Source organism: Durio zibethinus, chromosome 17, assembly GCF_047325235.1.
Source record: "Durio zibethinus cultivar Kanyao isolate XHJ-2024 chromosome 17, ASM4732523v1, whole genome shotgun sequence".
In the NCBI taxonomy this organism is placed as follows: Eukaryota; Viridiplantae; Streptophyta; class Magnoliopsida; order Malvales; family Malvaceae; genus Durio; species Durio zibethinus.
The window spans coordinates 15,769,404-15,841,492 of NC_143178.1; the positions used below are offsets into that span (position 1 = coordinate 15,769,404).

Below are 72,089 nucleotides of genomic sequence, written 5' to 3' on the forward strand. Positions count from 1 at the left end.
TAATGTATAAAAATAAGTTAGCACACGGTTAATCACATCAAGCACCGATAACAATTTCACAAATGACATCCAAATATCAACAGCATCAGACAAATTCCATGGAGCACACATGACTCATCCTAAAAATGTATCTAAAACAAATAAGTATGAAAAATAAAAATCGTGCAAATGGTTTTTATATCACAATTTGAAATTTTGCAGATCATTTTTATGCCAATAATTGCTCACAAATGGAATTTTTATATTTTAAGCCCCAAAATCCTTCATAACTTAAACTTAACACTATCAAAAATGAAAACCAATGCAAGTTATCATGTTGCTCTATTTAAGCGAGTTTAAAACATTGGATTGAGGATGTTCATTCCATTTAAAGAAATGCTAAAACAATACTTCGCACTTTTAAAGCTCGACTCTAGCAGAAATGGTTTTCAAAGCAAAGCATAAAAGCTTCAAAGACATTGTGCTTTGAGTTTGTATATAATATATGAAAACAAGTTAGCATACAGTTAATCACATTAAGCGCCAATAACGATTTCAGAAGTGATATCCAAATATCAACAGCATCAGAGAAATTCCCTGGAGCACTCCTGAATCCTCCAAAAAATGCATCTAAAGCAAATAAGTATGGAAAATTAAAATCGTGCAAATGGTTTTTATATCACAATTGGAAATTGTGCAAATGATTTTTATGCCAATAATTGTTCACAAACGGAATTTTCATATTTTAAGCCCCAAAATCTTTCATAACTTACATGTAACATTGTGAAAAATGAAAACCAATGCAAGTCATCATGTTGCTCTGTTTAAGCGAGTTTCAAACATTGGATTGAAGATTTTCATTTCACTTAAAGACTTGCTAAAACAATATCTCACACTTTTACAGCTCGACTCCAGCAGAAATGGTTTTCAAAGCAAAGCACAAAAAGCTTTGAAAACATTGAGCTTTGAGTTTGTGCATAATATATGAAAACAAGTTAGCACATAGTTAATCTCATCAAGCATCAATAACAATTTTACAAATGAAATCCAAATATCAACAGCATCCCACAAATTCCATGGAGCCTTCATGAATCGTCCTAAAAATGCATCTAAAGCAGATAAGTATGAAAAATTAAAATCATGTAAATGGTGTTTATATCACAATTTTGAAATTGTGCAGATGATTTTTATGCCCATAATTGTGCAGAAACGAAAATTTGATATTTTAAGCTCCCAAATCCTCCAAAACTTACACTTAACACTGTGAAAAATTAAAACCAATGCAAGTTATCATATGCCTATGTTTAAGCAAGTTTAAAACATTGGATTCAAGATATTCATTCCCATTTAAAAACTTGCTAAAATGATATTTCATACTTTTAAAGCTTGACTCCAGTAGAAATGGTTTTCAAAGCAAAACATAAAAGCTTCAAAAGCATGGATCTTTTAAGTTTCTGCATAACGTATAAAAACAAGTTAGCACACAGTTAATCGCATCAAGGGCCAATAACGATTTCACAAATGACATCCAAATATTAACAGCATCCCACTAATTCCTTGCAGCACTCATGAATTCAACTAAAAATGCATCTAAAGCAAAAAAGTATGAAAAATTAAAATTGTGCAAATGGTTTTTATATCATAATTTGAAATTGTCCAGATGATTTTTATGCCCATAATTGTTCAGAAACGAAATTTTGATATTTTAAGCTTCAAAATCCTTCATAACTTACACCTAACACTGAGAAAAACTAAAACCAATGCGAGTTATCAAGTTCCTCTATTTGAGCAAGTTTAAAACATTAGATTCAAGATATTCATTTCCTTTTCAAAACATGCTAAAACAATATTTCATACTTTTACAAGTCGACCCCAATAGGAATGGTTTTCAAAGCAAAACATAAAGGCTTCAAAAACATGGAGCTTTGAGTTTGTGCATAATGCATAAAAACAAGTTAGCACACAGTTAATCGCACCAAGCACCAATATCGATTTCACAAATGATTTCCAAATATCAACAGCATGCCACAAATTACCTGGAGCACTCATGAATCCTCCTAAAAATGCATCTAAAGCAAATAAGTATGAAAAATAAAAATCGGGCAAATGTTTTTTATGTGCATAATTGTTCAGAAACGAAAATTTGATATTTTAAGCTCCAAAATGCTTCATAACTTACACCTAACACTGTGAAAAAATAAAACCAATGCAAGTTATCATGTTCTTGTGTTTAAGCAAATTTAAAACATTGGATTCAAGCTATTCATTTCCACTTAAAAACTTGCTAAAACAATATTTCAAAATTTTAAAGCTCAACTCCATCAGAAATGGTTTTCAAAGCAAAACATAAATGCTTCAAAACCATCGAGCTTTGAGTTTGTGCATAATATATGAAAACTTGTTAGCACACAATTAATACCATCAACCATCGATAACAATTTCATAACTGACATCCGAATATCAACAGCATCCCACAAACTCCCTGCAACGTTCATGAATCCCCCTAAAAATGTATCTAAAGCAAATTAGGGTGAAAAATTAAAATCGTGCAAATGGTTTTTATTGCACATTTTTCAAATTGCGCAGATGGTTTTTTTGCCCATAATTGTTTAGAAATCAAAATTTTGATAACTTACACTTAATACTAAGAAAAATGAAAACCAATGCAAGTTATCATGTTTCTGTGTTTGAGCGAGTTTAAAACATTGGATTCAAGACATTCATTTCCATTTAAAGACTTTCTAAAACATTATTTCATACGTTTAAAGCTCGACTCCAGCAGAATTGGTTTTCAAAGCAAAGCATAAAAGCTTTAAAAACATTGAGCTTTGAGTTTGTGCATAATATATGAAAACTTGTTAGCACATAGTTAATCTCATCAAGCGCCGATAACGATTTCACAAATGACATCCAAATATCAAAAGTATCCCACAAATTCCATGGAGCGTTAATGAATCCTCCTAAAAATGCATCTAAAGTAGATAAGTATAAAAATTTAAATCGTTCAAATGGTTTTTATGTCACATTTTTTAAATTGTGCAGATGGTTTTTATGCTCATAATTGTCTAGAAACAAAATTTTGATATTTTAAGCTCTCAAATCCTTCATAACTTACACTTGACACTGTAAAAAATTAAAACCAAAGCAAGTTATTATGTTCTTGTGTTTGAGCAAGTGTAGAAAATTGGATTCAAGATATCAATTTCCTTCAAAAACTTGCTAAAAATATATTTCGTACTTTTAAAAGCTCGACTCCTGCAGGAATGGTTTTTAAAGCAAAACATAAAAGCTACAAAAAACATGAAGCTTTGAGTTTGTGCATAATGTATAAACAAGTTACCACATGGTTAATCGCATCAAGCGTCGGTAACGATTTCACAAATGGCATCCAAATATCAATAGCATCCCACAAATTCGTTGGAGCACTTCTGAATTCTCCAAATAATGCAAATGGTTTTATTAATCACAATTTGAAATTGTGCAGATGGGTTTTATGGCCATAATTGTTCAGAAACCAAATTTTGATAATTTAACCTCCAAAATCCTTCACAACTTACACTTAAAACTGTGAAAAATGAAAAGCAATGCAAGTTATCATGTTGCTGTGTTTGTGCGACTTTAAAACATTGGATTCAAGATATTCATTTCCATTTAAAGACATTCCAAAACAATATTTCGTACTTTTAAAGCTCGACCCCAGCAGAAATTGTTTACAAAGCAAAGCATAAAAAGCTTCGAAAACATTGAGCTTTGAGTTTGCGAATAATATATGAAACAAGTTAGCACACAGTTAATTGTATCAAGCACCGATAATGATCTCACAAATGATTTCCAATTATCAACAGCATGCCAGAAATTACCTGGAGCACTATTGAATCCTCCTAAAAATGCATCTAAAGCAAATAAGTATAAAAAATTAGAATCGTGCAAATGGTTTTTATATCACAATTTGAAATTTAGCAAATGGTTTTTATATCACAATTTGAAATTTAGCAAATGGTTTTTGTGCTAATAATTGTTTAGAAACGAAAATTTGATATTTTAAGCTGCAAAATACTTCAAACTTACACCTAACACTGTGAAAAATTAAAACCAATGCAAGTTATCATGTTCCTCTGTTTGAGCAAGTTTAAAACATTGGATTCAAAATATTCATTTTCATTTAAAAACTTGCTAAAACAATATTTCAAAATTTTAAAGCTCAACTCCAGTAGAAATGGTTTTCAAAGCACAACATAAAACCTTCAAAAACATTGAGCTTTGAGTTTGCGCATAATATATGAAAACTTGCTAGCACACAGTTAATCTCATCAGGCGTTGAAAACAATTTCACAACTGACATCTAAATATCAACAGCATCTCACAAATTCCCTACAACGTTCATGAATCCTTCTAAAAATGCATCTAAAAGAGATAAGTATGAAAAATTAAAATCGTGCAAATGGTTTTTATAGCACATTTTCGAAATCGCGCAAATGGGTTTTATGCCCATAATTGTTTAGAAATCAAATTTTTGATATTTTAAGCTCCAAAATCCTTCATAACTTACACTTAATACTGAGAAAAATGAAAACCGAAGCAAGTTATCATGTTTCTATGTTTGAGCGAGTTTAAAACACTGAATTCAAGATATTCATTTCCATTTAAAGACTTTCTAAAACATTATTTCATACTTTTAAAGCTTGACTCCAGCAGAATTGGTTTTCGACACAAAGCATAAAAGCTTCAAAAACATGGAGCTTTGAGTTTGTACACGATTAATCTCATCAAACGCTGATAAAGATTTCACAAATGACATCCAAATTTCAAAAGCATCACACAAATTCCATGGAGCGTTAATGAATCCTCCTAAAAACGCATCTAAAGTAGATAAGTATTAAAAATTAAAATCGTGCAAATGGCTTTTATGTCACATTGTTGAAATTGTGTAGATGGTTTTTATGCCCATAATTGTTCAAAAACGAAATTTTGATATTTTAAGCTCCAAATCCGTCATAAGTTACACTTAACACTGTAAAAAATTAAAACCAAAGCAAGTTTAAAACATTGGATTCAAGATATCCATTTCCTTCTAAAACATTGAGCTTTGAGTTTGCGCATAATATACGAAAACAAGTTAGCATACAGTTAATCGCATCAAGCACCGATATTGATTTCACAAATGATTTCCAAATATTAATAGCATCCACAAATTACCTGGAGCACTCATGAATCCTCATAAAAATGCATCTAAAGCAAATAAGTATGAAAAATTAAAATCGTGCAAATGGTTTTTATATCGCAATTTGAAATTTAGCAAATAGTTTTTATGCCCATAATTGTTTAGAAACGAAATTTTAATATTTTAAGCTCCAAAATACTTCATAACTTACACCAAACACTATGAAAAATTAGAAGTTATCATGTTCCTCTGTTTGAGTAAGTTTAAAACATTGGATTCAAGATATTCATTTCCGTTTAAAAACTTGCTAAAACAATATTTCAAAATTTTAAAGCTCAGCTCCAGCAAAAATAGTTTTCAAACCAAAACATAAAAGCTTTGAAAACCTGGAGGTTTGAGTTTGTGGATAATATATGAAAACTTGTTAGCACACAGTTAATGTCATCAAGCACCGATAACAATTTCACAAATGACATCCAAGGATCATAAACATCCCACAAATTCCATGGAGTGTTAATGAATGTCTTAAAAATGCATCTAAAGTAGATAAGTATGAAAAATTAAAATCGGGCGAATAGTTTTTATGTCACATTTTTTAAATTATGCAGATGGTTTTTATGACCATAATTGTTCAGAAATAAATTTTGATATTTTAATCTCCCCAATCCTTAATAACTTACACTTAACACTGCAAAAAATTAAAACCAAAGCAAGTTATCGTGTTCTTGTGCTTGAACAGGTTTAAAACATTGGATTCAGATATCCATTTCCTTCTAAAAACTTGCTAAAAATATATTTTATACTTTTAAAGCTCGACTCTTGGAGGAATGTTTTTCAAAGCAATACATAAAAGTGACAAAAACATGGAGCTTTGAGTTTGTGCATAATGTATAAACAAGTTAGCATACAGTTAATCACATCAAGCGCTGGTAACGATTTCACAAATGGCATCCAAATATCAAAATCATCCCACAAATTCCCTGGAGCACTAAGGAATTCTCCTAAAAATGCATCTAAAGTAAATAAGTATGAAAAATTAAAATCATGCAAATGGTTTTTATATCACAATTTGAAATTGTGCAGATGGGTTTTATGCCCATAATTGTTCATAAACGAAAATTTGATATTTTAGGCTCCAAAATCTTTATTACTTACACTTAAAACTCTGAAAAATGAAAACCAATGCAAGTTATCATGTTGCTGTGTTTGTGCGAGTTTAAAACATTGGATTCAAGATATTGATTTCCATTTAAAGGCTTGCCAAAATAATATTTCATACTTTTAAAGCTTAACTCTAGCAGAAATTGTTTTCAAAGTGAAGCATAAAAGCTTCGAAAACGCTGAGTTTTGAGTTTGCGCATAATATATGAAAACAAGTTAGCACACAGTTAATGTCATCAAGCGCCGATTACGATTTCACAAATGATTTCCAAATATCAACAGCATGCCACAAATTACCTGGAGCACTCATGAATCCTCCTAAAAATGCATCTAAAGCAAATAAGTATGAAAAATTAAAATCGTGCAAATGGTTTTTATGCCCATAGTTGTTTAGAAACGAAATTTTGATATTTTAAGCTCCAAAATACTTCATATTACACCTAACACTATGAATAATTAGAACCAACGCAAGTTATCATGTTCCACTGTTTGAGCAAGTTTAAAACATTGGATTCAAGATATTCATTTCCATTTAAAAACTTGCTAAAACAATATTTCAAAATTTTAAAGCTCAACTCCAGTGGAAATGGTTTTTAAAGCAAAACCTAAAAGCTTCAAAAACATGGAGCTTTGAGTTTGTGCATGATATATGAAAACTTGTTAGCACACAGTTAATCTCATCAAGCACCAATAACGATTTCACAAATGACATTCAAAAATCAAAAGTATCCCACAAATTCCATGGAGCATTAATGCATCCTCTTAAAAATGCATCTAAAGTAGATAAGTATGAAAAATTAAAATCGGGTGAATGGTTTTTATGTCACATTTTTTAAATTGGGCAGATGGTTTTTGTGCCCATAATTGTTGAGAAACAAAATTTGATATTTTAAGCTCCCAAATCCTTCATAACTTACACTTAACACTGTAAAAAATTAAAACCAAAGCAAGTTATCATGTTCTTGTGTTTGAACAAGTTTAAAAATTGGATTCAAGATATCCATTTCTTTCTAAAAACTTGCTAAAAATATATTTCATACTTTTAAAACTTGACTTCTGTAGGAATGATTTTCAAAACAATACATAAAAGCGACAAAAACATGGAGCTTTGAGTTTGTGCATAATGTATAAACAAGTTAGCACACAGTTAATCACATCAAGTGCTGGTAACGATTTCACAAATGGCATCCAAATATCAACAGCATCACACAAATTACCTGGAGCACTCATGAATTCTTCTAAAAATGCATCTAAAGTAAAAATAAGTATGAAAAATTAAAATCATGCAAATGGTTTTTATATCACAATTTGAAATTGGGCAGATGGTTTTATGCCCATAATTGTTCATAAACGAAATTTTGATATTTTAAGCTCCAAAATCCTTCATAACTTACACTTAAAACTGTGAAAAATGAAAACTAATGCAAGTTATCATGTTGCTGTGTTTGTGCAAGTTTAAAACATTGGATTCAAGATATTCATTTCCATTTAAAGACTTTGCCAAAACAATATTTCATACTTTTAAAACTCGACTCCAGCAGAAATGGTTTTCAAAAGCAAAGCATAAAAAGCTTCGAAAACATTGAGCTTTGAGTTTGCGCATAATATATGAAAACAAGTTAGCACATTGTTAATCACATCAGGTGCGGATAACGATTTCACAAATGATTTCCAAATATCAACAGCATGCCACAAATTACATGGAGCACTCATGAATCCTTCTAAAAATGCATCTAAACCAAATAAGTATGAAAAATTAAAATCGTGCAAATGTTTTTTATATCACAATTTGAAATTTAGCAAATGGTTTTTATGCCCACAATTGTTCAGAATCGACATTTTGATATTTTAAGCTCCAAAATACTTCATAACTTACACCCAACACTGTGAAAAATTAAAACCAATGCAAGTTATCATGTTCCTGTATTTGAGCAAGTTTAAAACATTGGATTCAAGATATTTTTATTTCCATTTAAAAACTTGCTAAAAGAATATTTGAAAATTTTAAAGCTCAACTCCAGAAGAAATGGTTTTCAAAGCAAAACATAAATGCGTCAAAAACATGGAGCTTTGAGTTTGTGCATAATATATGAAAACTTGTTAGCACACAGTTAATCTCATCAAGTGTCAATAACAATTTCACAATTGACATCCAAATACAAACAGCAACCCACAAATTCCCTGCAACGTTCATGAATCCCCCTAAAAATGCATCTAAATCAGATAAGTATGAAAATTAAAATCATGCAAATGGTTTTTATAGCGTATTTTTTAAATTACGCATATGGTTTTTTTTTCCCATAATTGTTCAGAAAATGAAATTTTGATAGTTTAAGCCCAAACTCCTTCATAACTTACACTTAACACTGAGAAAAATGAAAACCAATGCAAGTTATCATGTTTCTGTGTTTAAGCGAGTTTAAAACATTGGATTCAACATATACATTTCCATTTAAAGAATTTGCCAAAACAATATTTCATACTTTTAAAGCTCGACTCCAGCAGAATTGGTTTTCAAAGCAAAGCATAAAAGCTTCAAAAGCATGGAGCTTTGAGTTTGTACATAATATATGAAAACTTGTTAGCACAAAGTTAATCTCATCAAGCGCCAATAACGATTTCACAAATGACATCCAAATATCAAAAGCATCCCACAAATTCCATGGACCATTAATAAATCCTCCTAATAATGCATCTAAAGTAGATAAGTAAGGAAAATTAAAATCATGCGAATGGCTTTTATGTCACATTTTTGAAATTGTGTAGATGGTTTTAATGCCCATAAGTGTTCAGAAACAAAATTTTGATATTTTAAGCGCCCAAATCCTTCATAACTTACACTTAACAGTGTAAAAAATTAAAACCAAAGCAAGTTATCATGTTCTTGTGTTTGAACAAGTTTAAAACATTGGATTCATGATATCCATTTCCTTCTAAAAACTTGCTAAAAATATATTTTATACTTTTAAAGCTCGACTCCTGCAGGAATGGTTTTCAAAGCAAATCATAAAAGCTACAAAAACATGGAGCTTTGAGTTTGTGCATAATGTATAAACAAGTTAGCACACAGTTAATCGCATCAAATGTCAGCAATGATTTCATAAATGGCATCCAAATATTAACAGCATCCCACAAGTTTCCTGGAGCACTCATGAATTCTTCTAAAAATGCATCTAAAGTAAGTAAGTATGAAAAATTAAAATCATGCAAATGGTTTTCATATCACAATTTGAAATTGTGCAGATGGGTTTTATGCCCATAATTGTTCAGAAACGAAATATTGATATTTTAAGCTCCAAAATCCTTCATAACTTACACTTAAAACTTTGAAAAATGAAAACTAATGCAAGTTATCATGTTGTTGTGTTTGTGCAAGTTTAAAACATTTGATTCAAGATATTCATTTCCATTTAAAGACTAGCCAAAACAATATTTCATACTTTTAAAGCTCGACTCCAGCAGAATTGGTTTTCAAAGCAAAGCATAAAAGGTTCAAAAAGATGGAGCTTTGAGTTTGTGCATAATATATGAAAACTTGTTAGCACAAAGTTAATCTCATCAAGCGCTGATAACAATTTCACAAATGGCATCCAAATATCAACAGCATCCCACAAATTCCATGGAGCATTAATGAATCCTCTTAAAAACGCATCTAAAGTAGATAGGTATGAAAAATTAAAATCGGGCGAATGGTTTTTATGTCACATTTTTGAAATTGTGCAGATGGTTTTTATGCTTATATGTTCAGAAACAAATTTTGATATTTTAAGCTCCCAAATCCTTCATAACTTACACTTAACACTGTAAAAAATTAAAACCAAAGCAAGTTATCATGTTCTTGTGTTTGAACAAGTTTAAAACATTGTATTCAAGATATCCATTTTCCTTCTAAAAACTTGCTAAAAATATATTTCATCTTTTAAAGCTCGACTCCTGCAGGAATGGTTTTCAAAGAAATACATAAAAGTGACAAAAACATGGAGCTTTGAGTTTGTGCATAATGTATAAACAAGTTAGTACACAGTTAATTGCATCAAGCGCTGGTAACGATTTCACAAATGGCATCCAAATATCAACAGCATCTCACAAATTCCCTGGAGCACTCATGAATTCTCCTAAAAGCACATCTAAAGTAAATAAGTATGAAAAATTAAAATTACGCAAATGGTTTTTATATCACAATCTGAAATTGTGCAGATGGTTTTATGCCCATAATTATTCATAAACGAAAATTTGATGTTTTAAGCTCCAAAATCCTTCATAACTTACACTTAAAACTGTGAAAAATGAAAACCAATGCAAGTTATCATGTTGCTGTGTTTGTGCGAATTTAAAACATTGGATTCAAGATATTCATTTCCATTTAAAGACTTGCCAAAACAATATTTCATACTTTTAAAACTCGACTCCAGCAGAAATGGTTTTCAAAGCAAAGCATAAAAGCTTCGAAAACATTGAGCTTTGAGTTTGCGCATAATATATGAAAACAAGTTAGCACACAGTTAATCGCATCAAACGCCAATAACAATTTCACAAATGATTTCCAAATATTAACAGCATGCCATAAATTACCTAGAGCACTCATGAATCCTCCTAAAAATGCATCTAAAGTAAATAAGTACGAAAAATTAAAATCATGCAAATGGTTTTTGTATCACAATTTGAAATTTAGCAAATCGTTTTTATGCCCATAATTGTTTAGAAACGAATTTTTGATATTTTAAGCTCCAAAATACTTCATAACTTATACCCAACACTGTGAAAAATTAAAACCAATGCAAGTTATCATGTTCCTTTGAGCAAATTTAAAACATTGGATTCAAGATATTCATTTCCATTTAAAGACTTGCTAAAACAATATTTGATACTTTTAAATCTCGACTCCAGTAGAAATGATTTTCAAAGCAAAGCATAAAAGCTTTGAAAACATTGAGCTTTGAGTTTGTGCATAATATATTAAAACAGGTTTGCACACGTTTAATCTAATCAAGTGCCCATAACGATTTCACAAATGACATCCAAATATCAACAGCATCCCACAAATTCCCCTAAGCTTTCATGAATCCTCCTCATAATGCATCTAAAGCAGATAAGTATGAAAAATTAAAATCGTGCAAATGGTTTTTACATCACATTTTTGAAATTGTGCAGATGGTTTTTATGCTGATAATTGTTCAGAAGCGAAATTTTGATGTTTTAAGCTCCAAAATCCTTCACAACTTACACTTAAAACATTAGATTCAAGATATTCATTTCCATTTAAAGACTTGCTAAAACAATATTTCATATTTTTAAATCTCGACTGCAGCAGAAATGATTTCAAAGCAAAGCATAAAAGCTTCAAAAACGATGAGCTTTGAGTTTGTGGATAAAATATGAAAACAAGATAGCACACAGTTAACCGCATCAAGCGCTGATAACAATTTCACAAATGACATCCAAATATCAACAGTATTTCACAAATTCCCCTAAGCATTCATGAATCCTCCTAATAATGCATCTAAAGCAGATAAATATGAAAAATTAAAATCGTGCAAATGTTTTTTACATCACATTTTTTTAATTGTGCACATGGTTTTTATGCCCATAATTGTTCAGAAATGAAATTTTGATATTTTAAGCTCCAAAATCCTTCATAACTTACACTTAACAATGTGAAAAATGAAAATCAATGCAAGTTATCACGTTGCTGTGTTTGAGTGAGCTTAAAACATTGGATTCAAGATATTCATTTCCATTTAAAGACTTGCTAAAACAATATTTCATACTTTTAAATCTCGACTCCAACAGAAATGATTTTCAAAGCAAAGCATAAAAGCTCTAAATTTGTGCATAATATATGAAAACAAGTTAGCATATAGTTAATCTCATCTAGCACCGATAACAATTTCACAAATGATGTCCAAATATCAACAGCATCCCACAAATTCCCTGGAGCGTTCATGAATCCCCTTAAAAATGCATATAAAGCGGATAAGTATGAAAAATTAAAATCAGGCAAATGGTTTTTATATCATATTTTTGAAATTGTGCAGTGGCTTCTATGCCCATAATTGTTCAGAAACGAAAATTTTATATTTTAAGCTCCAAAATCCTTCATAACTTACACTTAAAACTGTAAAAAATGAAAACCAATGCATTTTATCATGTTTCTGGGTTTGAGCGAGTTTAAAACATTGGATTCAAGATATTCATTCTGATTTCAAAACTTGCTAAAACAATATTTCATACTTTTAAAGCTCAACTGCAGTCGAATTGGTTTTCAAAGCTAAGCATAAAAGCTTCGGAAACATTGAGCTTTGAGTTTGTGTATAATATATGAGAATAAGTTAGCACATAGTTAATTGCATCAAGCACCGATAATGATTTTACAAATGACATCCAAATATCAACAGCATCCCTTAAATTCCCTGGAGCATTCATGAATCCTCCTAAAAATGCGTCTAAAGCTAAGAAGTATGAAAAATTAAAATTGTGCAAATGGTTTTTATATCACATTTTTGAAATTGTGCAGATGATTTTTATGCCCATAATTGTTTATAAATCAAATTTTGATATTTTAAGCTACAAAATCCTTCATAAATTGCTCTTAACACTGCGAAAAATGAAAACCAATGCACGTTATCATGTTGCTGTGTTTGAGCGAGTTTAAAAGATTGGATTCGAGATATTCATTTCCTTTTAAGGACTTGCTAAAACAATATTTCATACTTTTAAATCTCAACTCCAGCAAATATGATTTTCAAAGCAAAGCATAAAAGCTTCGAAAAAATTGACCTTTGAGTTTGTGCATAATATATGAAGACAAGTTAGCACACAGCTAATCTCATCAAGTGCCAATAACAATTTCACAAATGACATCCAAATATCAAAAGCATCCCACAAATTCCATTAAGCATTCATGAATCCTCCTAAAAATGCATCTAAAGCAGATAAGTATGAAAAATTAAAATCATGCAAATAGTTTTTATAACACATTTTTGAATTTGTAAAGATGGTTTCTTTGCCCATAATTGTTCAGAAACGAAATTTTGATATTTTAAGCTCCAAAATCCTTCATAACTTTACACTTAACACAGTGAAAAAAGAAAACCAATGCATGTTATCATGTTCTGTGTTTGAGCGAGTTTAAAACAATGGATTCAAGATATTCATTTGATTTAAAAACTTACTAAAACAATATTTCTTACTTTTAAAGCTCAACTGCAGTAGAAATGATTTTCAAAGCAAATAATAAAAGCTTCGAAAACATTGAGCTTTGGGTTTGTGCATAATATATGAAAAAAAATAGCACACAGTTAATCACATCAAGCACCGATAACGATTTTACAAATAACATCCAAATATCAACATCATCCCACAAATTCGCTGCAGCGTTCATGAATCCTCCTAAAAATGCATCTAAAGCAAATTGGTACGAAAAATTAAAATCGTGCAAATTGTTTTTATATCACATTTTTGAAATTGTGCAGAAGGTTTTTATGCCCATAATTGTTCAAAAACGAAATTATGATATCTTAAGCTCCTAAATCCTTCATAAATTACTCTTTAACACTGTGAAAAATAAAAACCAAGGCAAGTCATCACGTTTCTATGTTTGAGCAAGTTTAAAACATTAAATTCAGGATATTCATTTACATTTAAAAACTTGCTAAAATAATATTTCAAACTTTTAAAGCTAGACTCCAGTAGAAATGGTTTTCAAAGCAAAGCATAAAAGCTTCAAGAACATGGATCTTTGAGTTTGTGCATAATGTATAAAAACAAGTTAGCACGCAATTAATCGCATCAAGTGCCGATATCGATTTCACAAATGACATCCAAATATCCACAACATCCCACAAATTCCCTGAAGCACTCATGAATCCTCCAAAAATTGCATCTAAAGCAAATAAATAAGGAAAATTAAAAACGTGCAAATGGTTTTTACATCACAATTTGAAAATTTGCAGATAATTTTTACGCCCATAATTTTACTGAAACGAAATTTTGATATTTTAAGCTCCAAAATCTTTCATAACTTACACTTTAACACTATCAAAAATTAAAACCAATGCAAATTATCATGTTCCTATGTTTGAGCAAGTTTAAAACATTGAATTCAGGATATTCATTTCCATTTTAAAACTTGCTAAAATAATATTTCAAACTTTTAAAGCTCGACTCCAGCAAAAATGGTTTTCAAAGCAAAACGTAAAAGCTTCAAAAACATGGAGCTTTGAGTTTGTGCATAATGTATTAAAACAAGTTAGCACACAATGAATCGCATCAAGCGCCAATAATGATTTCACAAATGACATCTAAATATCAACAGTATCCCACGAATTCCCTGGAGCACTCATGAATCCTCCTAAAACTACATCTAAAGGAAATAAATAAGAAATTTAAAATCGTGTAAATGTTTTTATATCACAATTTGAAGTTGTGCAGATGATTTTTATGCCAATAATTGTTTAGAAATGAAATTTTGATATTTTAAGCTCCAAAATACTTTGTAGCTTACACTGTGAAAAATTAAAATCAATGCAAGTTATCATGTTCCTATGTTTGAACAAGTTCAAAATAATATTTCATACTTTTGAAGCTCGACTCTGGCATGAATGGTTTTCAAAGCAAAACATAAGAGCTTCAAAAATATGGAGCTTTAAGTTTGTGTATAATGTATCAAACCAAGTTAGCACACAGTTAATCGCTTCAAGCGCCGATAACGATTTCACAAATGACATCTAAATATCAACAGCATCCCACAAATTCCCTGGAGCACTCATGAATCCTCCCAAAAATGCTTTTAAAGCAAGTAAATATGAAAAATTAAAATCGTACAAATGATTTTTATATCACAATTTGAAATTGTGCAATGATTTTTATGCCCATAATTGTTTAAAAATTAAAATTTGATATTTTAAGCTCCAAATATACTTCATAACTGACACTTAATACTGTGAAAAATTAAAAGCAATGCAAGTTATCATGTTCCTATGTTGCAGCAAGTTCAAAACATTGGATTCAAGATATTCATTTCCTTCTAAAAACTTGCTAAAACAATATTTCATACTTTTAAAGCTTGACTCTAGTAAAAATTGTTTTCAAAGCAAAACATAAAAGCTTTAAAAACATGGAGCTTTGAGTTGGTGCATAATGTATAAAAACAATTTAGCACACAGTAAATCGCATCAAGTACCAATAACGATTTCACAAATGACATCTAAATTATCAACAGCATCCTACAAATTCCATGGAGCACTCATGAATCCTCCTAAAAATGCATCTACAGCAAATAAATATGAAAAATTAAAAACGTGCAAATGGTTTTTATATCACAATTTGAAATTTTACAGATAGTTTTTATGCCCATAATTTTACCGAAACGAAATTTTGATATTTTAAGCTCCAAAATCTTTCATAACTTACACTTAACACTATGAAAAATTAAAACCAATGCAAATTATCAGGTTCCTATGTTTGAACAAGTTTAAAACATTGGATTCAGGATATTCATTTCCATTTAAAAACTTGCTAAAACAATATTTCAAACTTTTAAAGCTCGACTCCAGCAGAAATGGTTTTCAAACCAAAATGTAAAAGCTTAAAAAACATGGAGCTTTCAGTTTGTGCATAATGTATAAAAACAAGTTAGCACAAAATTAATCGCATCAAGAACTGATAACGATTTTCACAAATAACATCTAAATTATCAACAGCATCCCACGAATTCCCTGGAGCACTCATGAATCCTCCTAAAAATGCATCTAAAGCATATAAATAAGAAAAATTAAAATCGTGCAAATGATTTTTATATCACAATTTGAATTTGTGCAGATAGTTTTTATGCCCATAATTGTTCAGAAATGAAATTTTGATAATTTAGACTCCAAAATACTTCATAACTGACACTTAACACTGTCAAAAATTAAAACCAATGCAAGTTATCATGTTCTTGTGTTTGAGCAAGTTCAAAACATTGGATTCAAGATATTCATTTCCTTCTAAAATCTTGCTAAAACAATATTTCATACTTTTAAAGCTCGACTCCAACAGAAATGATTTTCAAAGCAAAGCATAAAAGCTTCGAAAATATTGAGCTTTGAGTTTGTGCATAATTTATTAAAACAAGTTAGCACATAGCTAATCACATCAAGCGTTGATAACGATTTCACAAATGACATCCAAATATCAATAGCATTCCTCAAATTCCCTAGAGCATTCATGAATCCTCCAAAAAATGGATCTAAAGCAGATAAGTTTGAAAAATTAAAATCGTGCAAATGATTTTTGTATCACATTTTTGAAATTGTGCAGATGATTTTTATGCCCATAATTGTTCAAAAACGAAATTTTGATATTTTAAGCTCCAAAATCCTTTATATAACTTACACTTAACACTGTAAAAGTGAAAACTAATGCAAGTTATCATGTTCATGTGTTTAAGCGAGTTTAAAACGTTGGATTCAAGATATTCATTTCCATTTAAAGAGTTACTAAAACAATATTTCATACTTTTAAAGCTCGATTCCAACAAAAATGACTTTCAAAGCAAAGCATAAAAGCTTTGAAAAACATTGAGCTTTGAGTTTATGCATAATATATGAAAACAAGATACTACATAATTAATCGCATCAAGCACCAATAACGATTTAACAAATGACATCCAAATATCAACAGCATCCCTCAAATTCCCTGGAGCGTTCATGAATCCTCCTAAAAATGCATCTAAACCAGATATTATGAAAAATTAAAATCGTCCAAAAGGTTTTTATACAAAATTTTAAAAATTATGCAGAGGATTTTTATACCCGTAATTGTTAAGAAATGAAAATTTGATTTTTTAAGCTTTAAAATCCTTCATAACTTACACTTAACAATGTAAAAAATGAAAACCAATGCAAGTTATCACATTACTGTGTTTGAGATTTAAAACAGTAGATTCAAGATATTCATTTCCATTTAAAGACTTGTTAAAATAATATTTCATACTTTCAAATCTCGACTCCAGCAGAAAAGATTTCCAAAGCAAAGCATAAAAAGTTTCAGAAACATTGAGCTTTGAGTTTGTGCGTAATATATGAAAACAAGTTCGCACATAGTTAATCGCATTAAACGCGAATAAAGATTTCAAAAATAACATCCAAATATCAATAGCATCCCTCAAATTCCTTGCAACGTTCTTGAATACTCCTAAAAATGCATCTAAAGCAGATAAATATGAAAAATTAAAATCATGCAAATAATTTTTATATTACATTTTTTAAATTGTGCAGATGATTTTTATGCTATAATTGTTCAAAAATAAAATTTTGATATTTTAAGCTCCAAAATCCTTCATAGCTTACACTTAAAACTATGAAAAATGAAAACTAATGCAAGTTATAATGTTGCTGTGTTTGAACAACTTTAAAACATTAGATTCAAGATATTCATTTCCGTTTAAAGGCTTGCTAAAACAATATTTCATACTTTTAAAGCTCGACTCCTACAAAAATAGTTTTCAAAACAAAGCATAAAAGCTTCGAAAACATTGAGCTTTGAGTTTGTACATAATATATAAAAACAAGTTAGCACACAGTTAATCTCATCAAGCACCGATAACAATTTCACAAATGACATCCAAATATCAAAAGCATCACACAAATTCCATTGAGCGTTCATGAATCCTACTAATTGTTCAAAAACGAAATTATCATTCATAACTTATACTTAACACTGTGAAAAATGAAAACCGTTATAAGTTATCTTGTTGTTGTGTTTGAGTGAGTTTAAAATATTAGATTCAAGATATTCATTTCCATTTAAAAACTTGCTAAAACAATATTTCATACTTTTAAAGCTCGACACCAGCAAAAATGATTTTCAAAACAAAGCATAAAAGCTTCAAAAACATTGAGTTGAGTTTGTTCAAAATATATGAAAATTAGTTAACAACCACTTAATCGCATCATCCGCCGATAATGATTTCACAAATGACATCCAAATATCAATAGCATCCCGCAAATTCCCTATATCACTCATGAATCCTCCAAAAATTGCATCTAAAACAAATAAGTATGAAAATTAAAATCGAGTAAATGATTTTTATATCAAAATTTGAAATTGTGCAAATAATTTTTATGTCCATAATTGTTCAGAAATGAAATTTTGATATTTTAAGCTCCGAAATCCTTCATAACTTATACTTAACACTGTGAAAAATGAAAACTGTTACAAATTATCATGTTGTTGTGTTTGAGCGAGTTTAAAACATTGGATTCAAGATATTCATTTCCATTTAAAGACTTGCTAAAACAACATTTAATACTTTTAAATCTCGACTCCATCAAAAATGGTTTTCAAAACAAAGCATAAAAGCTTCAAAAACATTGAGTTTTGATTTTGTGCATAATATATGAGAACACGTTAATATAAAATTCAAACCATATAAAATTCAAATATTAAAGTTTTATGAATTAATACAAAAAAATAAAAACAAGTTCAATGTTGAAAACCTTTGTTCTTGTAAAAGAACTTTCTTAAATTAATCTATTTCTCAAAGCTAATATTATTAAAAATTGTATTAAGTCCAAAATGAATAAGTTTACTTTAAAAACAACAATTGGACTTTCATTTAAACTCAAATAGATAATGTTTAAAGATAATTTGAACTTGAAAAATAAGAAAAACATAAAGAAATGTTTTGTTTAAACTTTAAAAATCGTATTATTTATTTAGTACTAAAATAATAAAACTTAAAAACATGTACTAAATAAATCCTCTTCAAAATCTTGATCAAACTTATTTAACTTAATATTTTTGTCATTTCAAAATAAAGACCAATTCAAAGCTAACAATTTACTTCTTTTTGATATGATAAAACTTAAAAGATAAATTTGCTTGATAAAAAAATTTCTTTAAGGCATTTAAGATTTTTGAAAAACGTTTTGAAAAACTCCCCTTAAACTCTACATGGTAAAACTCTTCAATTAATGCATCCTAATCCAACACAACACAACAAGACATATATTAGCCAAATATATTAAGTAAGCACAATCAAACATATACATATCAAGCACAAGCGAATTTATCCATATGATATTTCTCTCTTTTTGTCATAACAAAAAGGCATGAACAAATATATTCATGAAACATTTCTCTCCTTTTTTATTTAATCTCTTTATACCAAATATTAAAGCTCCTATACTAATAGTTATAAACATACAAAAAGAAATATTTATAAACTCTCCCATTTTTTTATCATTGTAAAAGAAAAAAAGATCACTTCAAGGCATGGGATAACATGCTTGATACCAATAATATCAAGAGCATTTTGAATGCATGTAATCAAGTGTCATATACATAATAAAGTTCACAAACATGTACTCAAGTACAAAAGCACAAGTGTATCCAATTAAAATGTTATAGCACAAAATTATTCATTCAACCTAACCACATGAAATATATGAGCAAAGAAATAATAAATGATATGCAACATACTCATAAATCATGTTATAATAAGATGTGCTTAAAACCTAAAATGTCAACAACAATTAAGCATAAATTCAAGCACATGCATATAAGCTCACATCATTTGTTAAGGATATCAATTGTTAAATATATGTTATCATAAAATATACCAATTATTATCAAAAAAATAAATCAAACAAAATTATATTCTAAAATTTCTTCTTATTTTTAAAATAAGAATTAATCAATTTAAGGGACATAATTTTGTATGAAAGGTACAAGCTATATCAAAGAAAGGCATATAAACAAATGTCCATGAAAGTTAAAAAATTTGTTAACAATTTTGATACAATTGTTAGCTATTTTGTTCATAAACTTTTAAGGATCACAATATATTGCAACCATATGAAATGTTCAATCAACACATGCATAATAGCATTCTTTCATAAGCATATCATATCCAAAACAACTGTTCAATGATCATATTATACCAAAGAATTATAAATCATGATTTTTCAAACATGATGAACACATATGCTATAACAAAAAAATAATGATAGCATAATTATTCAAATATAATCCAAATTATTTCAATGCAAATCAATATTCTTAATCCAAACATATGTGAGTACATAAACATAATTCAAACATATTTTTCAATCAACATCATACAAGTACATGCAAAAATATTTCAAATCACATATAGCAGTATACCAATAAAGATACAAACATTTAGACATAATATGATACATGCTATCTCAATAATCTCAATCAATGAACATATTCAAAGAAATCAATATATTTAACTCATATCGATGTCCAAAGACTCAAACGAATATTCATGCAATAAAAACTATTAATCAAAATAATCAAAAAATAGGCATGAATATTAATCAATCTAAGCATTTAGCAAAGTTAAGATAAATTTTATCAAGTAATTTGATGATTAATTTGTGCAAAATATTCACAAATTCAAACATAAAATCTTATTTTTGCACATATCAAAGTAATAATTTATCAAAACCATGTATTAAATATTATAAATCATAGACACAAAGCATAAATTCAATACAATTACCTCTTTTTTTATCAAACTATGTTATTGTACTTATTATAGTTGAGTGAAACTTTGAATCCTCCATTTCATATCATTTGAACTAGTCTTTAATGTACTTAAACTTGATTGATGAAGATAACTTGTTTTTCTTGTTTCACTTAAAATCCCAAAAATGTAAGTTCATTCATGCTCATTTCAAGTTTTCCTAGTATAAACTTAAAAAAAAATTTTGACAAAAGATTTTCATTAGAAGTATCAAGAAAATCAATTGATAAAAATTATGTCAATTGTTCAAAATGAATTTCATATTCTAAATCATTATTGACAAAAAAAATTTTGTTCACGAAGCTCAATTTTTCGATTAGAAAAGATATATATATATATATATATATATATATATATATAAACTTAAGCTAAAGGTTATGTATCAAGTTTAGCATCAAATATCATAATATTGGCACTAAAACTAAAATTCTCATGTAATGTAAAAAAATCAAACATTTTAGATCATTTATAAACAAAAAAATAAACATATTTAATATTCATATATATTCAGTAAATCACAAAAAAATGTCAAAACCAATTTGAAGCCCTATAGAATTCAAAAAAACTTAAAAAAGACATTTATCATAAAAAATGTAATCAAAAAAATTTCATCACAAAAACATAAATATGTTTACGCAAATTATAGACGATAATCAATAATAACTTAAGACAAACACATGCATTATAAAAGAATCACTTAATCCATGTTACAAGCATGTCAAAAACAACTCAATCATATTCATATAAGCACACATGACATGAACAATAGATGAGCCAATAATATATATATATATATATATTTTTTAAGATCAATTAGCTCATCATGCATCAAATTAAAATCACAAATTAAAAAATAAATCAATTAAACATAAGAGTAAACATCTTTTCAAAAATATTTCATCACAATTCAAAATCATAGATAATCCAATAAATTGTGACATAACAATCAAGCACAAAATAAATTTCAAAATTTTCACAAGTAATTAAAAGATAATCGATTTAGCATTTTTCAATAATCAAGTATTTTGACCATATGCATTGCATCAAGAGATAATTTTCATCCATATGTACATATGAGATTTATAAAAGTAATGAAATTGAATGAAAAATAATAGTTCAAACATTGAAAACAAATTCTTAATTTTAACATAAACACTTATTCTAAGATTAAAAATATAATCAAATAAATATCCATAATGCATATCATTTTTAATTAAAAAAATAATTATATTATTATTTTTTAAATTATTGAAAAATTTAAAGTCAAAATCAAAATCAAAGGTCAAAAGTGTAACATAAGCTTGGCACATTGTGATTCCAACCCATTCAAATAGCCAAAATAAATTTGGTGACAAAATAAATTTGGTGACATTTTACGTGAATGGATCGATTGCCTCCATGAAAGGATCAATCTTGTCATTAGGGTGATACAAGATTGATCCCCCATGTAGGATGACTGTCCCTTTTTGCTTTATGAAACTAAATATGCTTTTTGACTAAAAATCAATTGATCCTTTAAAGAGGGAATTGATTGGTTTAGCTAGGGATCGATCTAGTCAAGCTAAGCAGTTGTATTTTGTTTTGCACTCTACTCACTAATTTGATCATTCTTTGAGTTATACAATTTCAAATCAAAAATCATTTAAAGATTTAAAAACTAGACTTAAAAAATTTTTTATCTATATAATATTCATCACCTAATTCATTGTATACAAATTATAATGAATTTTCTTTATCAAGCGAATTAAACTTTGCATGGCAATACTCCTCTAATTCATATGAATTATAGTGAAAAATTTCCCTAAAACTTTGCATGACAAAACTCCTATTTAATTAACACATCTTAATCCAACGCAACTCAACAAATATATGTTAATTAAATTTATCAAATAAACACAATCAAACATATGCATGTCAAACACAAACAAATTTGTTCATATGATATATATATATATATATATATATTTTTTTGTCATAGCAAAAAGATGAGCAAATAAACAAAAAAAAAGGTTATGTTAAAACTCTTATACCAAATGCTATATACATACAAGAAAAAATATTTATAACCTCTCCCTTTTATTTCCATTGTAAAAAAAAAAAAAAAAAGATCAATTCAAGACATGAGATAAAATGCTTGATACTAATAATGTTAAAAGTATTTTGAATGCATATAATCAAGTGTAATATGCACAATAAAGTTAACATGCATATATTCAAGTACAAAAACATAAATGTATCCAATTAAAATATTATAGCACAAAATCATTCATTCAACTTAACCCCATGAAATTTATGAGCAAAAAGATAATAAATAATATGTAAACTACTCATAAATCATGTTATCATAAGATGTACTTAAAACTTAAAACATCAATAACAATTAAGTATAAATTTAAGCATATGCATACAAGCTCATATCAATTGTTAAGGATATATTATCACAAATCATACTAATTATTATCAAAAAACAAATCAAGCAAAATTATATTCTAAAATTTTTTTTCTTTTTTAAAATAAAGATTAATCAATTTAAGAAAATTTTGTATGAAAGATACAAGCTATATCAAAGATAGGTACGTAAACAAATGTCAATGAAAGTTAAAAAATTCTTTAGCAATTTTGATACAAATTATTATCAATTATTAGCTATTTTATTCACAAACTTTTAAAAATCACAATATATTTCAAGCATATGAAATGTTCAATCAATACATGCATAATAACATTCTTTCATAAGCATATCCTATCTAAAACAAATATTTAACCATCATATTATAATAAAAAATTATACAATCATGATTTTTTGAGCATGATGAACACATATGCTATAGCAAAAAAATAATGAAAATATAATTATTTAAATATAATCCAAATTATATCAATATAAAGCAATATTCTTAATCCAAACATATGCAAGTACATAAATACAATCAAACATATTTTTCAATTAAAATCATACAAGCACATGCAAAAACATTTCAAATCACATATAACAGTATACCAATAAATATACAAATATTTAGACATAATATGATATATGCTATCTCAATTATCTCAATAAGTGAACATGTTCAAAAAAATCAATCTATATAACTCATATCCATGTCTAAAGACTCAAACGAATATTCATACAATAAAAACTATTAATCAAAGCAATAAAGAAATAGACATGCATATTAATCAATCCAAGCATTTAACAAAATTAAGACAAATTCTATCAAATAACTTGATTAATTTGTGCAAATTGTTCACAAATTCAAATATAATATCTTATTTTTGTATATATCAAATAAGCATTTATCAAACCATATATTAAACATTATAAATCATAAACACATAACATAGATTCAATACAATTACCTACATCCTTATCAAGTTATGTTATTGTGCTTATTGTAGTTGAATGAAACTTTGAATCCTTCATTTCACATTTTTAAGCTAATTTTTTATGTACTTAAACTTAATTGATAAAGATAATTTGCTTTGCTTGTTCCACTTAAAATCTAAAAAATGTCAATTTTCAAAAATGTCAGTTCATGCTTATTTTAAATTCTCATAGCATAAACTTAAAAAAATTTCTTAACAAAGGATTTTTATTAGAAACATCAAGAAAATCAATTGATAAAAATTATACCAATTATTCGAAATGAATTTCATATTCTAAATCATTATAGACAAATGAAATTTTGTTCAATAAACCCAATTTTCCAATTAAAAAAGAGATGTGTATGTGTGTGTGTATGTATGTATATATATATATAAACTTACTAAAAACCATATATCAAGTTAAGAATCATATATCACAATATTGTCATTAAAGTTAAAATTCTCATATAATGTACAAAAATCAAACTTTTTAAATTATGCATGAATACAAAATAGACATATTCAATATTAATATATATTTAATAAATCACCAAAAAATATGTCAAAATCAATTTAAAACCCTATAGAATTCAAAAAACTCAAAAAAGATATATTTATCATTAAAAACATAATCAAGAAAATTTCACCACAAATGCATAGATATATCCAAACAAATTATAATCCATAATCAATAATGATTTAAGACAAACATAAACATTATAAGAAAATCACTTACTTAATTCATGTTGTAACCATGTCCAATAAAACTCAATCATATTCATATAAGTACACATGACATGAACAATAGATGAGCCAATAATATATTTTAGTTAAGATAAATTAGCTAATCATGCATCAAATTAAAATCACAAATCAAGAAATAAGTCAAGTAAGCACAAAAGCAAGCATATTTCAAAAATATTTCATCACAATCAAATAAATTGTGACATAACAATCACGCACAAAATATATTTCAAAATTTTCACAAGAAATCAAGAAATAATCAATTTAGCATTTTTCAATAATCAAGCTCAATCTATTTATTAATAACCATATGCAGTTGATAATCAAATCCGACACCATCTTGGACAGGAAGGCAAAATGTAGGCATTCCATTCACCTATAGCATACACAATTGCACAATTAACATAACGAAGATAAAGAATATTGACATTTTCCCAAAAGAATTACTCATCTCGATTACATTCTTCAAAGTATTATCTTTTATTGGTTTTATTGATTATTTAATTGATTATTATGACAAATGACAATTTAAAATAGTGGAAATCTACTTTCAATTATTGTTTTTTTTCCTCTTCAATGTTCATAGAACTTATAGAATGTTATTTTTGCAAATAATATATGAAAATCTGCAACTAAATCACTCCAATATAAACATTTTATCAATTAAATGTTTCTTACAATGCTAATATTTCTAAAGTGAAAACATAAATTACCTTTTATTGTGCTAGTAGCTCATTTGGTGAATTATTTGCACAAAAGGTGAAATACATGAAAAGCAAGGGTATTTTAAGATTTCTAGAGATTCTTGGTTGTTCCCTTCAAGTGTTTTTGGAATTTTCATTTTTGGCATCTTTAGTTGTTATGTTTCCATAACTCTTGGTTTACAATAAAAATTAGTTCAATTTATAACAAGCATTTTTAACCATTCTTTAGTTCATTCTACAATATCAAAACACTTAACTACTATCATGGTAACCTACTTGTTCATGGCATATGGATTCAATTGATGCATGAAGAGAAGTGATGAAGCAATAGCGAATTAGAACACATGTACAATACACAAATGTTTGGTAGGATTACACACACACAATTACATGTGTGCAAACTTTTTCAAAACCATTTCTACACTTAGCACCCTCATAGATCACATAAAAAAGTATTGAAACCCCAATCCATTTATGCAACCCAATGCAACAAATGTTGCTGTAGAAGAGACAGTGGACTTAAAGCGGACATCATAATTCTGGGATAAATAAATGATTATAAGTCGAAGGATACTCAATGTGACTCAAAGAAGAGTTATAAAACATACATCTTCACCAATGGTGACAGCCTCAGGATAAACTCCACGAATCGTAAGATTAACCAGCATCAGATAGACATCAGCATCTACATCAGTTGCATATCCAAGGTACTCATTGTAGTTTCCAATAAATACTACCCACAGCAAGTTCAAGAAAACAAAAGTTAAGCTGGGATAACACATTATAAAGATGCAATGACACTAAAAGCCTTTAGTCCTCAAGAGAATTTAGTTAAGAAACAAACATAGAGAAATGATGCTTCACCACTTACAAAAACCAAATGTTAAATCAGTTCTACTTTGATAATTAACATCAGAACATGCAAGTAACTTATTATATAACACCAAGCAAAATAGAAAATCTGCAAACTCATTCTGATATTACCTGCAACCCATGATAGGTGTACATCATTGAAGTCATAACATCAAATTTGAACCCATCAAACTTGTATTCTTCTAGCCACCATCTTGCATTTGAAAGAAGAAACCTTCGTGCCTAAAGCAACAAGTAAAAATTAATATTTACACACAATAGGATGGAAGGAAGCCAAAATCTTTCAACAAGCTATTGTTGAAGAGAAGTTTTAGTAGAAATACATACTTCCCAGCTTCCATAATTAAAAAGGTGAGAATCCCACATCCCGTGATGACCTCTTGACCCCGAGTCGAAGTAATGAGCATCGGTTCCATCAAACATGTTCAATCCATCTAACACATTATTAGATGCATGGCTGCATTTGTCAAACATCAGTCAGATACAAAGATGGATGAAAAATTAATTAACAACTTAAATTAACTAAAGAATAAAAATTAACTGAGACTTATAGCAAAAGATTACTTACTCAAAGCAACAAAGCAAATACTTGAATAAAAATTTGCTACAGCTTAGAAAAGAATTTAACATTAACGACATGCAAAAGATTAAAACTTTCATTGTAAACAATATAGTAAGATTCCATTTGGTAATTACTTTTGCTACTAGCTTTTTGCTTCCAGAAGCAGAAAGTACATTTGGATAGAAAAGACAATAATACTTTAAAAGAATTAAAAATAAAAAATATAATCTCTTGTAGAACAAAATACTATGATTCCTCTTTTAATAGAACAATTATATTACAAATTCTACTCATTTAATCATATATATTTTCAAACAATTATGACTTTGCTTTTTCCCCTTTAGGTTTGTTATTTAGAAACCTTTTAGGAAGCCAAAAGCAACTAGGAGAAACATAGTAAGAGTAAGGACCAATAACAGCCTAAATTCTCATGACCATTTTTGCATCAAGTCTACTGGAAGAATGACCATACAATCTATGCAGGAAAAGAAGAAGAAAAAGAGTTTATATTTTCATTTTTGGTACAAAAAAGCTGGGAAAAACCGTTTGCACAAAAACTGCAACAGCAAATAAAGCTGAAGGGTGTGTTTCTAGAAATGATATTCTCCTGCAAGTCCAATTATTACCTGTGCACAATATCCATAAGAACAAGTAGACCCAACTCGTGAGCCTTATCTATCAGTGACTTAAGATTATCAGAGGTTTCAAAACAACTGCTTGGTGCAAAGAAGTTTGCCACATCATACCTGCAACATATTAAATGCAACTTGTTAAAAGTAGAAGAGGTTAGTTTCCATAACCAAAACTAAATTCTGAAGAAATATTTATGTTTACATCCAAAACATAACATTTTAGTACAAGTTAACAAACATAAACAGCAACAAATAAAGATGAGCTGATATTTTGATGGAGATAATACCCAAATCAAGCATAATATGAGTGCTCTTAAACAGCCATGATTTGAACAGCATTATATCCAAGTCTTTTAATGTGGGGAAGCACATCATCTCTAAAGTTGGCATATGTGTTAATTATTGGCTCCTGCATCTTAGAGTTGATAATATTAAGAAAACTAGGAAATGGATTAACCATACCAAAGTGTACCGTGGAAGATAAAGACTGAAGGTGCTTGTGGGACAAATTTTCTTTGAATGATAGTATGATGAAAACTAGAGATAAGTTTTGGTTTAATTGCAAATTTAGGCTTCTTAATGGGTTTTAGAAATGGGTAAAGAATCATAATGAAATGCAATCAAACCAACTTCTATGTTATTTATTTGAAACTGTTAAGATATTTCTATACACAAAGCAGTTAACAGAGATCCCAGTCACTAACTGTTTGGTATTTGCATTATCATTAACTAAAGTAATACTCAATATTTAGTATAATCCAAATGGAAGGACTTCCTTTAACCAAAGAACACAAAAAGTAGGCCATATGCACCTATTTGGCTTTTTGCTAGCTTAATTTGACAAATTTTCTCTTTAAGAGAGGCCACCCTGCCTATGGGACGCAGGAAAGTTCCATTTCAAAATTTATAGGCCTTGCCAAACAGTTATACTGTTTGATGCTCTTAAAGATGTTCAATGCAAGTCAAAATGTTTATCTTCCTTTCTTTTTTTTTTTTTTGGGAAGGGGAAGGGAGGTAAAATTGATAGTTTAAATACAGATACTAAGATAAATTTTACTGTAAAATGTATTGTCTTAAAAAACCTCCTGCTTCACTTTTCGGTCTCAAAACCTTGCAAGAACACTTCATAAGAGAGGTTGAAAGAAATAGCATAAAAATTATGATCACACTCATGATAGCATTTAATGAAGCTTTTTATCAAACTTAAGATTTTCTCTTTTAAGATTAAATAAATCAAGGAAATGCAATTCAGCACAGAGATAGAAGAGTTGAAAAACAATTTGCTACATGCAAGGGAAAGGAAGATGCATACCATGCTACCCATTCCAACATGTGATTCATAGACGTAAGTGATTTTGGTCCTTTTGGTTGGGGGTGTTTGTATACATACTTTTCCTGTTATAGTACAAAAATCATTAGTCAGGATAAAGAGTACAAAAATTTTAGATAAGACACATTATAGACTAAACTAAGTTGACTGTGCTGTGCAGTAATTAAACTTGAACAAGCGAGAACACAATTTAGAAACTGACTTCATATATGAAAAAGAACCAATCAAAATTGTTTTCTTAAAAACCTTCAAGGGCATTGATGTTAATATTAACGTTATAAAGGCAGACGTTCATCAAATCAACCTACTCTAAGAAGAATAAGAAATTCATTATTCGTTTATATATCAATTAATCATATTTGTGTGCAGGCATGCATGAATGCTTTTGTTTATGTATCCTCACACACGTGCAGTCATTTTAAAATTATCATAAACATTAGTTGGTATTTCTAATTTTCCCCAAGCTCCAGCTACTTATAGTTTGAAAAGAATAAGTTATCTAATCTTTCCAACAAAACCAAAAGATAAAACAGCCACTAATTATACCTCTTCTGGCAGATCATAGTATATTCCGTTGTATGGGATTTCACCTGGTGCTTGAACAAAGAACTTGATTCAAGCAAGAATGGAGTCCTTAATCCCAGATGGAGTTTCCATATGAATCCACAATTATATGAAAAAGTTAAAATGGACACATGGAAAAAGAGGTTGGGATGAATGATAATTGACATGATCATAACAGTCCACCAAAAAAATATTTTTTTTCCATCCTCATCCTTTCCTTCTTTCTGCCTTCCTTTTAAGACAGGAGTTAGTTGCATTTGAACTCAGCTACCTTGAATAATTTTGCTTGACTTAGAGACCGCCCCACTAAATACTTCAATGCCTTTATGACATGAATTCTAGTAATTAATTATTGTGAACGTTGTACTACAACCAATGATTTATTCAAACCATATACACATGCAATAGGATCAGTGTTAAAAAAAAGCATTATACTTAAAGGTTCCTGGTCCACAGATCATGATCAAAAGGTTAAATAACTTGTTGATCTATAGGGAAAGAGTTCCAAGTTTTAATAGTTTCTTTTTACTCTGACTTAAAAAGTGGAAAAAGAAAATAATAAACAAGTAGCATTTGAATGTAAGCACAATAAGTTTCAAGAGCCAAACTTATGTTCATCTACAGGTAATTTACCTTCACTTGAGAACCATGGGGAATTGCTGGTGAACCATAAGCACTATTAGCCAAAATATCTCCCAGACACCAAACTCATTCTATTAAAAAACAATTAACATTTGTAGAATTAAACACAAGATGTTATTTAAATTTAGAAATAGACAACAGATCACTGCCAGTGTAAATCAACACAGCTATCTAAGCACTTAGAACACAGTCACCTTCCCATTTATACTTGAGACTACATGGCATTAAATATATGAATTAGCTGATACAATTAATTGTTACATAAGCAAGGTGACTTTTGCACTTAATTATAAAAACTTTGACAACGTTTATCTTCTTAACTTTTCTATTTGGAGCTTTTAAGAATACCAACTCCACCAGACTATACACCCAATCTTTGGTCCATTAAGAAGAATATTCATGCTCACATACATATAAAAAGATCCATGTTTACATTCAGATTTAACATTAAGCTAAGTGTTTTGACAAACCAAACTTAAATAACTTTTAACTTCTTTCGGCATGTGCATTTGGAGAACATATAAGCATTGACTTATGAACAACTGGTATTGCAAATACTACAGTTTCTTAAGGCATACATCTTAGAGCACATGGTTTGAGTTAAAGAGAAAAGCAGGGAAGAATTGATTATGACAAATGACAATTTAAAATGGTGGAAGTCTTGCAAATAATATATAAAAATCTGCAACTAAATCACTCCAATATAAACATTTTACCAGTTAAATGTTCCTTACTATGCTAATATTTCTAAAGGGTAAAACATAAATTACCTTTTATTGTGCTAGTAGCTCTTTAGGTGAATTATTTGCACAAAAGATGAAATATGTGAAAAGCAAGGATATTTTAAAGTTTCTAGATATTCTTGTTTGTTCCCTTCAAGTGTTTTTGGAATTTTCATTTTTGGCATCTTTAGTTGCTATGTTTCCATAACTCTTGGTCTACAATAAAAATTAGTTCAATTTACAACAAGCATTTTTAACAATTCTTTAGTTCATTCTACAATATCAAAACACTTAACAAGTAGCAGGGAAATCTACTTATTCATGGCATATGGATTCAATTGATGCATGAAGAGAAATGGTGAAATAGTAGAGTTAGAAAAACATGTACAATACACAAATGTTTGGTAGGCTTCGCACACACAAGTACGTGTGCAAACTTTTTCAAAACCATTTCTACACTTAGCATCCTCATGGATCACGAAAAAAAGTATTGAAACCCCAATCCATTTACGCAACCCAGTGCAACAAATGTTGCTATAGAAGAGACAGGGGACTTAAAGCGGACATCTTAATTTTGGCACAAATAAATGATTATAAGTCGAAGGAAGCTCAATGTGACTCAAAGAAGAGTTATAGAATATACATCTTCACCAATGGTGACAACCTCAGGATATAGCCCATGAATCATATGATTAACCAGCATCAGATAGACAACAGCATCTACATCAGTTGCATATCCGAAGTACTCATTGTAGTTTCCAATAAACCCACATCAAGTTCAAGAAAACAAAGGTTAAGCTGGGATAATACATTATAAAGATGCAATGACACTAAAATCCTTTAGTCCTCAAGAGAATTTAGTTAAAAAACAAACATAGAGAAATGATGCTTCACCACTTACAAGATCCAAATGTTCCATCAGTTCTACTTCTCTATATAACATAAAATCAAAACTTTGATAATTAACATCTGACCATGTGAGTAACTTATTATATAACACCAAGCAAAATAGAAAATCTGCGAACTCACTCAGACATTACCTGCAACCCATGATGGGTGTACATCATTGAAGTCACAACATCAAATCTGAACCTATCAAACTTGTATTCTTCCAGCCACCATCTTGCATTTGAAAGAAGAAACCTTTGTACCTAAGGCACCAAGTAAAAATTAATATTTACACACACTAGGATGGAAGCCAAAATCTTTCAACAAGCTATTGTTTAAGAGAAGTTTCAGTAGAAGTACATACTTCCCAGCTTTCATAATTAAAAAGGCGAGAATCCCACATCCAGTGGTGACCCTTTGACCCCGAGTGGAAGTAATGAGCATCAGTTCCATCAAACATGTTCAATCCATCTAACACATTATTAGATGCATGGCTGTATTGGTCAAACATCAGTTAGATACAAAGATGGATGACAAAATTAATTAATAACTTAATTTAACTGAAGAATAAAAATTAACTGAAACTTATAGCAAAAGATTACTTACTTAAAGCAACAGAGCAAATACTTGAATAAAAATTTTCTACAGCTTAGAAAGGAATTTAACATTAACAACATGCAAAAGATAAAAACTTTCATTGTAAACAATACAGTAAGATTCCATTTGGTAGTTGTTTTGGCTATTAGCTTTTTGTTTCCAGAAGTAGAAAGTACATTTGGGTAGAAAAGACAATAATACTTTAAAAGAATTAAAAATAAAAAATATAATTTCTTGTAGAACAAAATACTACGATTCCTCTTTTAATAGAACAATTATACTGCAAATTGTATTGCATTTAATCATATATATTTTCAAACAACTATGACTTTGCTTTCTCCTTTTTAGGTTTGTTCTTTAGAAACCTTTTAGGAAGCCAAAAGCAACTAGAAAAAACATAGTAAGAGTAAGGACCAATAACAGCCTAAATTCCCATGGCCATATTTGCATCAAGTCTACTGGAAGAATGACCATACAGTCTAAACAGGAAAAAAAGAAGAAAAAGAGTATATTTTCATTTTTGGTACGAAAAAGCTAGGAAAAACCGTTTGCACAAAAACTACAACAACAAATAAAGCTAAAGGATGTGTTTCTAGAAATGATATTCTCCTGGAAGTCCAATTATTACCTGTGCACAATATCCATAATAACAAGTAGACCCAACTTATGAGCCCTATCTATCAATGACTTAAGATCATCAGGGGTTCCAAAACGACTGCTTGGTGCAAAGAAGTTTGCCACATGACACCTACAACATATTAAATGCAACTTGTTAAAAGTAGAAGAGGTTAGTTTCCATAACAAAAACTAAATTCTGAAGAAATATTTCTGTTTACATCCAAAACATAACATTTTAGTACAAGTTAACAAACATAAATAGCAACAAATAAAGATGAGCTGATATTTTGATGGAGATAATGCCCAAATCTAACATAATATGAGTGCTCTTGAACAACCATGATTTGAACAGCATTATATCCAAGTCTTTTAATGCGGGGAAGCACATCATCTCTAAAGTTGGCATATGTGTTAATTATTGGCTCCTGCATCTCAGAGTTGATAATATTAAGAAAACTAGGAAATGGATTAACCATACCAAAGTGTACCATGAAAGATAAAGACTGAAGGTGTTTGTGGGACAAATTTTCTTTGAATGACAGTATGATGAAAACTAGAGATAAATTTTGGTTTAATTGCAAATTTAGGCTTCTTAATGGGTTTTAGAAATGGGTGAAGAATCATAATGAAATGCAATCAAACCAACTTCTATGTTATTGATTTGAAACTGCTATTTAAGATATTTCTATACAGAAAGCAGTTAACAGAGACCCAAGTCACTAGCTGTTAGGCATTTGCATTATCATTAACTAAAGTAATACTCATTATTTAGTATAATCCAAATGGAAGAACTTCCTTTAACCAAAGAACACGAAAAGTAGGTCGTATACACTTACGTGGCTTTTTGCTAACTTAATTTGACAGATTTTCTATTTAAGAGAGGCCACCCTGCCTACGGGATGTAGGAAAGCTCCGTTTCAAAATTTACAAGCCTTTCCAGACAGCTATACTGTTTGATGCTCTTAAAGATGTTCAATGCAAGTCAAAATGTCTCTCTATCTTCCTTTTTTTTTTTTGGGGGGGGGGGTAAAATTGATAGTTTAAATACAAATATTAAGATAAGTTTTCTTGTAAAATGTATTGTCTTATAAAACCTCCTACTTTACTTTTTAGTCTCAAAACCTTGCAAGAACACTTCATAGGAAAGGTTGAAAGAAATAGCATAAAAAATATGATCCCACACATGATAGCATTTAATGAAGCTTTTTATCAAACTTAAGGTTTCCTCTTTTAAGATTAAATAAATCAAGGAAATGCAATTCAGTGCAGAGACAAAAGAGTTGAATAACAATTTGCTACATGCAAGGGAAAGGAAGATGCATACCATGCTACTCATTCCAACATATGATTCGTAGACTTAAGTGATTTTGGTCTTTTTGGCTAGTGGTGTTTGAATACATACTTTTCCTATTACAGTATAAAAATCATTAGTCTACAAAAATTTGAGATAAGACATATATTACAGACTAAACTAAGTTGACTGTGCTGTGCAGTGATTAAACTTGAACAAGCGAGAACACAATTTAAAAACTGACTTTATATATGAAAAAGAACCAATCAAAATTGTTTTCTTAAAAACCTTTAAGGGCAGTGATGTTAATATTAACGTTATAAAGGAAGACGTTCATCAAAACAACCTACTCTAAGATGAATGCATGCTTTGTCTATGTATTCATTATTTGTTTATATAATCAATTAAGCATATTTGTGTGCAGGCATGCATGCATGCTTTTGTCTATGTATCTTCACACACCTGTAGTCATTTTAAAATTATCATAAACATTAGTTGGTATTTCGGATTTTCCCCAAGCTCCAAATATTTCAGCTGCTTATAGTTTGAAAAGAATAAGTTATCTAATCTTTCCAACAAAACCAAAAGAGCAAATAGCCATCAACTATACCTCTTTTGGCAAATCATAGTATATTCCATTGTATGAGATTTCACCTAGTACTGGAACATAGAATTTGATCCAAGCAGGAATGGAGTCTTTAATCCCATATGGAGCTTCCATACGAATCTACAATTATATGGTCAAAAACTTAAGATGTACACATGGAAAAAGAGGTTTGGATGAATGATAATTGACATGATCATAACAGTCCACCAGAAAAACGGTTTTTTTTTTCATCTTCATCTTTTCTTTTTTTCTCCCTTCCTTTTAGGACGGGAGTTAGTTGGATTTGAACTCAGCTACCTTGAATAATTTTGCTTAACTTGGAGACCACCCCACTAAATACTTCAATGCCTTTATGTCATGAATTCTAGTAATTAATTATTGTGAAGGTTGTAGTACAATCAATGATTTAGTCAAACCATATACACATGCAATAGGATCAGTGTTAAAAAAAAGCATCATACTTAAAGGTTCCTGGTCCACAGATCATGATCAAAAGGTTAAATACCTTGTTGATCTACAGGGAAAAAGTTGCAAGTTTTTATAGTTTCTTTTTACTCTGACATAAAAAGTGGAAAAAGGAAATAATAAACAAGTAGCATTTGAATGTAAGCACAATAAGTTTCAAGAGCCAAACTTATGTTCATCTACAGGTAATTTACCTTCACTTGAGAACCAAGGGGAATTGCTGGTGAATCGTCAGCATTATTAGGCCAAAAGATCACCCAGACACCAAACTCATTCTGTTAAAAAACCATTAATATTTGTATAATTAAACACTAGATGTTATTTAAATATAGAAATAGACAATAGATCACTACCAATGTAAATCAACACAGCTTTCTAAGCACTTAGAACACAGTCACCTTCCCTTTTATACTTGAGACTGCATGGCATTAAATATATGAATTAGCTGATACAATTAATTGTTACATAAGCAAGGTGGCTTTTGCACTTAATTATAAAAACTTTGACAACATTTATCTTCTTAACTTTTCTATTTGGAGCTTTTAAGAATATCAACTGCACCAAACTATACACCCAATCTTTGGGCCATTAAGAAGAATATTCATGCCCACATACATATAAAAAGATCCATGTTTACATTCAGATTTAACATTAAGCTAAGTGTTTTGACAAACCAAACTTAAATAACTTTTAACTTCTTTCAGCATGTGCATTTAGAGAAGATACAAGCATTGACTTATGAACAGCTGGTATTGCAAATACTACAGTTTCTTAAGGCATACTTCTTAGAGCACATGGCTCTGAGTCAAAAAGAAAAGCAGTGGAGAATTGATTATTATGACAGATGACATTTTAAGATGGTGGAAGTCTACCTTCAACTATTGTTTCTTTTCCTTTTCAAAATTAATAGAACTTAAAGAATGTTATTTGTGCAAATAATATATGAAAATCTGCAACTAAATCACTCCAATATAAACATTTTATCTATTAAATGTTCCTGACTATGCTAATATTTCTAAAGGGTAAAACATAAATTACCTTGTATTTTGCTAGTAGCTCTTTAGGTGAATTATTTGCACCAAAGATGAAATATGTGAAAAGCAAGGATATTATAAGATTTCTAGAGATGCTTGTTTGTTCCCTTCAAGTGTTTTTGGAATTTTCATTTTTGGCATCTTTAGTTGCTATGTTTCCAGAACTCTTGGTCTATAATAAAAATTAGTTCAATTTACAACAACCATTTTTAACAACTCTTTAGTTCATTCTACAATATCAAAACACTTAACTACCAGCAAGGTAACCTACTTATTCATGGCATATGGATTCAATTGATGCATGAAGAGAAGTGATGAAGTAGTAGAGAATTAGAAAAACATGTACAATACACAAATGTTTGGTAGGCTTCGCACACACAAGTACGTGTGCAAACTTTTTCAAAACCATTTCTACACTTAGCATCCTCATGGATCACATAAAAAAGTATTGAAACCCCATTCCATTTACGCAACCCAATTCAACAAATATTGCTGTAGAAGAGACAGGGGACTTAAAGCAGACATCATAATTCTAGAAAAGATAAATGATTATAAGTCGAAGTATGCTCAATGTGACTCAAGGAGGAGTTATAGAACATACATCTTCACCAATGGTGACAGCCTCAGGTTATAGCCCATGAATCATATGATTAACCAGCATCAAATAGACAACAACATCTACATCAGTTGCATTTCTGAAGTACTCATTGTAGTTTCTAGTAAATGCTACCTACAGCAAGTTCAAGAAAACAAAGGTTTAGCCAGGATAATACATTATAAAGATGCAATGACACTATAATACATTATAAAGATGCAATGAGACTAAAAACCTTTAGTCCTCAAGAGAATTTAGCTAAGAAACAAACAGAGAAATGATGTTTCACCGCTTACAAGAACCAAATGTTACATCAGTTCTACTTCTCTATATAACATAAAGTCAAAACTTTGATAATTAACATCTAAACATGTGAGTAACTTATTATATAACACCAAGCAGAATAGAAAATCTGCAAACTCACTCAGATATTAATTACAACCCATGATAGGTGTACATCATTGAAGTCACAACATCAAATCTGAACCCATCAAACTTGTATTCTTCCAGCCACCATCTTGCATTTGAAAGAAGAAACCTTTGTACCTAAAGCAACAACTAAAAATTAATATTTACAAACAATAGGATGGAAGGAAGCCAAAATCTTTCAACTAGCTATTGTTTAAGAGAAGTCTGAATAGAAGTACATACTTCCGAGCTTCCACAATTAAAAAGGCAAGAATCCCACATCCAGTGGTGACACTTTGACCCCGAGTGGAAGTAACGAGCATTGGTTCCATCAAACATGTTCAATCCATCTAACACATTATTAGATGCATGGCTGTATTCATCAAACATCAGTTAGACACAAAGATGGATGACAAAATTAATTAATAACTTAATTTAACTAAAGAATAAAAATTAACTGAGACTTATAGCAAAAGATTACTTACTCCAAGCAATAGAGCAAATACTTGAATAAAAATTTGCTACAGCTCAGAAAAGAATTTAACATTAACGACATGCAAAAGATAAAAACTTTCATTGTAAACAATACAGTAAGTTTCCATTTGGTAGTTGTTTTTGCTACTAGCTTTTTGCTTCCAGAAGTAGAAAGTACATTTGGGTAGAAAAGACAATAATACTTTAAAAGAATTAAAAATAAAAAATATAATCTCTTGTAGAACAAAATACTATGATTCCCCTTTTAATAGAACAATTATACTACAAATTCTATTGCATTTAATCATATATATTTTCAAACAATTATGACTTTGCTTTCTCCCTTTTAGGTTTGTTCTTTAGAAACCTTTTAGGAAGCCAAAAACAACTAGAAAAGACATAGTAACAGTAATGACCAATAACAGCCTAAATTCTCATGGCCATATTTGCATCAAGTCTATTGGAAGAATGACCATACAGTCTAAGCAAGAAAAGAAGAAGAAAAAGAGTTTATATATTCATTTTTGGTACGAAAAAGCTAGGAAAAATCGTTTGCACAAAAACTGTAACAGCTAATAAAACTAAAGTGTGTGTTTCTAGAAATGATATTCTCCTGCAAGTCCAATTATTACCTGTGCACAATATCCATAAGAACAAGTAGACCCAACTTGTGAGCCTTATCTATCAGTGACTAAAGATCATCAGGGGTTCCAAAACGACTACTTGGTGCAAAGAAGTTTGTCACATGATACCTGCAACATATTAAATGCAACTTGTTAAAAGTAGAAGAGGTTAGTTTCCACAACCAAAACTGAATTTTGAAGAAATATCTCTATTTACATCCAAAACATAACATTTTAGTACAAGTTAACAAACATAAACAGTAACAAATAAAGATGAGCTGATATTTTGATGGAGATAATACCCAAATCTAGCATAATACGAGTGCTCTTGAATAGCCAATGATTTGAACAGCATTATATCCAAGTCTCTTAATGTGGGGAACCACATCATCTCTAAAGTTGGCATATGTGCTAATTATTGGCTCCTGCATCTCAGAGTTGATAATATTAAGAAAACTAGGAAATGGATTAACCATATCAAAATGTAGCATGAAAGATAAAGACTGAAGGTTTTTGTGGGACAAATTTTCTTTGAATGACAGTATGATGAAAACTAGAGATAAATTTTGGTTTAATTGCAAATTTGGGCTGCTTAATGGGTTTTAGAAATGGGTGAAGAATCATAATAAAATGCAATCAAACCAACTTCCATGTTATTGATTTGAAACTGTTATTTAAATATAAAAATAGACAATAGATCACTGCCAATGTAACTCAACACACATGTTTACATTCAGATTCAACATTAAGCTAAGTGTTTTAACAAACCAAACTACATAACTTTTAACTTCTTTCAGCATGTGCATTTAGAGAAGATATAAGCATTTACTTATGAACGGCTGGTATTGCAAATACTACAGTTTCTTAAGGCATACATCATAGAGCACATTGTTCAGAGTCAAAGAGAAAAGCAGGGGAGACAGTAGCTCATTAAAAGCAACACAAATGATATGTAGTTCATCAATACATACAAAATTGCGAGAAAGCTGCCTCAGAAACAAAGTGCGGAGTTACTGATGTGACTGCATTATTTATGTCATGTATAGAAGGAGAAGATTCAGAAAGCAATCAAAGAAAATCACTTGTAGGTGCACCTACTAAAGTATTGCTCAATTATTATGAACTTCACTTAATGTCAAGTAACCCATCAATGGCAGATCAGTTCTTACAGACATGAAAAATATCAATTCAATGCACAAGAAAGCATAACATACCCGACTCATAATATCTACATTAGGGTTCCAATTGTTAAAATTTCCAATCAATGCTACTGACTGAAAAAGAAAATGCAGTAAACTAATCACAAAAATTGAAGAGAAAACAAAACACCTAGAAGTTAATAAGACTTTTTTGATTGCATAGAAGTTAGTAAGATTAATGGTTAAAATCTCAAAATGTTAAAATGATGCATAAGAAACCCTAACTCCTGGTGCCCACTCCCTGTAAGTTATTCCTATCTCACTGAAAGCTAGATGAGATTATATAAAAAAAGAGCAATATCAGCTTATCATAAAACAACTTCTAAGACCAAAAAAAAAAACATGAATGGAGAATAACATTTTTACTAAAAATTAAAGTTAACAAGATAGCTATTAAGCAATGTAATACAAAGAAATGATAAAGGAAACAAGGAGAAGACATTCACAAATAAATAAATAAATAAAATAAACATATAAAAGTGAAATAATAGAGAAAGAACTAATTCTAAGGGCTTTAATAAAATTCTCGATTTTTTCTTGCACCAAAAAACCAAATACTTGCTCCACACTTTGTTAAGCATCAAGGAACTAATTTCTTTCTTAGATTGATCTACCTAAATTTTAAACATATAAAAATAAAAGATCTAGAAAATTATGTACACTATTCCCACACAAATCAATCACAAGAATATTCCAACACTAATTTTATTTAATTGAAAACTGCTCATTTGAATTGGAAAGAGTAATAAATCAAAACAAATTACATTTAGCGTAAAAAGCAACCATGGGAGCTACAATTAATATGGAACATTATAGTTATGAAAAATAAGCACATGCTAACAATTAGATATTTGGAAGAATGGTAACCTACATGTGAAGTCGAGCTTCTCATAGCCAAGAAAAAATGCCTCCAAACTACCCTCATACTTATCAATTTCTTCTAATATTTTCTTTTACTGTACATACATGTAATTAGATAAAATATACAAAATAATAAAAATGTCAGTAGCACATACGTTATCTACAACATCATTAGACAATTCCATATTCATTTATCACTTCGCTAAATACAAACATTGTAAGAGGGTCGGGTCAGGAGCATCAAACCTGAGTTTTCCGTTTTTTGTATCAAATGCAACATTTTCTCTCCAAAAAAGACACACCCGGCCACTCTCCCCTAACCCAGATCCCGGCGAAGGTAGCCGACCCGGCCGCCGTTCACCGCCCCCGTTCGGCGTCAGTTGACTCCAAAATTTCAGCCGTGGACTCCTCTCTTCCTTCTTGTCTCAGATTCAGAGTCTGTTTTTCGCAAATCACCTCATAATAGCTTAGATCTGAAACTTTAACCCGAAATTTTAAACCGCCGTTCACCCTCTTCTCGCCGTCCGGTCGTCCTGAAACCAAAGTATGTTGTTTCTCCTCTTCCATCCTTCCTTTCTACCGGTTCAGATCATCCAAAAGTCTCCTCGCCCGCGCTGACCTCCATACGCCGCCGTCGCTCCCACCGCCCAAAAAAATAGCTCTTTTCTCTCCTTTCCCAAAATCTTAAAAATACTCTCCCAAATCACTCATAAAAACAACAAAAATATCCCATGACCGAAAGCCCCTTTTCATCCTCAACGGGCCCTTTTCTGTTTCTTTTTTTTTTTTTCCCGATGGATTCCTCATGGTTGTTTGCAATTTTTTTTTTTTGGCTTTGATGGCTTGGTTTTTTTATTTTTTGCTTTTGGCTGTGACAGTTGCTATTTATTTGTTGGCAGTTTCGATGGCTATCTCAGTAGGGCTGTGGGTGGTGGGTAGGTGGGAGATGGGAGCTGTTCCTGGGGGGTAGTTCGGAGATCGGTGGGGTTGGGTTGGCGATCGGCTGGCAAAGGAAAGGGAATGGGATGATGGTACACATGGTTGCCGGTGGAGGCAATGGCTTGTTGGATTTTTGGCATTTACCTTCTTCGTCCAAAAATTGGCCTCCAGAAAAAAATGCCTTTCAAAAGTTTTTTCAGAAAAGATTGACCTCCTCTCTTGCCTCAATTTTTCGCTAGATCCAGTTCAAATCCTCAATTTTTTGAGATTTGAGAAACACTTTAATTCAAATTTTCGATCCTATGAGATTTGAGAAAGACTTTACAATTTTTGTGCTGGCAAGTTAGACAACAATACAGTGGGCAATCGGCTTGAATTCAACAGTGGAATTATTGGAATTTTGACTGTTTAGATTTTTCAAGCTTTTTGTTTTGTTTTTTTTTTTATTATTATTATTTTAACTTTTTTTTAAAGAAATTAAAATTAAAAAATAAAATAATAAGAATTCAAAGTAAGATAGGCTACAGTGTTTTATTGGGCTCTCTCAGAATAATTTGGCTAAAATAATTTTAAATCCAAATTAATTAGAATAAGATTTAATTTGTTCAATTTATTTGATGGTTTAATAAATTCAAAATATTTATTGAGATAATTATTAATGATAATATTTTTTAAATCGAGTAGATTCAAATAAAATAAAAATTATTTAACAAATTATTTTGATTCAATTTTAAAATTAATTCGAAAAAAATTTAATAAATACACATTTTTTGTGCCATATGAAATGAATTATTGTGTTTTGAAATTGATCGGTTTATGGTTTATGTTTGGCAACAAAATAAATGTTGGTTTCAATAATTTCAATTAGTCATGTAGCAAAGGATAATGTCGAGGCAAATGCAGTAAAAAAATTTTTCTGCAAAATAAGATAGCCCTGTTTTATTGGGCCAGCTTCAAATATTTTATATTTAGAAGATTAGCATTTGTTTTCATGTTTTGTGCTTTTAAGCAACTTTTATCCAAAGAAACAAGAACAAAACTTTAGACTATTAAATTGCACATGACTTGAAAAGTCACGAAGCTGTTACCTTTGGAAACTTTAAAAAAAAAAATTTCTTTCTAAGTTTGTACATAACTTTCCATTATCTTTTTCCTTCATGTAATTTTTTGTAATATTGTGCTTTGATCAAGTCACAAACTTGGACCCTTTGAAATAGTCCATGTTGGCCAATTATATTGAATTTGTTACCTAGAATGATTTTCTACCTATGTATATTTTATTTTCATTTAGTAAAAGTTAAAGCAAAAGCTATATTTCAATCTATGAAGAAGCAGGCCAGTGATATTTTGACTGAATGTCGTATAGAGCCAGATTGTAAAAGGGAATATACTTTTTTTTTATAATGTAGTTAGGGAATCAAAAGCTTTTCCTGTTAACAATTCTAGATATGATCATTCAATGGATCCAAAATTCAACCAATATGTCACATTAGGCAAAGTTTGTTCCCTCAAACATTTTCTATATCAAAATCCAATACTACTTTTAAAGGTAACTCCCCAAGAAAACACAATTGTGAAATTTGGACACAAGATTATTATCATGGAGATTTATGGCAAGCATGGATCACTTTTGATAAAAGCAAATTTTAGATAAAGATACACCTCTACATATTGCTACAAAGGCAGGTTGGAAAGAAATTGATAAAGATGAAATCATTAGCAAGTTTGAGATTCTGACAATAATTAACAAGGAAAACAACATAGTTTTGCATGAAGCTCTCAGGAATGTTCATCTTAGAGTGGTTCAACTCTTGCTAAAGGTTGATTCTAAGTTGGCTTTTTTAGAAAACTTTGCTAGTGAATTGCCTTTGTATCTTGCTTCCAGAGAAGGAAAGCGAGAGATAGTGAATGAAATTATGACATCAACAAATAAGTTCGTAACTTATAGGGGTTTAGATGGCCAAATAGCTTTGCATGTTGCTGTCATTGAAAGCCATTATGGTAATTTTCACATTTTGTTCATTTGTTTTCACAAATTTCTCTTACACAACATTGTAGTTCTTACTATTTCAAAACTCTTGCAATTCTAATTTCTATACCAAAATAGAGATATTAGATTTCTGCTAAGTATTTCCCTTTGATAGTGCTTATGGTTTTCTTTTATCTTAACAAATTTTTTGTGTAAACGTAAGGTATCATGCAAGCCTTCCTAAGAGCCAAACCACGTTGATTAAAGAAGTTGACCATCATGGAAGAGCCTCTCTCCACTATGCATCATCTCTAACAAACCATAAAATAGTGAAACAATTATTGGATTTTGATAATAATGTTGTATATATATTGGACAAACATGGTCACTCACCACTTCATGTTGCAGCTAGCAATGGTCATGTTAATGTTATAAGAAAGATCATTTGAAAATGTCCAAAATTTATAAAACTTCTTGATTTATGTAGGCGTAATGCTCTCTACATGCTGCTATCCTTAGTGGGAAAGGTAATGTCATCAAGTATATGCTGGAAACAACAGAAACAGAAGGACTTATAAACTAGCCTGATAATGATGGAAATACGCCTTTGCATTTGGCAACTATTGGAAGGAAAATTTGGATTGTTCGATACTTGATATAGGATCAAAGAATGGATCAAAGAACCAAGAGCAAAAATGGGCAAACTGCATTTCATATTGATCATTCCATAAGAGAATCATGTCTAATAGTTCCCAAGGTAAGAAGATAATTGACTAGCTTATATTTTTTTATTAGAAAATTAGTACATAATGCACTTTTTTAATCTTGGTTGTCACTTTTAGCTGTTGTTATATGCAAGACCAATTCATGCATACCATATCAAAATTTTGATCATTACTATATTGTAGAAGGCAATCTTAATTATCTAGAGAAAATTAAGCTCCCCACCTACTTGGAACATCAAAGAAGACATTCCTCCAAGCATAAACCATGAAGCAGAAGATGCCAAAATGCAGTCTTACAAGCAAATGGGATAGATCCGTAAATCATCTTCATTTAAGTACTTAAAAATTTTTATGATATAAAATATTAAATTATTACTTACAAACCCTTAAAATCAAGAAATTTGTTATAAAAATATATTACATAGCACAAAATTGTTAACTAAATTATAATTCTAATATAATTTTAATAATTTTAATACTTTTATAGTAATAAAATTGAAATAACTATCATTATACTAAATTAAATTGGAAATATAAATTTAAGTTTGAAAAAAATAAATATAACAAAAATTTTAAATTAAAATTCTAATAAAGAATAAATATTTAATCTTTCACTATTTTAATTTTTTTAGAAGTTTTCTTTTAAGTTTTTTGGTTTTAGGTCATCATTTTCTTTCATTTTTTATATATTTTTTCATTTTTTTTAAATTTTTTAGATAATTGTTTTCTATCACAATCAAATTGGATTTTGTACTTCTTTTTCTTCGTTATTTTATGCTTTTTCTTGAGCTTTTTCTTTTAACTTTTTTTAGTGAATTTTTGTTTTCAATTTTATAAATTTGTGAAGTAATCAATCATCATTAAATTCATTTAAACTCTTGCGTTCATTTATTTGCTATTGAAAATTTAAATTCTTTTATTTTGATTTGAAACCATATTGTTATAAAGTTTTTATATCTTCAAATAAAGTAAATACATAATGTTTTCTTTTTCATGATCACTTACTTCTGTTTTTGATTTGTACTTATTTATGTTATATAAATCATTTTGTAGCTTAATTTTATAGGAAAAAAATGCATACTTACATGAATTTTACTAATTAAAAAAATATTAATTTATAAACATATTCTAAAAAAAAGATTTTAAGCAATCAAGAACTATTATTATCTTGATGTAATCGTCAATGATATTTATTTATATATTTACAAGGGATATTGACTAAAACTACTTTTAATATTGAATATTGATTTCTTAAAATGCCATTAAATATGCATAACTTATTAAAATATGTTATAATAAGTGTTTAAATAACACACTTTACTTAAAAGGTATATTTTATCATAATCAAATAGTATTTTTATGTTGTTTTTTAAATATTGAAATACATTTCTCAATTAATTTTTGTTCAATATTATTATTGTAAATAATGAAATATAAGAATTCTAAAATTAATAGATATGACCTATTTTAGATAAATATCAAAAGATATTATTATATTTTGAAGTTTAACTATATTTTAAATCTTAGACTTTAAAATTGATAATAAATATATTTTTAATATTTGAACTATTTTTTAATTAAAATGGAGTAATTTCTTTATTCGATGAACACTTAATTATATGTCTAGTATAAATCATATAAAAAATCATTATTTAATTGATATTGTTATAAAATTATAATTTATAGAATTCGTACTATTATTAATATTAATAAATCATATATTTTAATTGAAAATATTATGTACTTGAGAAAATAATTTATAGGTAATTTTTCTATGGTGTTTTCTAATAAGTTTAGACTCATTATTTGTTTTTTTCATTTTAAAAGTATCTTTAAAGACAATAATTTTTTGTATAGTTGCTATTAGTGTTATAAAGGTACCACGTAACAGAACAATTTATTTTTAGTAAAGACATAGCATTAATCTAGTTACAATTAATTTATTATCAAGTAGACGATCGATGACATTCAAATTTAGATAAAGTCATTCCAAATTGTCACTTCAAAAATTGATTTTTTTTAATAAAATTATGTCGTTATAGTAATTGGTACATGAATATTGTTTTAATAATTTATATATGTGTACAATATCCACAAATATTTGTAAGTCAATACTTTAATATTAAATGGCAATAAATATAATTTTTTAAATGAATCAAATATGTTAGACATATTTAAAAAAATATAGCTCTATGTCAATATTCAACCAAAACAAAAAAAAAAAATTACTAAGTTAGCAATTATTTACTACTATATATTATCAATAATTTACAACTTAGTTATATCACTAATTTACTATTAAAATATAAATAATTTATTATTAAGTTATCCATACTTTACTACTAAACTAAAATTAATTTATTATAAGTTATCATTAATTTATTATTATCACTGATTTATAATTAAATTATAATTGATTTATCATTAAGTTATTAATAAATTACTACTAAGTTAACACTGATTTATTATTATAAATAATTTAGTTGTAAGTTTTGACTTCATTCTTGCCAGTAACCAGAGTTTAATTATTAAAAACTTCAAATATAAAAAAATTATCACCAATTGACAGTTAAGTTATTACTAATTTATTACTATGTTATTAGTGATTTATTATTAAATTATCAATGATTTACTATTAAGTTATGAATGATTTACTACTAAGTTATTGATAATTTATTATAAAGTTATAACTAATTTTCTATGACGTTATCGATGATTTACTATAAAATTATTAATGATTAACTAATTTATTACTAAATTATTATTGATATACAACTAAATTATAAGTGATTTATTAGTATGTTATTAGTAATTTACTACTAAATTCAATGATTTACTACTACATTATTATGCATTTACTAATTACCATTGATCTATTACTAACTTTTTAATAATTAGCTATTAAGTTATCAATTGAATTACTACTAAGTTATTTATGAGTTACTATTAATTTATCAATGAATTAGAATATATGAGATAATTTTCTTTTTATATAATAACATCATTGTTTCATTCAAATTTAGAATTTTTTTACTAAATTTTTTTAATCAATTTGTCATAAAACAAATGTTTTTGTTTATATAAGTTTGTTTGGAATAAAAAAAATACTAAACTATTAATATTTCAAAAATTAATAAGATATTTAAAAAATAAATTTGTTTATTAAACCAGTTCAAATAGTTATGACTATTTGAGCAATTATTTCTTTTAAATTGTTATGACTTTTTGTTTTGTTATAAAACAATAGTTTCTGTTCATACAAGTTTATTCATATTAAAATAATACTAATTTATTAATATTTCAATAATTAATAAGTAAAAATTTAAAAAATAAATATGTTTACCATACTAAATCAAATAGTCATTACTATTTGAATAAATATTTATTTCAAATCGTTATGAACTTTTTTTTTGTCATTAAAAAATTATTTCAGTTCATATAAGCTTATTTGAAATAAACAATACTAAGTTATATATATTTCAAACATTAATAATTAAGAGATTTAAAAAATGATTTTTGATCATACAAGTTTATTCGAAATAAAATCATACTAATTTATTAATCTTTCAAAAATTAATAAGAGTTTTAAAGAATAAATCTGTTTACCAAACCAATTTAAATATTTATGACTATTTGAATAATTGTATACTTTAAATCGTTATAATATTTTATTTTGTCATAAAACAATTATTCTTATTCATACAAGTTTATTCGAAATAAAATAATACTAATATAATAATATTTAGAAAATTAAGAACTAAGATATTTAAAAAATAAATCTGTTTGCCGAACTAATTCCAATAGTTAAGACTATATGAATAATTATCTATTTCAAATCGCTTTTTTTTTATCATAAAATAATTTTTTCAATTCATACTAGCTTTTTTGGATTAAAATAAAATGAATTTATTAATATTTCAAAAATTAATATGTAAGAGATTCAAAAAATAATTTTGTTTACCTAACCGTTCAAATAATTATGTTTACTTGAATAATTATCTATTTCAAATTATTATGACTTTTTCTTTTGTCATAAAACAAATGTTTTTGTTTATATAAGTTTGTTTAGAATAAAAGAATACTAAACTATTAATATTTCAAAAATTAATAAGAGATTTAAAAAATAAATTTATTTATCAAACCAGTTCAAATAGTTATGACTATTTAAGCAATTATTTCTTTTAAATTGTTATGATTTTTTTGTTTTGTTATAAAACAATAGTTTTTGTTCATACAAGTTTATTCGAATTAAAATAATACTAATTTATTAATATTTCAATAATTAATAAGTAAAAGATTTAAAAAATAAATATGTTTATCAAACTAGATCAACTAGCATGACTATTTGAATAAATATCTATTTTAAATTATTATGATCTTTTGTTTTGTCAGTAAAAAATTATTTTAATTCATATAAGCTTATTCGAAATAAAATAATACTAAGTGATTAATATTTCAAAAATTAATAATTAAGAGATTTAAAAAATGAATCTATTTATTGAACAAATTTAAATAATTGTGACTATTTCAACAACTATCTATTTGAAATCGCTATAACCTTTTGTTTTGTTATAAAATGATTTTTATTCATACAGGCTTATTTCAAATAAAATAAGACAAATTTATTAATATTAAGACAATTAATACGTAAAAGATTTAGAAAATAAATTTTTTTATTGAACAAGTTAAAATTTTTAGGACTATTTAAATAATTATTTATTTCTAATTGTTATGACTTTTTGTTTTGTCATAATATAATTGTTTCTATTCATACAAGTTTATTCGAATTAAAATAATATTAGTTTATTAATATTTTAACAAATAATAAGTAAAAGATTTAAGAAATAAATATATTTATGGAATAAGTTCAAATAGTTACGACTGTTGGAATAATTATCTAATTAAAATAAATGTAACCTTTTGTTTTACAAAAAATAATTGTTTCAGTTCATAAAAGCTTATCTAAAATAAAATAATATTACTTTATTAATATTAAAAAAATTGATAAGGTGGAGATTTAAAAATGAAGTCAATTTATCAAATCAATACAAATAATTATGGCTACTTAAACAATTATGTATTTCAAAATGATAGAAACTTTTGTTTTTTCATAAAACAATTGTTTTTCACCATACAAGCCTATTCGAAATAAAATAATACATTATTTATTAATATTTCAAAAATTAATAAGTGAGAGATTTAAAAAATAAATCTGTTTATCGAACTAGTTTCTTTTTGAATAATTATCTATTTTAATTCTTATAACCTTTTGTTCTATTATAAAATAATTGTTTCAATTTATACAAGCTTATTTGGAATAAAATAATACTAATTTAATTATATTCCAAAAATTAATAACTAAGAGATTTAAAAAATAAATTTGTTCATTGAAGTAGTTCAAACAGTTAAGACTATATGAACAATTATCTTTCTCAAATCATTATGACTTTTTATTTTATCATAAAATAATTATTTTAGTTCATACAAGCTTATTCGAAATAAAATAAAACTAATTTACTAATATTTTGAATTTTAATAAGTAAGTGATTTAAAAAATGAATCTGTTTATCAAAGTAGTTCAAATAATTATGACAATGTCAACAATTATCTATTTCAAATCATTATTACCTTTTGTTTGGCCATATAATAATTGTATTTGAACATTCAAGCTTATTCGGAATGAAATAATACTTTTTTATTAATCTTTCAAAAATTAATTAGTAAGAGATTTAAAAAATAAATCCTTTTATCGAACTAGTTCAAATAGTTATGACTATTTGAATAATTGTAAACTTTAAATCATTATAACCTTTAGTTCTATCATAAAAGAATTGTTTTTATTCATATAAGTTTATTCGAAATAAAATAATAATCTAATAATATTTAAAAAATTAACAACTAAGAAAATTAAAAAATAAATTTGTTTGCTGAACCAGTTTCAATATTTACGACTATATGAACAATTATCTATTTCAAATTGTTATGACGTTTTGTTTTGTCCTAAAATAAGTTTTTTTGAATTCATACTAACTTATTCGGAATAAAATAAAATGAATTTATTAATATTTTAAAAATTAATATGTAAGAGATTTAAAAAATAATTCTATTTACCTAACTAGTTCAAATAATTATGACTATTTGAAAAATTATCTATTTCAAATCGTTTTAACCTTTTTGTTTTGTCATAAAATAAATGTTTTTGTTCATATAAGTTTGTTCAAAATAAAAAAATTAATCTATTAATATTTCAAAAAAAATAAGAAATTTAAAAAATAAATTTGTTTATCAAATTAGTTCAAATAGTTATGATTATTTAAGCAATTATTTATTTCAAATTGTTATGACTTTTTGTTTCATTATAAAATAATAGTTTCTGTTCATATAAGCTTATTCAGATTAAAATAATATTAATTTATTAATTTTTTGATAATTAATAAGTAAAAAAAATTAAAAAATAAATATGTTTACTGAACTATATCAAATAGCCATGGCTATTTAAATAAATATCTATTTCAAATTGTTATGACCTTTTGTTATGTTATAAAAAAATTATTTCAGTTTATATAAGCTTATCAAAATAAAATAATACTAAGTTATTAAGATTCCAAAAATTATTAAATTAATTAATAATTTTTGGAATCTATTTTAAATTGTTATGACCTTTTATTATGTCATAAAAAAATTATTTCAGTTTATATAAGCTTATTCAAAATAAAATAATGCTAAGTTATTAAGATTTATTTTTTAAATCTGTTTACTAAGCGAGTTTAAATAGTTATGATTATTTGAACAATTGTTTATATTCATACAATTTTATTCAAAATAAAATAATACTAATTTATTAATATTTTAAAAATTAATAAATTGGAGATTTAAATAACTTTATTTAACGAACAAGTTCAAATAATCATGTTCATGTGAACTATTATCTATTTCAAATCATTATGATATTTTGTTTTGTCATAAAATAATTGTTTTTATTCATACAAAATTATTCAAAATAAAATAATATTAATTTATTAATATTTTAAAAATTTATAGGAGATTTAAAAACTAAATTTGTTTACCAAACCAGTTTAAATAGTTATGACTATTTGAATAATTATCTATCCCAAATCATTATGATATTTGTTTTGTCATAAAGTAATTGTTTCAGTTCATACAAGCTTATTTAAAGTAAAATATTGCAAAACTAATAATGTTATAAAAATTAATAAGAGATTTAAAAAATAAATGTTTTTGCCAAACTAGTTCAAATAGTTAAGATTATTAGAACAATTATCTATTTTAAATCATTTTGACAATTTGTTTAGTCATAAAATAATTGTTTCAGTTCATACATATTTATTCAAAATAAAATAATACTATTTTATTAACATTCAAAAAATTAATCAGCAAAAAATTTTAAAAAATAAATCTATTTACCGAACAAGTTCAAATAGTTATGACTATTTGAACAATTATATATTTAAAATCGTTATGACCTTTTTGTTTATAAAACAATTGTTTCAGTTCATAAAAGCTTATCCAAAATAAAATAATATTATTTTATTAATATTTCAAAAATTGAGAAGTTGGAGATTTAAAAAATAAATTAGTTTTTAGAATCAGTTAAAATAATTATTGCCATTTGAACAGTTATCTATTTTAAATTGTTATGAAGTTTTGTTTTATCATAAAACAATTGTTTTTCATCATACAAGCCTATTCAGAATAAAATAATACTAATTTATTAATATTTCAAAAATTAATAAGTAGGAGATTTAAAAAATAAATATGCTTACCAAACTACTTCAACTAGTTATGATTATTTGAACAATTATATATTTCAAATCATTATGACATTTTGTTTTATCATAGAATAGTTATTTATCTTCATACAATCTTATTTAGAATAAAAAAATACTAATATAATAATATTATGAAAATTAATAACTAAAAGATTTAAAAAATAAATTTGTTTGTTGAACAAATTCAAATAGTTAAGGCTATATGAATAATTATTTATTTCAAATCGTTATGACCTTTTGTTTTATCATAAAACGAATGTTTTTGTTCATATTCGAAATAAAATAATATTAATTTATTAATATTTTAATTAATATGAGATTTAAAAAATAAATATGTTTACCAAATTAGTTCAAATAGTTATAATAATTTAAATACTATTTATTTCAAATCATTATGACCATTTGTTTTGTCTTAACATAATTGTTTCTATTGATAAAGTCTTATTTGAAATAAAGTAATGCTAATTATTAATATTCTAAAAATTAATACGTAACGAATTTAAAAAAGGAATATGTTGGCTTGACCAAGATAAATGTTAGAACTGTGTGTACAATTATCTATTTTTAAGCATTGTGACCTTTTATTTTGTTACAAAACAATTGTTTCTTTTCATACAAGCTAATTCAGAATAATATAATTCTAATTTATTAATATTTCAAAAAGTAATAAAAGATTTAAAAATTGAATCTGTTTATTGAACAAGTTCAATTAGTTATGACTATTTGAACAATTACCTATTTCAAATCGCTATAACTTTTTTGTTTTGTCATAAAATAATTTTTTTTGCTTATATAAGCTTATTTCAATTAAAATAATACAAATTTATTAATATTCAAACAACTATAAGTAAAAGAGTTAAAAAATAAATCTGTTTGCTGAATAAGTTCAAATAGTTATGACTATTTGAATAATTATTTATTTCAAATTGTTATGACTTTTTGTTTTGTCATAAAATAATTATTTTTGTTCATACAAGTTTATTCAGATTAAAATAATATTAATTTATTAATATTTTGACAATTGATAAGTAAAGATTTTAAAAATAAATATGTTTATCAAACAAGTTCAAATAGTCATATTTGAATAATTCTCTATTTCAAAATGTTATGACCTTTTATTTCATCATGAAATAATTGTATCAGTTCATATAGTTTTTTTTGAAATAAAATAATAATAATTTATTTGAAATGAATCTGTTTACCAAATAATTTTAAATAGTTATTACTATTTGAACAATTATCTATTTCAAATTGTTATGATCTTTTGTTTTGTCATAAAATAATTGTTTCTGTTCATACAAGCTTATTCTAAATGAAATAATATAAATTTATTAACATTCCAAAAATTAATAAGTAAATAATTAAAAAATAAATCTATTTTTTGAACATGTTCAAATCTTTATGACCTTTTGTTTTCTCATAAACCAATCATTTCTATTCAGACAAGCATATTCGAAATAAAATAATAATAATTTATTAATATTTCAAAAATTAATAAGCAAAAAATTTTAAAAGTAAATCTATTTATTGAGTAAATTCAAATAGTTATGACTATTTGAATGATTATCTATTTCATATCATTATGACCTTTTGTTTTGTTATAAAACAATTGTTTCTATTCAGTTGCTAAAAAACTTATCCAAAATAAAATCTTTTTTGAAATAAAATAATACTACTTTTTTAATATTTAAAAAATTATTAAGCAAGAGATTTAAAAACTAAAGCTGTTTTACAAATCAATTTAAATAGTTATGACTATTTGAACAAATATCAATATCAAATCATTATGATCTTTATTTTCTCATAAAACAATTGTTTCTGATCATACAAGCTTGTTTGGGTAAAAATAAAACTAATTTGATAATATTTTGAAAATTAATAAGAGATTTAAAAAATAGTTGCACTTGTCGAACTAGTTCAAATAGTTAATACTATTAGAATAATTATCTATTTCAAATCGTTTTGACTTTTTGTTTAGTCATATAATAATTGTTTCAGTTTATACAAGCTTATTTGGAATAAGGTAATATTGATTTATTGACATTCAAAGAATTAATGAGCATGAGAGTTGAAAAAATAAATCTATTTACTGAACAAGTTCAAATAATTATGACTATTTTAACAATTATCTATTTAAAATCATTATGACCATTTGTTTTGTCATATAACAATTATTTTAGTTCATAAAAGCTTATCCAAAATACAATAATATTATTTTATTAATATTTCAAAAATTAATAAATAAGAGATTTAAAAAATAAACCAATTTACTGAATTAGTTCAAATAATCATGGCCATTTAAACAACTATCTATTTTAAATATTATTACCTTTTGTTTTATCGTAAAACAATTGTTTTTCAACAAACAAGCTTTTTCGAAATAAAATAATACTAATTTATTAATATTTCAAGAATTAATAAGAGATTTAAAAAATAAATCTATTTGCTAAACCAGTTCAAATAGTTTTAACTATTTGAATAATTATCTATTTCAAATTATTATAACCTTTTGTTCTACCATAAAATAGTTGTTTTTGTTCATACAAACTTATTTGAAATAAAATATTTTGAAAATTAGAGAGTAAGAGAATTAAAAAAAAAGGATCTATTTACTGAACAAGTTCAAATAATTATGACTATCTAAACAATTATCTATTTCAAAACATTATGATGTCATAAAATAATTGGTTCTGTTTGTGCAAGTTTATTTCAAATAAGATAATATAAATTTATTAATATTCCAAAAATTAATAAGTAAAAATTTTAAAAACTAAATCTGTTTACCAAGCAAACTCAAATAGTTATGATCTTTTGTTTTGTCATAAAACAATTGTTTCTATTTATACAAGTTTATTCAAAATAAAATAATACTAATTTATTAATATTCTAAAAATTAATAAGTTGAAGATTTAAAAAATTAATTTGTTTACCAAATAAGTTCAAATAGTCATGTCCATTTAAACTATTATCTTTTCAAATCATTATGACATTTTGTTTTATCGTAAAACAATTGTTTCTATTCATACAAAATTATTTAGAATAAAATAATATTAATTTATTACTATTTCAAAAATTAATAAGAGATTTAAAAACTAAATCTTTTTACCAAATCAGTTCAAATAGTTATGACTAATTAAACAATTATTTATCTCTAATCGTTATGACCTTTGTTGTCTTAAAATATTTATTCCTATTTATATACACTTATTCAAAGTAAAAAATTGCTAAATTAATGATATTCTAAAAATTAATAAGTAAAGATTCAAAAAAATAAATGTGTTTGCCAAACCAATTCAAATAGTTAGGACTATTATAATAATTATTATTTCAAATCATTCTAACATTTTGTTTAGTCATAAAATAATTGTTTCAGTTCATACATGCTTATTCAAAATAAAATAACACTAATTTATTAACATTCAGAAAATTAATAAGCAAGAAATTAAAAAATAAATCTTTTTATCAAATAAGTTCAAATAGTTATGACTATTTGTACAATTATCTATTTAAAATCGGTATGACCAATTACTTTATTATAAAAAAATTGTTTCAATTTATAAAAACTTATTCAAAATAAAATAAGATTGCTTTATTAATATTTTAAAAATTGATAAGTTAGAGATTTACAACATAAATTAGTTTATCAAATTAGTTCAAATAATTATGGCCATTTGAATAATTATCTATTTCAAATCGTTATAAACTTTTGTTTTATCATAAAACAATTGTTTTTCATCATACAAGCCTATTCAGAATAAAATAATACTAATTTATTAATATTTCAAAAATTAATAAGTAGGAAATTTAAAGAATAAATCTATTTACTAAGCCAATTCAAATAGTTATGACTATTTGAACAATTATTATTTCAAATTATTTTAACCTTTTGTTTCTGTTCATACAAGCTTAATCGAAGTAAAATAATGCTAAATTAATAATATTTTAAAAATTAATAAATAAGAGATTTACAAAATAAATGTGCTTATCGTACCAGTTCAAATAGTTAAGACTATTAGAACAATTATCTATTTTAGATTGTTCTAATCTTTTGTTTAGTCATAAAATAATTTTCAACTCATACATGCTTATTAATAATAAAATAATACTAATTTATTAACATTCAAAAAATTAATAAACAACAAATTTTAAAAAATAATTATGTTTACTGAACAAGTTCAAATAGTTATAACTATTTGAGTAATTATATATTTAGAATAAATATGACCTTTTGTTTTATCATAAAATAATTTTTTTAGTTCATAAAAGTTTATCTGAAATAAAATAATATTACTTTATTAATATTTTAAAAATTTATAAGTTAAAGATTTTAAAAAGTAAGTCAGTTTATCGAATCAATTCAAATAAATATGGTCATCTGTACAATTATCTATTTTAAATCATTAGAAACTTTTGTTTTGTCATTAAGCAATTATTTTTCATTATACAAGCCTATTTAAAATAAAATAATATTAATTTATTAATATTTCAAAATTTTATAAAAAGATTTAAAAAATAAATCTATTTACCGAAGCAGTTCCTATTTGAACAATTATCTATTTCAAATCGTTATAACCTTTTTTCTATTATAAAATAATTGTTTTAGTTCATATAAGCTTATTCGAAATAAAATAATACTAATTTAATAAAATTCCAATAAGAGATTTGAAAAATAAATCTATTTGTTGATATAGTTCAAATAATTAAGATTATATGAACAATTATCTATTTACTGAAAATTATAGCCTTTTTTTTTGTTATATAACAATTATTTTTTGTCATTCAAGCTTATTCATAATAAAATAATACTAATTTATTAATCTTTTAAAAATTATAAGATATTTAAAAAATAAATATGTTTACCAAGCCAGCTTAAATATATGACTATTTGAACAATTGTATACTTCAAATCATTATAACCTTTTGTTCTATTATAAAACAATTATTTTTGCTCATATAAACTTATTCAGAAAAAAATACATACTAATATAATAATATTTCAAAAATTAATAACTAAGAGAATTAAAAAATAAATTTATTTGCCAAACCTATTTAAATATTTAAGACTATATGAAAACTTATCTATTTCAAATCATTATGACCTTTTATTTTGTTATAAAATAAGTTTTTTTTGAATTCATACTAGCTTATTTGGAATAAAATAAAATGAATTTATTAATATTTCAAAAATTAATAAGAGATTTTAAAATAATTATGTTTACCTAACCAGTTCAAATAATTATGACTATATGAACAATTATCTATTTCAAATCATTATGACTTTTTGTTTTGTCATAAAACAAATATTTTTATTCATATAAGTTTGTTCATAATAAAGTAATACTAATCTATTAATATTTCAAAAATTAATAAGAAATTTAAAAAATAAATCTATTTATCAAACGAGTTCAAATAATTATGACACTATTTGAGCAATTATTTATTTCAAATCGTTATGACATTTTGTTCTGTTATAAAATAATTGTTTCTGTTCATACAAGCTTATTTAAATTAAAATAATACTACTTTATTAATATTTTGACAATTAATAAGTAAAAAATTTTAAAAATAAATAAGTTTATTGAACTAGATTAAATAGTCATGACTATTTGATAATTATCTATTTCAAATCATTATGACCTTTTGTTTTGTCATAAAAAATTTATTTTAGTTCATATAAGCTTATTCAAAATAAAATAATAATAAGTTATTAATATTACAAAAATTAATAATTAAGAGATTTAAAAAATGAATTTGTTTACGGAACAAGTTTAAATAATTATGACTATTTCAATAATTATCTATTTGAAATTGTTGTAACCTTTTGTTGTGTCATAAAATAACTTTTTTCTATTCATACAAGCTTATTTCGAATAATATAATACAAAATTATTAATATTAAGACAATTAATAAGTAAAAGATTTGAAAAATAAATCTATTTATTGAACAAGTTAAAATCTTTGTGATTATTTGAACAATTATTTATTTCAAATTGTTATGACTTTTTGTTGTGTAATAAAACAATTGTTTCTGTTCATGCAAGCTTATTCAGATTAAAATAATATTAATTTATCAATATTTCGATAATTAATAAGTAAAAGATTTAAAAAATATATATGTTTTCTAAACAAGTTCAAATAGTCTTGACTATTTGAATAATTATCTATTTCAAATTATTGTGACCTTTAGTTTTGTAATAAAACAATTGTTTCAATTCATATAAGCTTATTTGAAAAAAATAATACTATTTTATTAATATTCAAAAAATTAATAAGTATGAGAAGTAAGAAATGAATCTATTTACTAAACATGTTTAAATAGTTATGACTATCTAAACAATTATCTATTTCAAAACATTATGATATTTTGTTTTGTCATAAAACAATTGGTTTTGTTCATGCAAGCTTATTTCAAATAAAATAATATAAATTTATTAATATTTCAAAAATTAATAAGTAAAAATTTGAAAAATAAATATGTTTTATGAACACGTTCAAATAGTTATGACTATTTGAATAATTATTTATTTTAAATTGTTATGACCTTTTTTTTGTCATAAACTAATTGTTTCTGTTCATAAAAGCTTATTTGGAACAAAATAATTCTAATTTATTAAAATTTTAAAAATTAATAAGTAAAAGATTTAAAAAATAAATTTGTTTACCGAGTGAGTTCAAATAGTTATGGATATTTGAACAATTATTTATTTCAAATTGTTATGATATTTTGTTTTGTCATAAAATAATATTTTCTATTCTTACAAGTTTATTTGAAATAAAATAATACTAATTTGTTAATATTCTAAAAATTAATAAGGTAGAGATTTAAAAAATAATTCTATTTATCAAACAAGTTCAAATAGTCATGTCCATTTGAACTATTATCTATTTCAAATCATTATGACATTTTGTTTTATTGTAAAACAATTGTTTCTATTCTACAAAATTATTCAGAATAAAATAAAAATATTTTATTAATATTTCAAAAATTAATAAGAGATTTAAAAACTAAATCTGTTTATCGAATCGGTTTAAATAGTTATGATTAATTGAACAATTATCCATCTCACATTGTTATGATTTTTGTTTTGTCATAAAACAATTGTTTTTGTTTGCACAAACTTATTCAAAGTAAAATATTGCTAAATTAATAAGTAAAAGATTTAAAAAATAGAGGTGTTTGTCGAACTAGTTCAAATAGTTAAGATTCTTAGAACAATTATTTATTTTAAATCATTCTAACCTTTTATTTAGTCATAAAATAATTTTTTTAGTTTATACATGCTTATTTGAAATAAAATAATACTAATTTATTAACATTCAAAAAATTAATAAACAACAAATTTTAAAAAATAAATTTGCTTACCAAACAAGTTCAAATTGCTATGATTATTTGAACAATTATCTATTTAAAATAAATATAATAAATATGACCTTTTGTTTTATCATAAAACAATTGTTTGAGTTCATAATAGCTTATCTAAAATAAAATAACATTATCTTATTAATATTTTAAAAAGTGATAAGTTAGAGATTTAAAAAATAAGTTAGTTTATCAAATTGGTTCAAATAATTATGGCCATTTGAATAATTATTTATTTCAAATTATTACGAACTTTTCTTTTGTCACAAAACAATTGTTTTTCATCATACAAGCCTATTTAAAATAAAATAATATTAATTTATTAATATTTTAAAAATTAATAAGTAGGGGATTTAAAAAATAAATCTATTTATTGAACAAGTTCAAATAGTTATGATTATTTGAATAATTATTTATTTAAAATCATTATGACCCTTTGTTTTGACATAAAACAATTGTTTTAGTTTATAAAGCTTATCCAAAATAAAATACTATCCAAAATTAATAAGCAAAAGTTTAAAAACATAAATTTGTTTATTGAATAAATTCAAATAGTTAGACTATTTGAACAATTATCTATTTAAAATCATTATGACCTTTTGTTCAGTTATAAAACAATTATTTCAGTTCATACAAGCTTATTTAAAATAAAATAATACTAATTTATTAATATTTCAAAAATTAATAAGTGATTTAAAAAGTAAATATGTTTATCGAATCAATTCAAATAATTATGGCCATTTTCAACAATTATCTATTTCAAATCGTTATTACCTTTTGTTTGGTCATATAATAATTATTTTTTATCATATAAGCTTATTTGGAATAAAATAATACTAATTTTTTAACCTTTCAAAAATTAATAAGAGATTTAAAAAATAAATCTGTTTACCAAAATAGTTTAAATAGTTATAACTATTTAACTAATTGTATATTTCAAATTGTTATAACTTTTTGTTCTATCATAAATCAATTATTTCTATTCATATAAACTTACTCAAAATAAAAAAATACTAATATAATAATATTTCAAAAATTAATAACTAAGATATTTAAAAAATAAATTTGTTTGCGAAACTAGTTCAAATAGTTAAAACTATGAACAATTATCTATTTTAAATTGTTATGCCTTTTTGTTTTATTGTAAAACAATTTTTTCAATTCATACTAGCTTACTCGGAATAAAATAAAATGAATTTATTAATATTTCAAAAATTAATAAGCAAGAGATTTGAAAAATAATTATGTTTACTGAACCAGTTCAAATAATTATAACTATTTGAACAATTATCTATTTCAAATCATTATTACTTTTTGTTTTGTCATGAAGCAATTGTTTTTGTTAATATAAGTTTATTCGAAATAAAATAATAGTAATATATTAATATTTAAAAAATTAATCAGTAGAAGATTTAAAAGTAAATCTACTTACCAAACCATTTCAAATAGTTTTGACTATTTGAATAATTATCTATTTCAAATCATTATAAGCTTTTATTTTGTCATCAAACAATTGGTTTTGTTTATACTATTTTATTCGGAATAAAATAATACTAATTTAATAATATTTCAAAACTTAATAACCAAAAAAATTAAAAAATAAATCTAATTATCAAATCAGTTCAAATAGTTAAGATCATATCAACGAATAACCAAGAAACTTAAAAAATAAATCCAATTGTCAAACCAGTTCAAATAGTTAAAACTATATCAATGATTATGTATTTCAAATCATTATGACTTTTTCTTTTGTCGTAAAACAATTGTTTTGGTCATACAAGCTTATACAGATTAAAATAATACTGATTTAATAGTATTTCAAAAATTAATAAGTAAGAAATTTAAAAAATAAATTTGTTTATTGAATCAGTTCAAATGGTTAAAACTATTAGAATAATTTATCTATTTCACATCGTTCTAACATTTTCTCTAGTTATAAAACAAATGTTTTAGTCAATACAAGCCTATTTAAAATAAATTAATACTAATTTATTAACATTCAAAAAATTAATAAGAAAGAGATTTAAAAAAAATATGTTTAGCAAACAAGTTCAAATAGTTATTATTATTTGAACAATAGTCTATTTAAAATTGTTATAATCTTTTGATTTCTCATAAAACAATTATTTCAGTTAATACAAGCTTAGACAAAATAAAATAATAATGATTTATTAATATTTCCTAAATTATTAAGTAAAATTTTTTTAAAATAAATATGTTTACTGAATTAGTTAAAATAATTATGGCCATTTGAATAATTATCTATTTCAAATCATTATGATCTTTTGTTTTGTCATAAAAAAATTATTTTTATCATACAATCTTATTCGAAATAAAATAATATTAATTTATTAATATTTCAAAAATTAATAAATAATATATTTAAAAAATAAATATGTTTACCGAACTAGTTTAAATAGTTATGACTATTTGAACAATTATCAATTTCAAATTGTTAAAATCTTTGTTTTGTTATAAAATAATTGTTTCTAATCATAGAAGCTTATTCGGTTGAAAATAATACTAATTTAATAATATTTCAAAAATTAATAAGTAAGAGATTTAAAAAATAAATATATTTGCTAAACCAGTTCAAATAGTTAAAACTAATAGAATAATTATCTATTTCAAATCATTCTGACATTTTGTTTAGTCATAAAATATTTATTTCATATCTTACAAGCTTATTCATCATAAAATAATCCAAATTTATTAACATTGGAAAAATTAATAAGAAAAATATTTGAAAAAATAAATCTATTTACCAAACAAGTTCAAATAATTATGACTATTTGAACAATTATTTATTTAAAATTATTATGACCTTTTGTTTTAACATAAAATTGTTGTTTCAATTCATTAAAGTTTATCCAAAATAAAATAATGCTAATTTCTTAATATTTCAAAAATTAATGAGCAAGAGTTTAAAAAAATAAAATTGTTTACTGAACAAATTGAAATAGTAATGATTATTTAAACAATAGTTATTTAAAATCGTTATGACATTTTGTTTTATCATAAAACAATTATTTCAGTTCTTACAAGCTTATTCAAAATAAAATAATACTAATTTATTAATATTCTAAAAATTAATAAGTGATTTAAAAAGTGAATCTGTTTATCAAATTAGTTCAAATAATTATGGTTATTTCAACAATTATCTATTTCAAAACGTTATTACCTTGTGTTTGGTCATATAACTTTTGTTTTTGATCATACGAGCTTATTCAGAATAAAATAATACTAATTTATTAATCTTTCAAAAATTAATAAGTAAGTGATTTAAAAATAAACCTGCTTACTAAATAAATTTAAATAATTATGACTATTTGAACAATTGTATACTACAAATCGTTATAACCTTTTGTTCTGTCATAAAACAATTATTTTTGTTCGTATAAGTTTATTCAAAATAAAATAATATTAATCTAATAAAATTTCAAAAATTAAAAATTAAAAGGTTTAAAAAATAAATTTGTTTACCGAACTAATTCAAATAGTTAAGATTATATGAACAATTATCTATTTCAAATCATTATGACATTTTGTTTTGTCATAAAACAATTTTTTCAATTCATAGTAGCTTATTCGGAATAAAATAAAATGAATTGATTAATATTTCAAAAATTAATAAGAGATTTAAAGAATAAATTTATTTACCTAACCAATTAACATAATTATGATTATTTGCACAATTATCTATTTCAAATCGTTATGACATTTTGTTTTATCATAAAACAAATGTTTTTGTTCATATAAATTTGTTCAAAATAAAATAATATTAATCTATTGATATTTCAAAATTAATAAGAGATTTAAAAAATAAATCGTTTATCAAATCAGTTCAAGTAGTTATGAATATTTAAGCAATTAGTTAATTCTAATGTTATGATTTTTTGTTCTGTTATAAAACAATAGTTTCTATTCATCTAAGCTTATTTGAATTAAAATAATACTAATTTACTAGTATTTTAACAATTAATAAGTAAAAAAATTTTAAAATAAATATATTTTTACCAAACTAGATTAAATAGTCATGACTATTTGAATAATTATCTATTACAAATCGTTATAACCTTTTGTTTTGTAAAAAAAAATTTTAGTTGATATAAGCTTATTTGAAATAAAATAATACTAAGTTGTTAATATTTTGAAAATATATTTACCGAATAAGTTTAAATAATTATGACTATTTGAACAATTATCTATTTGAAGTCACTATAAACTTTTGTTTTAATATAAAATAATTTATTTTGAACACAAAAGCTTATTCCAAATAAAATAATATAAATTTACTAATATTAAGACAATTAATAAATAAAAGATTTAAAAAATAAATCTATTTACCGAACAAGTTCAAATCGTTATGATAATTTAAACAATTATTTATTTTAAATTGTTATGACTTTTTGTTTTATCATAAACCAATTGTTTTTGTTGGTACAAACTTATTCGGATTAAAATAATATTAATTTATTAATATTTGGATAATTAATGAGTAAAAGATTTAAAAATAAATATGTTTATCGAATAAGTTCAAATAGCCATGACTATTTCAATAATTATCTTTTTTCAAATCATTGTGACCTTTTGTTTTGTAATAAAACAATTGTTTTAGTTCATATAAGCTTATTTTTAATTTATTAATAATATATAAATTATATAATTATGTATAATTGTAATTAAAGTTTAGGTATTTTAATATAAAATTAATATATCTATTTTTTTAATTTGATAATTAAACTAAATAAAATATTAATTATTTTATAAAATATTAAATATTTAATTTATAATGATTATTATAAATTTAATAATATAACTATTTTCAAAACCTAATCATTTCCATATTTTTCAATCTAGAATTCATATTCTCAACCACTGAGTGTAGATTGTTCATCTGAAGTATAAGCATTTCTATTATATTTTAAATAGATAATTATTCAAATAGTTATAACTATTTATTAAGTTAATATATAAAAGATTATAATTAATAATATTTTATTAATTTTAGTATTAATAATAAACTATTATAATTAAAATCAAATTAATACATGATTATTCTAAATAATATTTATCATAAGATTTAAAAAATAAATCTATTTAATTTATAATCTTTAATTAATTATAATTAATTATTTAATTTCAATAAATTATTGCTATAAATAATATATGATAATTAATTAAAGATTATAAATTAAATATAATAGTAACAAATAGTTATAGTTAATTCTAATAATTTAAAATATTGAATTGATATTAATTATTAGAATAAATTATTATATATTAATAATTATGTATTAGATTTATTTTAATAATATTATAATAATATTAATAATTAATAAATTATTGAAAAATTATTAATTAATTTTTATGATATTTATTTTATTAACATAAATCATATTATTGTTAATATTATTATTAATTTAATTTAAATTATTTTAAATTAATATTATTAATTAATATTATATTTAAATTTTGAATGTTGTATATAAGGGGTTATTATAATTAACCCCTTATATGTAATTCTATTATTTGTAATAGATAATATTATTAATAAGAATTTGTTAATCATTTATTATAGAGACTATAATATCTATATAATATTTAATTAAATTTTTAACTACAATTTATATTATTAATAGTATTTATATTATTAAATATTAGTTATTTAAATGTATAATATTTGGATAATATTATTATAAATATTAATATAATAAATTTATTATATTTTTATTAATTATTTATTTAATAAGAAATTATTTATATCCTTAAATCTTATATAAGCTTATCATATTAATAATAAATATTAATATGAATAATTGTTAATAATTGTCCAATATGCAATTGTTAAAATTTAAATATTTAAAATATTAATATCATAAAAATTAATCAAAGATAAAATAAATATTTTTAAATCTCTTTCATATTAATTTATTCTGAATAAGCTTGTATGAACTGAAACAATTGTTTTATGACTAAACAAAATATCAAAGTGATATGAAATAGATAATTATTCTAATAATTTTAACCATTTGAACTGATTCAGTAAACAAATTTATTTTTTAAATTTCTTACTTATTAATTTTCAAAATATTATTAAATTAGTATTATTTTAATCTAAATAAGCTTGTATGAACAAAACGATTGTTTTATATTAAAAGAAAAGGTCATAACGATTTGAAATAGATAATCATTTATAGAGTCTTAACTATTTGGACTGGTTTGACAATTAGATTTATTTTTTAATTTTCTTGGTTATTAAGTTTCAAAATATTATTAAATTAGTATTATTTTATTCTAAATAAAATAGTATTAACAGAACCAATTGTTTGATGATAAAATAAAAGATTATAATGATTTGAAATAAATAATTATTGAAATAGTCAAAACTATTTGAAATGGTTTGGGAAGCATATTTTCTTTTTAAATCTCATACATATTTATTTTCTAAATATTAATAAAACAATATTATTTTATTTCAAACAAACTTATATTAAAAAAAACAATTGTTTCATGACAAAACAAATCTTTAAATATTTTTACTTTAAAATAGATTTGAAATTAAATATTTACTTTTTAAATTAAATAAATTTAAACTTACATTAGAATAATATTCAAATAGTTATGAATATTTGAATTATAAGATTTTAAATAAAAAAATTAATAACTAAGAGATTTAAAAGGTAATATTTTTCTAATTATTTAGTTGTTGTTTTATGACAACTCAATTAAAAAACTTTTAATAAGTTTAAAATACAAAAGGTACGATTCAAATTTATTAACAAATTATTAATTTAGTACGATTTGAAATAAATAAAATGTTCAAATTGTTATAACTAATTGAACTAGTATGGTAAATAGATTTATTTATTAAATCTCTTATTAATTTTTGAAATATTAATAAATTAATATTATTTTATTTCAAATAAACTTATATGAACAAAAACATTTGTTTTATGACAAAACAAAATGTCATAACAATTTGAAATAGATAATTATTCATATAGCCTTAACTATTTGAATTGGTTTGGTAAACAAATTTATTTTTTAAATCTATCAGTTATTAAATTTCATAATATTACTAGATTAGTATTATTTTATAATAACAATAATTATAATAATATATTATAATAATTATTTATTATTTAATAAATTAATTATTTTATTATAATAATATATAAATTAAAAAATAATTAAAAATATAATCATTGCTATTTTCATTATTATTATAATGAAAATATAGTCTTAAATATATTTTAAATAATATATAAATTTTAAAATATATATTATTAAAATGAATATATACTTATTAATCAATAATGTAGATAATTATTTTAATTCTAATCATATCGTATGAATAGATTTAAAAATTTATAATATTTGAGATTAATATTTTATAATAACCATTATTATTAAATTGTATTATGAATTGATATTAATATTAACTTTATTGATTAATATGTATATATTCATTTTAATAATATATAATTTAATAAATAAGTGCTGTGAAATATATAACCATAATTTAACTATTTGAACATATTGATAATAATTAATTATCATATCTAGTTATGACTAAACTGTTTGTTATTAATTAACATTTTTAATATAACAATAAATTTGAATAATAATATTGTTATAATTATTAATAACAATTTATTAAACTTAATTAATTTAATTGTTACTTAAAATAAATAGTATAATTAATTATTTATAATAATAATTTAATTAATTCAAATAATTGTTAACAGATTCATATTAATATCTTTATGAAGTATTATATATTAATTAATATTAATTAATAGATTATTAGTATTTAATCTAATTTATTATTAATGTTTAAATATATATTAGTTTACAATATTTATTAATATAATTATTATTTACAAATTATAAATATAAGAATTAAAATATATTATAATAATTTATTAATTTATGAAAACATGAATAATTGTTGCTTTATGTTACTAGCTGTGCAAATGTATTAATAAATTTAATTAAAATTCTAATACTAAAAATATTTTAAAACTAAATCTTATTTAGTATTAATTATATAATTAAATTAAATTATTAAATATTAAATATCCTAAATGCTCCAAAAATTATTAATAGTCGTAGTAAAATTTGATAATTATACAAATATAATTTAAATATTATTACTAAAATTAGCAATTTCAAATAATTGTACTAATTTAGTATTAATTATTTAAAGAAATTAATATATCTTTAACAATATATTAAATAAATTCTTATTAGTTACTTAATATAATAGAAAGTTAATTAATTAATATTATTAATTATCTAAATATTAGTTTGATAAATTATACATAACTATTATTCAATTGTTTAATAAAATTAATATTATTATATAATTAAAATAATAATATAATTATATAATACTTATTGTATTATAATAAATATTTAATATATAATAATATTATATAATTAAATAATTAAATATATTATAATTATAAACATTTACTTATTAATTATTATAATGTAACTTATTATATAATTTAACTATAATATTTAATTTATTAACTATTATTATATCTATTAATATTTAATATTACAGATTGTTATTAAATAATATTATAAATATTATAAGTTATTTATTATTATAATATATTATATAAGTTATATACTATTAATAATAAATTATCTTTATTATATTTAATTTGGATAAATTATTGTTATTCAAAATTATAATTTATGTATAAATCAATTAACATAATTGATTATAATAATAATAATATATAATTTAATAATTTATTTAATTATAATTTATAATTATAGATTATAATTTATTTATCCCAAATTTAATATTATAATGATTAATTATGAATTAACTAATATTATAATGTTAATTAGATCATTATAATTAATTATAAATTATTATCAATTAATAATTTGTTAATATTAATTAAAATACTATCTCAAATTAATATTTATGCATTGTAATTATAATTTAAAATTATATAATTAATATACTATTATTAATTAATATTTAATTATAATATTTATTGTTTAATATATTTATTAATACTATTATTGTCTTATTATATGTTTAATATCAAATTATTTATATTGTTATAAATTAATAATTAATATATAATTATTATATGTTATAAATATCGTATATTAATAATTTATGAATATTATATTTATATAATAATTAATTATACTATTTATTTTAAGTAACAATTAAATTAATTAAGTTTAATATATTGTTATTAATAATTATAACAATATTATTATTCAAATTTATTGTTATATTAAAAATGTTAATTAATAACAAATAGTTTAGTCATGACTGGATATGATAATTAATTATTATCAATATGTTCAAATAGTTAAATTATGGTTATATATTTCACAGCACTTATTTATTAAATTATATATTATTAAAATGAATATATACTTGTTAATCAATAAAGTTAATATTAATATCAATTCATAATACAATTTAATAATAATGATTATTATAAAATATTAATCTCAAATATTATAAATTTTTAAATCTATTCATATGATATGATTAGAATTAAAATAATTATCTAAATTATTGATTAATAAGTATATATTCATTTTAATAATATATAATTTAAAATTATAATTTATATAATAATATATATTTTAAAATTTATATATTATTTAAAATATATTTAAGACTATATTTTCATTACATTAATAATGAAACTATCAATGACTATATTTTTAATTATTTTTATTTTATATATTATAAATTGAAATATATATTATTATAATAAAATAATTAATTTATTAAATAATAAATAATTATTAATAAATTATATAACAATATAATTATTATAATATATTATTATAATTAATTATTAATAACAATAATTATTTTATTATTAAACTAATATCTAATTAACTATTATGAATAATAATATATATTATATTATAAAACATTAAAATAATAGTATATAACTTATATAATTTATTTTATTATAATAAATATATTTATAATAAATATTATAATATATAATTTTATATATTATAAGCTAATTGTTGATTTTATTTAAAATAAAATGATATATATTCATATAATATTATTTAATAATATATTAAATAACACATGTTTAACTATAATAATATTTTAATATGATATTGAAATTCTTGTATGAACAGAAATTATTGTTTTAACATAATATAAAATTATTATAATATATAACATTATAATATATATAATAATTTTATAAAATAACTTAATACTATTTTTATAATATTATAACAACTATAAATAATATTATTGTTTATTATGTAATTATAACTAATATATATTAGAAATCTAATAATATATATAATTATTAATATATAATTTTTATATTAAATTGTTTTATTAATAATTAATTTGTTTAAATAAATTATAGAGATATACTAATAAATTAATTAAAATTAATTATAAATATTAATTATAATATATAATTATATTATATTATATATAAATTGTTAGCGTACTAATCATATATTTAAATGATTTGCATAATTTAAATATTATAATTATTAATAAAATAATATTTATGGTATATATATTATATCAATTTAATTCAATAAAATTAAATATAGCTTTAATATTTAAATATTTATATTATAATAATGATGTTAAAATATTGTAACTATAAATTTATTATAGAAATTAAATATTTAATTTTTAAATTAAACAAATTTAAACTTAAATTAGAATAATATTCAAATTGTTATGAATATTTGAATTACAAGATTTCAAATATAAAAAATTAATTACTAAGAGATTTAAAAGGTAATATTTTTCTAATTATTTAGCTGTTGTTTTATGACAACTCAATTAAAAAACTTTTAATAAGTTTAAATTACAAAAGGTACGATTCAAATTTATTAACAAATTATTAATTTAGTATGATTTGAAATAAATAAATGTTCAAATTGTTATAAAACAACTAGAAATTATAATATTATATAATATTAAATAATATAGTATATCTTAAATTATATAATACTATTTTATTATTATATTATATAAAATATAATAATTATTTTAATCTATATTAAATTAGTATAATCTAATGAAGTATATTATATAAAATTATATATAATTATGTATAATTATAATTTTCAAATAATATTTAATTAATTATATTATATTTATTAAACTAATATAAAAATTGTACTAAATTATAAATTTATATAATTAATATTATAAATTATAAAATTGAATAATTATAATTAAATTATAATATCTATCTCCAATTATTATGATTTTTGTTTTGTCCCAAAACATTTAATTTTTGTTCAACAAGCTTATTCAGAGTAAAATATTGCTAAATTAATAATATTCTAAACATTAATAAGTAAGGATTTAAAAAATAAATGTTTTGCTGAATCAATTCAATTAGTTAAGACTATTAGAACAATTATCTATTTCAAATCATTTTGACCTTTTATTTAGTCATAAAATAATTGCTTCAACTCATACATGCTTATTTGAAATAAAATAATACTAATTTATTAACATTTAGAAAATTATTAAGTAAGAAATTAGAAAAAAAATTTATTTACTGAACAAGTTCAAATATTTTTTACTATTTGAACAATTATTATTTAAAATTGTTATACCTTATATTTTATCAAAAACAATTGTTTTAGTTCATAAAATGTTATCTGAAATAAAATAATTTTACTTTATTAATATTATAAAAATTGATAAGTTAGAGATTTAAAACATAAATTAGTTTATCAAATCAGTTTAAATAATTATGGCCATTTAAACAATTAGCTATTTCAAATCATTATGAACTTTTGTATTGTCATAAAACAATTGTTTTTCATCATACAAGCCTATTTAAAATAAAATATACTAATTTATTAATATTTGAAAAATTAATAACTAGGAGATTTAAAAAATAAATCTGTTTATCGAATCAATTTAAATAGTTATGACTATTTGAACAATTATATATTTCTAATCATTATAGCCTTTTGTTTTGTCATAAAACAATTAATTATCTTCATACAAGTTTATTCAAAATAAAATAATACTAATCTAGTAATATTATGAAATTTAATAACTAATGGATTTAAAAAATAAATTTATTTATCGAACCAATTCAAATAGTTAAGGCTATATGAATAATTATCTATTTCAAATCGTTATGACCTTTTGTTTTGTCATAAAGCAAATGTTTTTGTTCATATAAGTTTATTCGAAATAAAATAATATTAATTTATTAATATTTCAAAATTTAATAAGAGATTTAATAAATAAATCTATTTACCATACTAGTCAATTAGTTATAACAATTTGAACATTTATTTATTTCAAATCGTACTAAATTAATAATTTGTTAATAAATTTGAATCATACCTTTTGTAATTTAAACTTATTAAAAGTTTTTTAATTGAGTTGTCATAAAACAACAGCTAAATAATTAGAAAAATATTACTTTTTAAATCTCTTAGTTATTAATTTTTTTATATTTGAAATCTTATAATTCAAATATTCATAACTATTTGAATATTATTCTAATTTAAGTTTAAATTTGTTTAATTTAAAAATTAAATATTTAATTTCAAATCTATTTTAAAGTAAAAATATTTAAAGATTTGTTTTGTCATAAAACAATTGTTTTTGTTGATATAAGTTTGTTTGAAATAAAATATATTTGTA

General features: G+C 24.3%; 2 protein-coding genes across 15 annotated transcripts; both read right to left on the reverse strand.

Moving 5' to 3' along the window:
* Positions 1 to 25,001: 25,001 nt before the first annotated feature.
* LOC111289150 (1,4-alpha-glucan-branching enzyme 2-2, chloroplastic/amyloplastic-like) lies at positions 25,002 to 41,961 on the reverse strand. 14 transcript variants are annotated; one of them, XM_089746508.1, is made up of 18 exons: positions 40,883 to 41,961; positions 38,879 to 39,001; positions 38,586 to 38,705; positions 37,723 to 37,852; positions 37,496 to 37,617; positions 37,078 to 37,206; positions 35,637 to 35,717; positions 34,981 to 35,097; positions 34,833 to 34,904; positions 34,404 to 34,486; positions 33,090 to 33,209; positions 32,229 to 32,358; positions 32,017 to 32,127; positions 29,031 to 29,113; positions 27,713 to 27,832; positions 26,852 to 26,981; positions 26,636 to 26,746; positions 25,972 to 26,384 (listed from the first exon to the last, which is right to left on the reverse strand). In XM_089746508.1, exons 11-18 carry the CDS (start codon positions 33,104 to 33,106, stop codon positions 26,337 to 26,339), a joined length of 750 nt encoding a protein of 249 aa, XP_089602634.1. In that variant the 5' UTR covers positions 33,107 to 33,209; positions 34,404 to 34,486; positions 34,833 to 34,904; positions 34,981 to 35,097; positions 35,637 to 35,717; positions 37,078 to 37,206; positions 37,496 to 37,617; positions 37,723 to 37,852; positions 38,586 to 38,705; positions 38,879 to 39,001; positions 40,883 to 41,961; the 3' UTR covers positions 25,972 to 26,336. The 14 variants fall into 14 exon arrangements, 13 of the variants coding, with proteins under 13 accessions (XP_089602634.1, XP_089602631.1, XP_089602630.1 ...); XM_089746505.1 differs by lacking the exon at positions 34,833 to 34,904; XM_089746504.1 differs by lacking the exons at positions 34,404 to 34,486; positions 34,833 to 34,904 and adding an exon at positions 40,647 to 40,731.
* On the reverse strand, positions 37,507 to 41,203 carry LOC149514046 (1,4-alpha-glucan-branching enzyme 2-2, chloroplastic/amyloplastic-like). The gene is made up of 8 exons (XM_089745743.1): positions 40,998 to 41,203; positions 39,995 to 40,037; positions 39,791 to 39,850; positions 39,452 to 39,562; positions 38,897 to 39,001; positions 38,586 to 38,644; positions 37,723 to 37,852; positions 37,507 to 37,617 (listed from the first exon to the last, which is right to left on the reverse strand). The coding sequence occupies exons 1-8, from the start codon at positions 41,201 to 41,203 to the stop codon at positions 37,507 to 37,509; spliced, it is 825 nt and encodes a 274-aa protein (XP_089601869.1).
* Positions 41,962 to 72,089: the final 30,128 nt, after the last annotated feature.

Excerpts from the sequence above, each read along its gene's own strand:
- LOC111289150 (XM_089746501.1), bottom strand. The coding sequence starts at position 37,115 with ATGGGCTATAACCTGAGGCTGTCACCATTGGTGAAGAT. Across the intron at positions 32,128-32,228 it reads TTAATTATGAAAGCTGGGAA|GTACAAAGGTTTCTTCTTTC; the intron begins GTATGTACTTCT and ends TTGGTGCCTTAG. Across the intron at positions 27,833-29,030 it reads ATGTTGGAATGGGTAGCATG|GTATGATGTGGCAAACTTCT; the intron begins GTATGCATCTTC and ends AATATGTTGCAG.
- LOC149514046 (XM_089745743.1), bottom strand. The coding sequence starts at position 41,203 with ATGGAAGAGGAGAAACAACATACTTTGGTTTCAGGACGACCGGACGGC. Across the intron at positions 40,038-40,997 it reads ACTGACGCCGAACGGGGGCG|TGAGATAGGAATAACTTACA; the intron begins GTGAACGGCGGC and ends TCTAGCTTTCAG. Across the intron at positions 37,618-37,722 it reads TTAATTGTGGAAGCTCGGAA|GTACAAAGGTTTCTTCTTTC; the intron begins GTATGTACTTCT and ends TTGTTGCTTTAG.